The following is a 72,089-nucleotide window of genomic DNA, read 5'->3' on the forward strand; positions in this document are numbered from 1 at the left end:
GAGGTGAGGGGCGGTTACGTCCTTCTTGGACAACAGAGTAGTCTTCTCATTTTTGAAGTGTTCCTCTTTTCCTATAAAAGGCTTAATTGAGTGGGCCGGGAGGATTTTTCCCATCTTGGAAAAGAAAGTTCCGCTGTGTGGACATGAAGAACAGAGTGGTCTCCGGAAAGAAACTGTGTCTCGTAGGTAAAAATCCTAGAGCAGTGGGTCTCAACCTTCCTAATGCTGTGACCCTTTAGCACAGCTCCTCAGGTTGTGCTGAGCCCGCCCCCACCCCCACCCCCACCCCCGATGGTAAAATTATTTTTGATGCTACTTCATAGCTGTAATTTTTCTGCTGCTACGATTCTGTGTGTAAATAGCTGCTGTGCTGGTTATGTCATGAGAACCACTTTCCTACAAGACATCCCTTCTGTAATTCACATGCTCAGACAACTTCTGGGCAGGGGGAAGGTGGAGTCTTTTGTGTGCCCCTTTTCAGGACGTGTTTATTTTATTTTATTTTTATTAATTTATTCAGATTACAACTCAATTGTTATCCCATCACTTGTATCCTCCCATTCCTCCCTCCCTCCCGCTTACACCCTATTCCCCTCCCCTAGGTCTAAGACTGAGGGGGGCCTCCTCCCCCACTATATGGTCATGGGCTATCAAGTCTCATCTTGGTAGCCTGCTTATTCTTTCTTTGAGTGCCACCAGGCCTCCCCACCAAGGGGAGGTGGTCAAATATGGGGCACCAGAGCTCATGTCAGAGTGAGTCCCCGCTTTCCACACAACTGTGGAGAATGTCCTGTCCATTGGGTAGATCAGAGTAGGGGTTCGGTGTTTACTACTTGTATCAGGACATGTTTATTCCAAAGCTGTTGTAGGGCTATAGAAAAGATGTCACAGAACACAAAGATTTCCCGAATGCTCTTCGCCTACTGTCCCACAGGCCAACCCTTTGCTGTGCCCGACTGCCTATTTTTCTCTGTACACACCACACGGTCGTGTCTTTCTGAGCTGCTTGGGAAGACACACGTCCCTTTGCCACCAAACACCTCACTGCAAGAAGCAGAGGCCATGCTAAGGTGGTAGCATGTTTGTTTTGAAAGTCTGAAGACTTGAGCTTGACCCCCAGAATCCAGGTTAAAAAGTTGGGTACGGTGATGTGACGTTGCCATCCCAGCCCTGGGGAGGCAAAACCAGTGGCTTGCTGGAAGGCCGGCCTAACCTAAGCAATGGACTCCAGGTCTTTCTGAGAGAAGGCCTACTCTTCTCCTGAAAGGATGAGCAACACCCAAGGCATGTTACTTAAAGTTGACTGCTGGTCTCCATCCACACTTGGATGAGCACACACACTCATACACACACACACACACACACACACACACACACACACACACACACACATACACACATATGCACAAATGAATATTTCAATGTACACTTCCCCAAGAGCCATGTACCCTGTCATAATACTCAAAATTAGGTCTTTGATGCTGGTATAAATCATATAGCTCAGAGATATTAGTCAAATATCGACAGTGATTTAACAAACATAAGCAAGAAAGCTCCGTCTTGGTTCTGGATGTGCCCAGGATCACATGTTGGATTTACTGTGATATCTCTCTCCAGTGTCTTTCCATGTGGAACCTGCCCTCAGACTTCGTGGTCATGACCTTGACATTTTTCCAGAGTGTGTGACAGTGTTTGTTTCAGACTAGATTCCAAAAATATTTCTTAAACAGTATGTGTCCCTTCATGTCTAGTATTTTGGTTTCTTTGTTTTGTTCTGGTTTTTATTTTGTTTTGTTTTGTTTTTTTCTTCAATACATGGCTTGTGGCTTTGAGCGAATATTATGGGGTAAAATGACACAAATTGAGGTGACATTGTTTACTAGAAGCCGAGGCTGTGGATTAAAGCCTGCTTACATCTCCATTTGTTTTCTTTTTTTTCTTTCTTTTTTTTTCTTTTAAACTTATTTTTGTTAAAAGCAAATACAGCAGTGGGGAAGACAATCGTGTGTGAGGATCTGAGTTTGAACCCCTGGAAGTCACAGGAAGGCGGGCACAGTAGCACATAGCCACACTCCCTGCGCTCTACCGGGAGGAGGAGAAGCCGAGGAAGATCACAGACTAGCTGGCCTGGCACACACAGTGGTGAACAAGGGACCCTGTCTCAAACAAGACAGAAGGCAAGGACTATACCTAAGGCTGTTTTCTGGCTTCTGCTTGCATGCCACAGCACACGTGTGCCTGTATCATCTCTCTCTCTCTCTCTCTCTCTCTCTCTCTCTCTCTCTCTCTCTCTCTCTCACACACACACACACACACACACACACACACACACACACAGAAACCAATAAAACAAAAACAACAAAAAATGAAGACACAACCACACACGTTAGCCTAGGCCAGCACAGGGTATAGATAGTGTCACTGTCTTCTACCTTCTCTTCACTTCTTGTCCCATTGGAAGGCTTTCAGGGGTATCATACACATGTTACTGTCCCCTTCCACAGTAACAGCCTCTTCCTGGAGTACCCATTGCCGGGATTGATGTGGCCTGTTTTACAGCTAACTTCTCTTTTGATAATAAGTATTATACTCCAAAGTAGTCATTTATTTCGACTACTAATCAGAACTCATACCCCTTCCCCCTCCCCAACCTGGATGACAGGTATGGCATTAGGGACAGACTCCTTGTGTTAAGGCAGCATTTGTGAACCAAGTTTGGGGGGGACTCAGTGAACCCCTTGGGCTGTATAGTCAAGGACTGAGACAGAACATGTGCATGTTTACATATATTTTTTGAAGGAGAAACCCTCCAAATGTTCTGTTGCTTAAAGCGGAACAAAGATCCTTGAGGGTCAGGGAGAAGGAATGAAAGAGAAAGGGGGGAAAAAAAGAAAGAGAAAGGGGAAAAGGTCCAGCTAGAGAGAGAACATCATCTCGCAGAAGTTATACATGGAGCTGCTAGGGAACTGTTCATGGACCTTTCAAATTATAAACATCTTCTTAACTACAGATAAATAGATCGTGCATCAGTCTAATGACGGAAATAGCTATTTGAGCACTGGAAAGGAGTGGGGCTGAGTGCTCTGTGTGTCTGTGGGAAGGGTGGGTGGAGCTGGGCTCTCTGAGGACCGTAGGGACTTGGGATGTAGGCAGCTGCAGATTAGTAATAATCATTTATAATGAAATAAAAGATGCGCTACACTGTAATGGAATTGCCAGCATCGCCACGCTTGAGCTTTGGGAACTAGTATTAACTGACCTAAAGGTTACTTGAATCCAAGCACTATGACACCATGAAGGTAGAGCCTATAACCAAGATGGCTACTAACTGACGAGAAGGCAGAGAGTATATGCAGCACAGAAACTCAGGTCAGAGGATAATTCATGTCTCAGGATGGATGGGATAGGGCAGTGTAAGATTTCACCATATTACTCAGAATGATACACAGCTTAAAACATATGAACTGCTTTTCCCTGGCCCTTCCAGGGGTTTTGTTTGCGTCCTGCATCTGCCTGCTGGTGGTGCTTTGTTACCAGGTCCTCCATGAAAACCAGTGCTGTCATTCTAATGAGGTTTTCTTCATATTAATTTAAAATGACCACAGATACATAGGGTTGCATCAAATTAAAAAATCTTCTGTAAAGCACAAGAAACAATTATGACACAAGAGATGACTTACAGAATAGACGAAATCCTTGCCCACTGTCGACCTAGAATATATTTATCTAGAATGTATTGAAAAACTAAAAAGGACAGTACCCCCAAGTCCCTATTACTTAATCAATAAATAGTTAAAGGAACTAACTAGACACTGTTCAAATGAAAATGTAAAGTCGGGGGTGAGGTGGGGGCAGGAGAGGTGTCTCCGCAGGTAGAAAGGCTTGGGAAGCAAGCCTAGTGACCTGCATTTGCTCTTCCAAACCCCTGCAATGGTGGGAAGGGGAGAGTCAACTGTCCTTCGACTCCAGTGTGCATGCGCGCATAATAACAAAATTAAATTTCAAATGAAGAGAAGTTCAGGTGGCCTACAAATACATGAGAGATTATCCAAAATCCTTAGTCACCAAAGAAGGGCAAATCAAAACTACACAAGAAGTTCCACCTTGCTCAGTCAGAATGCCATATCATGAAGAAAACAGAGGTGAAACAAAATGGCTGACTCTGGCGAAAACGAAGATAAAAAGCCAACTTCAAGTCCGTGCTTCTGAGAATGTAGACCAGGGGCAGCCACTATGGAAATCAGTGTGGAAGCGCCTCAGAGAGCTGAAACATAGAACCACCATACGATCCAGCCATACCATTCCTGAGTCTGTAGGCTCTGCTTGCATTCCCATCACTGGATACGTGTTCCAGCAGAAGTGGATGTCACCTTACTTGTGGGGGCTGTTTCTTTCTGTGTTGGAGGAGCTCGGCTATTGGATGACTTCCTTTGTCCCTTGTCCCTCACGGGTGAGGAAGAGTTTACTTTTGACCAATTCCGGGTGCGGGGGCGGGGGAGGGAGAATTGGGAACAAGGAGACTAACTACCCCCCCCCTTCCCTCTGGTGTTTGATCCACTTTGTAGGGAACAGACACTCTACGTGGCTTCTACACAAACTGAGTCAATTCCCGATGTGGAGCCAGGGACGGTCAAACGCTGTCCGCAACTGGCCAGGTGGGTTTAAGATGGAGAGAAACCTGAGTCACCTTGTCCAACATGAGCTTCTCTCCAAAGTTCATCTCCCAGTTGGTTCAGGGGAAAAGAATAGCATGGGCTGGGTGTTCTCAAACCTGTGTAAGTCTGAGCACGCCTAAGAGGAAAGTCCAAGACCTGAGACACTACAACATAACATTAGGCTTAGAGTTGCTCTGCAACATAACACTGTAAGTAGAAAATCCCATGCGTGACCTCATGCCATCATCAAAATGCAGGCGTCCTATAGAAAGCATACAAAGTAGCCTTCAGCCATGTATGTAGCTGTGTATAAAACAGCAGTGAGTCATGTGTTTACACTTGGGTTCCATTTTTCAAGGCATCTTATTTATATACATATATTCACATTCATATATATATACACATATACTATATATGAATATATTCCAAAATTTTTTTCTTAATTCACAATCTGAATCGCCTCTGGTTCCAATCATTTTTCACAAAGAACCTATAACCCGTGTTAATAAAAGTAAAACTCTGGGTCTGGAGAGATGGCTCATAGGTTAACAGCACTGGCTGCTGTTCCAGAGGACCCAAGTTTAACTCCCAGAACCAAATGCTCACAACCCTGTGTAACTCTGGTTTCAGAAGATCTGATGCCCTCTTCTGAATTCTGCACGCACTAGGCATGCAAGTTGTCTATATACACACACACACAGGCAAAACTCCTACACAGAGAAGTTAGAAAATAAACCTAACAGAAATTGTAGTTATAAATGAGTGGGTCTTCTCAGTTGTTCCCTTGGAGTGCTTCTCTCCGAGCCCTTTCACACTCCTGGTCATCCTCCTGTAAAAGGTCACGTGTGATCGCATCCGCAAGAGTGCTCTCTGATCATGTAGTCTGTACTTTGCGCAGAGGTGTTTAGCCTGAGGAGTGTGCAGGAGACCCAGAATACAAATAGGGTTTTTGCTGGTCTTTGGCTTAGTGGTGTCTTTGACTGGGATTGCATCATCTGGGAGCAGGAGACACATGCTTGTAATTTGCATAGAGGATTGCTATGTGCCGGCAAAGCCCTGATCCTGTGTCAAATGAATCAAACTCTGCTTGGTTTCCGGATGGACAGTTCTGTGACGTCATCCGACTTCACCATCCAGACAGAGGAAGTGCAACCCTCTAGCCATTTTCCTATTATGCTTTCTAAGATACAAATAGTTAAAACGTGAGCTCTAGCCCAGGCAGGACAGAGAAGGGAGAACAGGCCATCTCCTTGATGCCCACTGTCATTGTTGTAATTTGCATTGAAGAGGACTGGGTTGTACACTAGATTGAATTCATAAAGCTTAGAATTTGAACCCTACTTTTCTTATCTCTAACTGGGCATCCTGTGGATCTCCCTGAGTTGTGGCAGGAATATTTATAACAAAAGTGCATAAGCCCCTGCAGATAGTAGGCGTTACTCTAATCACTCCCGATTGCTTAAATTCTCCCCCCCCCCCACTTGCCAGCTCAGCTAATGGATAAGCCCCGCTCTGACAATGTTGATGTTAATGATAATAGTGTCACGTGATTACTTCTGGAAAACACCTAGAGCCATCTCTTTGAATTATTCATTTCCTGACTGGTTTTTCTAAGTTTTGTAACACAATTCCCGGGGTAGAGTGGGGTGGGGTGGGGAATCTAAGCTTACACGCCGAGGGGCGTTCTGTTCAGCATCTGAGTGGCTCTCTCTGCACCTGTGTTTACTTGTCTTTCTGTTGCATGGTGGTTGTCTTGATGATTTCAAACGAGTCTTCTTGATAAAGCCATCCTTTTCCTTAATGAGGGGACACCCGCTCTTGCTAACTGAGTGTACTCTGGAGGGGCAGTGGCTCCCAGAAATGTCTTTCTTATAAGCCTTCACTGGGCATTTCCTGATACTTCTGTGGAAAAGAGCAGAAAGCTGGGGCTACCCCCACAATCACTCCTGCCAAGTGATTGTATTTTCCTAATATTCTTCCTGACAGTAGTTCCTTTGGCCATTGTAGAGGAAGACTGGGAGTAGAGGAGCAAAGTTAAAACAAGAACGTGAGTTCCCCCGGTGATGCTGAGGGCGTGCCTCAGTGGGTACAGCGCTTCCTTCGTAAGCATGACGGCCTGAGTTCAAATGTGCAGACACCATGGAAAGCCAGACACGGCCGCGTGCCTCTGCAATCTCAGTGCTTATACACTGAGATGACCGGGACAGACCGGAGAATCCCAGTGGTCACATGGGTCTGCCAGCCTTGTGAAGTGACCGCTGCTGTGAACAGCAAAGACATCGTGTCTCAAACAAGGTGGTGGGTGCATCGTTTTCTGACCCTCACTTACAAAGTGTAGCATGCATATGCTCACACGCGCACACACACACACACACACACACGTACATACGTACATATTATATGCACATGTTCACAAAATAAGATGGAAAGCAACTGAGGAAGACATGTAATGTTTACCCTTGGCCTATCACACATGCACACAAATGCACACATACATGTACACATACAGCACACACATATAAACATAACACAAAAACTTTTTTTTACAGCGAAGCTTATTGGTTAAGACTAAAAATCCAAGGAATAGGAGATATGAAATTACTATTTTTGGAAGCCAGCTAGCATAGCAGCATTTTGTGGACTAAGCACATGTATAGATGGGATGTCAACGTTCAGATAGTGGCGGGGTTCTGTAGACAGGCGGGTCTGATCTCAAGCCCTGGCTCTGCTCTTGTTACTTTGCCAAGTTATGTCATCACCTAGTGAAAGCCCTGTCTGGAGCCACATACGATAGCTATTGACCAAGAGCTTACTTATAAAGGGGAAGCCCAATCTGAAGCATAAAGGGGCATGATTAAAAGCCATCATCCTCAATATTATTACATGCATGCACGCACGCGCGCACACACACACATGCATGCACACGTGCGCACGCACACACACACATGCATGCATGCGCACGTGCACACACACACACACCTCACAGTCTCTTTAGTGTGGGGGGGATGTGTACATCTGTTTCTGCTTCTTGTATGCATGCCATGGGGCATTCACATGTCATTCTATGTTCTGTATGATTAGACATGACCGTTAGACCACCCACCCTCTGGATACATACACCTCTGCATACAGTGGTGAGTAATCATCCCTAAAAATAATGGGGCTTCTCTTCTCCAGAGATAAATACAAAGTACGCATGATCATGTCAATCAGTGCTAAAGAGAGACATCGTGAGAGAAAGGACCAAGTGTGTTTTCTCTTGGTGTAATTAACATAGATTCTTTTATTCCACTGTGTCCTGAGCAGTTGATGGAACAGTTTGCTCAAGTCAAGGCTGCCTTTGTTTGGTTGCTTTTATCCTTCATATTATAAGGTGAACCAAAAAGGCATTGCTTAGAAGACATTTTAACTATCAGCATCAGTTTTTTTGTTTGTTGGTTTGGTTTTGTTTTGGGGTTTTGGGTGTTTTTATTTTGTTCTGGGTTTTTTTGTTTTTTTGTTTTGTTTTGTTTTGTTTGTTTGTTTGGTTTGGTTTTTCAAGACAGGGTTTCTCTGTGTAGCCTTGGCTGCTTGGCTATCCTGGACTCACTTTGTAGACCAGGTTGGCCTCGAACTCACAGCGATCCACCAGCCTCTGCCTCCCAAGTGCTGGGATTAAAGGCCGGCTCCAGTTCTCTTGAGAAGCATATGGGCCAGTGTGGCTAAAACATGAGAAGCTGGCGCAAGAAAGACCAAAGCAGAGATGATAGATTCCATCCCGATGTTAGAACAGCGATGCATGCTAATTGCTGCATGGCTGCAGTTTGGGTAAATGCGTGGTCTTTGTTGCTAGGACTCCTCGGCTGCCCCTGACTCACAGCTTTAGGGTGCACCAGCCCAGACAACCAGCAGTGCTGGAAGAGGGATGCTAAGCCACATAATCCCGCGCCAGCAGGTAGCCGGCAGAGCACAGCTGCATATGCTGTGACTGGTCCCTTTGGTTAGAACAGGAATATGTCTAATTAGGCTGATTTATTGAACTACTCAGCATCCATCAGATAGTCTTTATTTTTGCCATTATTTATGACTTGCTGAGTCCTGGCAGGGAGCTCTGCATGAAATAAGGCACAGCCTGGGGCTGAGGAGGGTCCAAGGTAAGTCAGGGAAAACCTGGAAGCATCCTCAGTTGGCACGAGGGTGGATAGACCACGAGGGCGGGTGGTGACATTTCTAAGGCGTGTTGGGCCAATTGTCATTCTCAGCATTCTTTCCACACCTTGGCCCCACTCTCCTTCCAGTTGCCTTCCCTTTTTCTTCCTGGGGATAGTCTCCTCCAGCTAACAGGCCTTTCATCTTCTGTCCTTGGTAGCCCATTCTGTCCTACCAAGTCTGTCCACTCATCCGTGTATTGGTTTATAGACCATGGCATCTTATTTTGATGAGCACTTGGAGGAAAGAGAGGCGTGAATGCGAATGGAGCCCTAAGGGAGAAAGAGGAAAGCCCTTCTACTCTCATGAGGAGGACTAGAAGCTTCTTGTAGTCTACTTGCTTTGGCTGCGGGTGTAGCTGAAAGACAAGGGTATGGTGCCTGGCTGCACTGACATCTGAAGTGGGGGTCTGAACAAAAGCCTGAGGTACCCCCCCCGTTGTCCCCTTCCTCAAGGGCAGACATTCAGGATACCCGAGTAGGCCCATGATGCTTATATTCTTTTCCAGAGATCTGAAAAGGGTAAAGCTCTTGTGGTGATGGGGACAACACTGCTTCATCCTGGATCTAGGACCCTTGGGCTGCCCCAGACTCACAGGTTTAGGGTGGACCAGCCCCAGACATAGCCGTGCTGGAAAGCAGAGAAGCTAAGCAGCTAGTCCCAGAGCCATCTTTGGCGCAGGGAACTGTCACAGGCTCAGCACAGAGTCCCTACTTTTTATTCCCCTCCTTCTCCGAAGCTCTGGTTTTTGTACAGAAGACCTGAGAGCTTCCTGGACAGAAAGACTTCCTCCTTTTCTTGCTGGGTGGTTTTAAGGTGTGGAAGCAGAATTGTTGGGAAAGTTGTGGGTGGGCTGAGGGCCAAGGATAACGAAGGTGTCGTTGGGTCGGCATTCTGCTGGAGCATCTACGCTGGGTTCTCCTTCAACACCCCAGCCCTCAGATCCCACTGTCCTCAAGCTGGGAGGGCTGCCTTGTAATACTGCCATCACTTACGTTTACAGGATAAGCAGAAGGCCAAGCAACCACAACCCCTCCAGCTCGACAGGGAAGGCAAGGATGTGGAGGGCAGAGGGACAGAAGGCTTGCTGGGCTAATCTTGGACTTGGGACTTCCAGCTCAGGGCTCACGTTTTAGCAGAAGGCAGCAGGAGAACAGCTGGATCCTATAAATGAGAAAACGGGGAATGGGAAATTCAATGTTGGATGCTGAGGGAATAAAGGAAACTGACCTCCCACAGTGTAATGGTCCAGGCGTAGCTCCCAGATCCAGACCAACTGACTGGACATTATTCAATAGCCTGACCCAGATGCTGCAGTTTTCCATGGGTGGGGAAGGAGACAGGGGAGCTGCTGTTGGCTCTTAGGATCTTGACTTAGTGGCTGAGAGCCTGAGAATTTGCTTAGCTTGCTAGGCAGGGTCTGAAGTTCCCAGTCAACCCACAGAGCTGCATGCTTCCATGACTGTCCGGAGGAGATCTGTGTTCATCCATTCATAGAAAAGCCATTTGACCATATTGTAAATTAGACAATGTGTGTATTAGTTACTTTTCCTGGTGCTATTATAAAATATCTGACAAATACAACTTAAGGGAGGGAGGTTTGATTCTGGCTTACAGTTGAAGGGAGATCTTTCAAGGTTGGCGGAGAAGGCACAGACGCAGACATTACATTCAGCTGGTTACTTTGTACCAACTGTCAGGGATGAGAGAGGAAACCAGAGAGATGGGGGTAAGCTATACATCTTCCAACCCACCCCACCGTGATCCATTTCATGTAGCAAGGATCTACCTCCTAAAGGCTCTGCGATTATTCTTAATAGTACCACTAGTTGGGGACCAAGTATTCAAACATGTGAGCCTATAGGGGTATTTCACACTCAAACCACAACACAGGGCAAGATCCTAGTCAATGGTTGCTAAAGCATCTTCAAGGATTTCAAGGATGGGCTAGTGCTGAGGTCAGAGAGCAGAAGATCCCTATTCATCCTCTGTGTCTAAACTAAATATCAGTCCATTCTGTTTCTGGTTCTCTCTGCTCCCTATTGACAGATCTACTAATGGATAGAAGACCAGAAAAGGAGAGGAAGGTTGTCGTGTCCAGCCCGCAGGAAAAATCGAATCAGGCTTCACCTGAAAGAAGGAGTGGGGATTGAAAGTAGGGTACAGAGACGTGAGAAATAACCAATCAAGTCAGGAAATTTCTGATCAAGATTCACTTTAATGCCTGACTAGTAAGAATATAGAGAGAGCAAGGTCAATAGGATCTATTCTAATCTCACTCACCCTAGCCCCTAGGCAAGAACACAATAGCCTGAATCATTCCCTGTAAGAACTTCTTTGATCCTCTGGGTGGTTCCAAGTTGGGACTTCCCTACTTCTTTCAAAGGTAAATAGTCCAAGGATAGCCTAGAACACAAGACCTCTCTTGAGGCAAAGGTCAACAACTCAAAGGTCTCAGCAGGCAGCCTAAGCACAGGATTTCTGACATGGCAGGATTTGGCATGGCTCCCCACAGAAGGTCCAATAAACTTTTTCTCTTTTAATGTGGGATACACTTCTGACACCTCTTTAAAACACAATGATCAAATGAAACCCAAGAGGAATACCCAGTTAACATCATTGCCCCTTCAACTTGCTCCCTCTCATAGAACCATTTCCCTTGAAGGAGAAGTTAATGGATGTGGCCCACCTTGTGGCCATGTCTCCAAGTATTTATTTATTTTTACCGTGACCTATACATTCATATAAAGCTGAAGATGAAACACACCTTTGACAAAGCTATGTTTACCCTTACTGCCTACAATGAATGATGATACGTTCTACTTTGTCATATTTTATATTCCTGTTGAAAGTCCTAGCTGACTGGAAACGTCTGCTTAGAAACCACAGTGGTCTCAACAGCTTCCCCTAGAGTGGCTTCCCTTTCAGGGTAGCAGATCCCAGTTACAAGCCAGGTCTTCATTGTTGCCCACCCAACATTGACCAAGAGGATCATGGGAGCAAGAATTAAAATCCAGATTACCACTGAAAAGATTACTGCATCGTGAGGCTACATGGAGGATTATCCAAAGAGAGAGTTTAACAGTGACTTCAACTTCCCTTGGCCTGTCGTTTCACCTTTCTTCGTGCCATTCGTGTTTCCTAAAATGCCTTGCCAGTTTCTTCATCCCCAAACTGACCAATTCTCGAGGCTTGCCTCTTCCAGGGACTCTTTCATTTATTTGGCAAGCCATTGTGCCTGGCCAGCCAAACTTGAGTCCCTGAGCCTTATATATTTCCTGTAGTTGGTCTCCTTTAGAGAGAGTCTGCCTAGCTTTACACACTATATAGAGCCACGTTTGGGAAGGGGTCTTCTGGTCCCTGGCCACTGACCAACTCTTGGATAATCAAAGTCTTTCTTATTCTCCGTTCCAAGTTGATCTGAAGTCTGTGTACACTCTCACCCACGGGTCCAGTGACACGCCGTCTTTATCATCTATGCCTGCGTTGGCCCTGATGCCTAATTTTCCATTCAGTCTTGATTTATGTCTCTAGCGCAAACCTCTCTGTTCACTAAAAACTCTCACTGGCTCTGATGGTATGGTCACTCCAGCCTGCATTATCTCGAGATAGTTTTTCTTCCTATTGCACACCTATGTGGGGTAGCATACAAAGGAATTTCATGTGTACCAGCTGTTCTCTTTTCAAATGAACTGTTCTATCATTAAAATTACCCCTTCTTCTATGTGCTCATGAGCTCCTCATCATCTAAGCCAGACAGACCTGGGAGTTGGTCAGGCTCTTTCCCTTAACTTCAATTTCTTTCTTTCTTTTTTCTTTTTTTTTTTTTTTTGGTTTTTGCGAGACAGGGTTTCTCTGTGTAGCCTTGGCTGTCCTGGACTCTCTGTGTAGACCAGGCTGGCCTCGAACTCACAGCGATCCGCCTGCCTCTGCCCCCCCCCCCCAAGTGCTGGGATTAAAGGCGTGCACCACCACGCCCGGCTTTCAATTTCTTAAGTAATCTAAGTACCTACCAATGATTGAGCACTGCGCTGATTGGTGGGTGTGGTGTCGTGAATGAAAGAGATAGTCTTGTTTTCTTTGAATTTCTATTCTAGCCCAATAAACACCCACACATGCAGTTGCAGATAGAGATAAGGATGATAAAGGAAATGAGCCAGCCCTCTGCCCGTGGGGGGAAGGCAGGTCCACTGTGCGCTGGGCACTCTAGGAAGGTCTGCCTCGCTGAGGGACTGGTATGAAGCTGGGATGTGAGGAATCTGAAGAAGCCAGTGAAGGGAAGGATTTCAGCAGCAAACACTTACGGGGGTCCGCTTACGTTTTAGGGTAATCACTCTGGAAAGTGAGTGGGTGATGTGGGTTGTTAGGGGCAAGACGGATATAGGGCGAACCAATGGAGAGGTTTTTAGTATTGTGTGGACAACAGCTGATGATGGTTTCCACAAACATGGACAGATTGAGGACCTATATTGGTGGTGGAAATCAATAAGGCTTAGCAGTGGGTTGGCTGCCGCGTAGGGGAGGCTGGCTGGTGGTGAGGGGGAGACAAGGCCAACCTGAGTAACAGGTGAACGGTTTCATCAAGAGGCGGATGGTAGAGCCATCAACCAAGTTAGAGAAAAGAAGGTGAACAGAGTATTTGATGGGGCGGCTGCAGATACACGATGGCTTTGGATGCCAGCTCCCCGGACATGTATAGGGCCTTTTCTCTTCGTCTGATGTTCTGCCGTGGCCATCTTGAAATTCTTAAAAATCTGGTCTTTGGGTGAGTGTTTTGTGATGAGCGAGGTCTGACGGGACACTGGCGTGTGACAACGGAGAACAGTGTTCTGCCTGTGCCTCCTCAAGCCCTGTCACCTCGTTTCATATACCTGTGATGCCCTCAAACAAATAGGTTCTGAGAGACTCGTGGCTGGAGTGTGGCACCCAGCCATGGCTGTACGTCAGCATGGAAAGAGACCAATGACATGAGGGCACGACTGCAGGTGGATTCATTTGGTAGCCCTGTTGTGAGGCAGCTGGCTATTTTTCAACAAAACACAAACTGAGTACAAGGTAACAGTGTCGTGTTTGTAACCAGCCAGGTGGGAGCACTGACAACCTCAAGAGTTCCCAGAATGCACCAAGGGAAGTGGCCTTTGGGCAATGGCTACTCTGTTGCGGCAACATGGACGTTTGACAGAGGCTTACCTGAGGATAGGTAAGATGTTTGGGGCCAACTGTCTCACAACACATTCAGAGGCGATAAGTGCTTAGGGAGGCAGGGCTTGCTCTCCCAGGACTTGCTTTCCCAGTCCTCTCAGCCAAATCCAATCTACCTGCAGCTGTGAGGGCGAGCCCGGCGCCACAGCTGAGGAACTACACCGCCAGCCCACAGAACTGTGGGACATAAACCTGTGGTTGTTTTCAGCTATGCAGCTTTAGGGCACGAGGTAACCAAAACAATAATCTTATTCATGCTTGCTTCCCAGGAACCCAACACGCTGCCTCCGCCTCCTTTTGCGACATACTCTCCTAACAGCCCTCCAGGTAAGTTTAAGGTCACTTTGTATTTACTTTTAATTACAAAGGTCAAAGAAATGCTTACCCATGCCAAACCTTCACACTGGCTGTGTGTGTGTTGTGTGGGGGGGGGGGGCAGGGAGGGTGGGGAGCGGGGGGGGGGGGGGGACAGGGCACAGCCCTATCGGACCATCCACATCCCTGTAGAAGATGTAATCAAAGTCAGGGAGACCCAGCAGCTTGCAGAAGGGCTCCCCACCCCCATCCTCGCTCACCCCACCCCAACCCCCCCACCCCCACCACCCAGCAGACTTTGATCACTTGCAGGATGGCGCTATTAACAATTCATAGCTTTTGATGTTCACTGAGAACGTTGCCGCTTGCCAGCTGCCTAGAGAGCTTTCCCTATGGCTGCAACAGCCCTCTCAACTTTGCTGAAGCCTTGGAAATTAACACAGCTATCGTCTAGTCTTAACGACAACGGAGAAACCAGGGCTCAAGTGCACACAGCTGGGCCTGGGGACATGGTTCAGCAGTTCAGAGATCTGATCGCTCTTCCAGAGGGCCTGGGTTTGATTTCTAGCACCCACATGGCAGCTCACAAGGCTGTGTCACTCTAGTCCCAGGAGTTCGAATGTCTTTTGTCCCTCCTCCCCCACCCACCGTGGGCACTGCATGCATGTGGTATGCAAATATACATGCAGGTAAAATACCCACACACATAAAAATAAACACCCTTAGAAAGAGGAAGTATACATAACTAGTATACATAACAGAGCTGCTACCAGAGCTAGCAGCTAGTTAACTAGCTAGTTAACAGAGCTGATCTCTAAACCTGGCGCTTGTAACGGTTCCCTTGAGGTGTGGTGACAGCTCACCTGGGGAATTCTGTTCTAAAAACAGGGTACTGAGCAACTTTCTCTCACACACAAGAAAAGTATAGTTTTAAAAATGTATTGGGTGTGTGTGGTGTGTGTGCACATACGTGTGGGGCCAGAGGTCAACCTTCAGATGCAATCTGTCCTAGTTTTTCTTTTGAAACAAGGCCGTTTACTTTTCCCTGGAACTTGATGAGTGAGGTGGGCCCGCTGGCTACATTTCTGTCCCTCCAGAGCTGGAATTGCAAATACACTCCACCACGCCATGCGCCTAATGTGGGAATCTGTGACTAGAACCCGGGTCCTTGCACCTGCATGGTAAACATTTTACCAAATGAGTCTTCTTTGTCATTGTGTGGTAAAGTGCTTTGGGAAATCTCAGAACTCTCCCTTGAAGTAGAGTCTGTATTAATTGTTTACAAATAGTTATGTAAAACTGTGTAGAACATGCGAGGCCCTAAAGGCCTGGACATGAACCCTGCCCCAGTAGACACTGGGTAGTACAGTCCTGTGGTCTATGCCCTCACTGACATCATCATAAAGGGATGTGGATGGAGAAGCATTCTTTCTATTTTTTTTCTGGCCAGGTAGCATTTGTGTGTTATTCTTCCTCAACACTAGTAGTCAATAAGGACTTTTGTCCTCTCACTACGCACAGGAAAAGGTCATGTTATGCCCAGATGGTGAGGACCCCCAAAACCACCAGGAATCTGAAGAAGTCATATGTAAAAGCAAAGAGCCTTTATTCTGTAGAGATCCAGTGCACTGGGGCCCTTGCCTATGCAAAGCAAGATGGCAGAAGACCCCGAGTTGAGAATGCAGGTTTTAAAATAGGTAATCAAGGGAAGTTCCAAGATAGGGCTAGAGGCCCTCTGAACTGATTCAAACCAGCTCAAACTGGTCAGGAGTTAGGGGCTCTTCAAACTGGTAGCTGGTAGCTAAGCAACCTTATCTTCCTCAGGCCAGGTGTCCTGGCTGTCCCTGATTGGCTGCCTGTTTTCTGTGGTATTTCCAGGAACCACTCAGCTCACTTCTGAGGAATGGGGGCTCAGGCCTGCTCCAAGCTACCAAGAAACTGAAGCCTGTCATGGAGTTGGCTAGAGTTATTCAGCCAGGCCTCTTCCATCACATGTTATGTTACTTGGATGTGACCTCTAGACCTCCAGGAAGTGTCCCCCTGAGGATTCCCTGCCCTTCTTCCATCTCTATGATCTCTCCTTGAGTCTTCACTTCTGTTCTATATTCTGAAGCTCTTTCTGGGATCACTTCTTTCCAGCCTTGCCAACCCTCTGAGGAGGCACCTCAGAGTGGCAATGGACCATTCAAAGAACACCACAAATTCCATTTATTTTCAGTTGAAATTCAAGAAAAGACTCCACTTCCTGTTCTTTGTTGAACGGCACCCCGTGACTTGAGATCAGGCCTGTGGAATGTGGGACTGGACGCTCACAATTGTTTCTAGGCTTTATCTTTAAATCTTCCCTGTCAGTACAATGTCCAGCCACTTGTTTTGTAAATACAATTTGATTGGGCCACCGTCCCACTCCCCTGTTGTTATCTTACTTACCTACCGGTAGCTGTTTTCACACCACCACAACAGAGATAAGTAAGGGGGACCAGGTGAGTGGGGCTGCAGATCCTTAATGGTTCCCCAAAACCATTGACTCCTGCTCTACTCCTCGTTCTATGGTAACAGTTCAGTTCAGTAGTAATGAAGATGGTCCCGTTCTGCCTCCTAATGCCTGAGCCAATTTTCACAGCATCCCTATCTTCCTCCACTAAGGGACAACTGAAAACGCTATCTCCCCACCTCCACCCTCACTATTGAGCTATCCAAGGAGTTGGTGGAGATCTTCCCTTGGGACCTTATCCCTGTATCTAATCTTGCTTCCTTCCCTTCCCTTCCACAGATACAAGTCCTGAACACTCCCAAATAAAGTGTCAGGCACTCTGTTCCCATCTCAGAGCTGGTTCCCCGGGGCACTGGGCTCTGAGAAATCTCTTACTTCCCCTTTGGCCTGTTCAGTAGGGTAATGCCCACAGATGGACACCTCCGGTCCTTGAATCAGTTATTAGAGGACACCCACCAATGGGAGCCTCTGAACTCCTTGTCACATGTGACAGTGGCACAGTATGGGAGGGGCACATTAGGAGGTGTGGCCTTGTTGGAGTAGGTATAGCTTGATTGGAAGAAGTGTTTCACCTTCTGAAAACCTCAAAGCCCAGACCCAATGTTGCTCCCCCTCTTGTTGCTGCCTGCTGATCTGGAGGTAGAACTCTCAGCTCCTTCTCCAGCACCATGTCGGCCTGTATGCTGCTGCCATAATGACAACTGACTAAACCTCTGAACCGTAAGCCACCACCAATTAAACTTTTCTTAAAATAAGAGTTACCATGGTCATGGTGGTGTCTCTTCAGAGCAATAGAAACCCTAACTAAGACAGAGGTTGGTTCCAGGAGTGGGGTGGTTGTGTGATTGGCTTGAGCATGCTTTTGCTTGGAGAAATGTGGACTTTGGGACTTTGCATTAGAAAATCAGTTGAGTGCTTTTAGTGAGGTTTAGTGGGGTAGTTGGAGCATGGAAGACAGTGGTGCTGAGGGTGATTTGAACTGTGGGGGTCTAGCTCAAGAGATTTTAGAGAAGAAGAATATTAACACGTGACCTAGTACTACTATTCTTGTAATATTTTGGCAAAGAATGCAGCTGCTTTCTGTGCTTGTCTTACAAAAAAAAAAAATCTGCCTGAGGCTTAACTAACTTGAAGAGTTATGGATTGACAACTTTGGCAGAGGAGATTTCCAGACAGCCTAGTATTTGGTAATTGAGTTGCTTGATTATTAGTGGTCGTGCTTGGGCAGACCTATAATAAGAGAGAGCAAGCTGAGCACGGAAAAACACAAAATGTACAGTTTTGAGGGGCAAAGGAGCACCAGGAAAAAAGTTTAAAGAAAACCCTGATGCTAAGTGGAATAAAGGGAGTGGTGACCTCAGAGCAAGACCCCACCCCCCAACCTCACCCTCGTCCGTCCGTCAGCTTAGCTTCCAACTTGTGAAAAGGAATTAAAGAAAAGTTAAGGACTAGGCATGGTGGCTGGCAGTGCAGACCTTTAGCCCCAGCCCTCAGGAGGCAGAGGCTGGCGGATCTCTGAGATTGAGGCCAGCCTGATCTACAGATTGAGTTCCCGAACAGCCAAATTTAGGCAGTGAAGGAAACCGTCAACACTAGAAAGTTAGTGAAAATGTGTGTGAATGTGGGGGCCATGTCCCAGCCCTAGCAAGCGGCAGAACTTGGCAGCTTCGGCCAGGTACTTCTGGCTTTAGAGTCAAGGATATAATAAAGGGGTTTTGGAGACTTCCTCAAAGACTAAGTAAAAGCTGCTGAGGTCAGACATGTGTGCCAGGGGTGTCCCCACATGGAAGCTCAGAGAGGCCATTGCAAGAAGCTGCGAAGGTGAAGCCTAGATTGCCTTGGAGATCCCACAATGTTGGAGATGACAGTGCCGTGGCATGCCTCCAACGAAAGCTGCTAATTGGGTGTGGACCCAGCCCAAGAGAAAGAAGTGTGTTGTAGTCGACAAATCTGAAAGGTTGAGATCCGAGGAGCACTTTGACATCAGACATGGAGATGCAGAGTTTGGAGTTGGTCCAGTATTTTCTCACTATGCTCCTCTTCCTCCCTTTTGGAGCAGCAATGTATATTCTGGGCCATTGAATGTTGGACATATGTGATCTGCTTTTTCACTTTGATTTCAGAGGGGTTACTATTAAGAGATTGCCTTGAGTCTCAGAAGAGACGTTGAACTTTGGACTTTTAAACAAGGTTGAAACTGGTAAAGGCTAGTAAGACTTTTGAGTTTTTTGGGCTAAATGCGCTTTGCATTACAGTATGGCTAAAAGCCTATGAAGGCCAGAGAGTGGAATGTGTTGGTTTGAATGAAAAGGGACTGGCACTATTAGGAGGCGTGGCCTTGTTAGAGGAAGTGTGTCACTGGGGGGTTGGGCTTTGACGATTCAGAAGCTCCAGCCAGGCCCAGCGGCACTCTCTCTTCCAGTTGCTTGCTGATCCAGATGTAGAGCTCTCAGCTACTCCTCTGGAGCCATGTGCTGTGTGCTGCCATCCTTCCCTCCAAGATGACAGTGGACAAGAGCTCTGAAACTAAGTCAGCCTCAATAAAAGTTGTTTTTCTTTGTAAGAGTAGCCATGGTCAAAACAGTGTCTCTGCACAGCCATAAAACCCTTACTAAGACAAGAAATGGTCAGCTTCAGTGTGCTATGCCATTTACATTTTGCTAAATTTGTTTGTTTGTTTCTTTTTTTTTTTTTTTTTTTTTTGGTTTTTCGAGACAGGGTTTCTCTGGGTAGCCTTGGCTGTCCTGGACTCGCTTTGTAGACCAGGCTGGATCCGCCTGCCTCTGCCTCCCGAGTGCTGGGATTAAAGGTGTGCGCCACCACGCCCGGCTTGTTTGTTTGTTTCAACAGCTATGTCTGCTTTTTTTTTTTTAATTTTTATTTTTGACAAATACACTAGTAAAAGGTGAGGTGCTTACTAGATAGAAGAGGCCTGTAGAAACCACAGATTCCTGTCCATCATGAATCCCTGCTGTGGGGTGTCTGCCCTGTGAGAGATGTGGGAGTCAAACCTATTGTTCTTTTTTTTCCCTTCTCTCTTTCTCCTCTCCTCTTAACTACAATATAGCAGAAGTCTCTGAAGTTAAATGTGGGGAGGATACAACTGGACCTCTTATCCCTGTTAGGGCCTCTACCTTCAAAGCATCTTTGAGAAACGTGCATTCTGCAATAGCTGAAGAATGTCGAGACAAAGGAGGACTAAGGCATCAAATCAAGCCCAGATGTCAGACTCCCCCCAGCCCAAGCTGTCTGGTAGGACCAGAGTGGGAGGAATAGCATCCGCTGGCACTTCCTGGGTACTTAGCATAAACAAGCCCGCTGCCGACTGCCCACCAGGCATGGCTACCCTTTAGTCTGACTGCTGTTGGAGTGTCTGCCGAGACGGCTGGATCACTACATTGTCTTTTGTCTCCTCCTTTGCTCTGAAGTCATCCTAGGACGCAGGTGTGCGTCTCCCAGAGCCAGGCAAGAGAGAAGATGAATCAGTTTCCCTTAAAGACATGCCCTAGAGCCGTCTGTCAGCTAGAACTCCTCTGGAGGAGTGAGGCACCTCTCCTGACCACAGCTAATGAGAATGTGTGGCTTGCCCACAGAAGAATCCTTGTGATTCTTTAAAGGAACAATGTTTAACCACAGAAGTGCAGCATCTGGCACACATGGCAGGGGTTTCCCCGGATGAGGAGCACAGCAACCGGACCAGTCAGTTTATGAGATGCCATTGGGTCTGAGTGTGTCTTTTCTCTGACCCTAACTTTGGACTCAGAATCTCAGATGTTCAAGTATAAATTCTTCTCCTCCACACCCCTTATTTTTTATGGCTCTTGATTATATACTACCGAGACATCCAGAAGCCTTATATCTGCCCCTAGGTGTTTCCTTTTGCCACTATCCAGGCCTTTTCTGTTATTCCTCCTCTTTTAAGTGACCATCCAATGTGTTAGTACCTTCTCAACTGTAAATAAGACCAACTTTAATTGACTTGTCCCCTAATTTTCACCAATATATGTGTGTGTTTCTGTCTGTCTGTCTGTCTGTCTCTCTCCTCTCTCTTTCTGTGTGTGTGTGTGTGTGTGTGTGTGTGTGTGTGTGTGTGTGTCTGTCTACAATTAGCTAGGGTTGCTTGCATTAGCATTGCTGGGGGTACTAGTTATTATGTTTTGTGAAAGGACAACTTGCCAGTGGCTACACTACTGAGAACATGACTCTTCTTCCCCTAGAAAACCATCAACTGCCTATAACTCAGGGAGAGGGAGGCTCCGTGAGCCCCTGCCACATCCACGATGGAATGTTGGTGAGCCCAGTCTCAGTTAGGTAGAGTTGGATCCAGGAGTCCAGTGTTGCCAAGATGTGGTGTTCGTCTGTTTCTCCATGTTGCCTCCAGTTACAGCAGGTACTGGGTGAGCAGGTCAGCCTGCTGTAATTTATGACTCTTTTCATAGAAAGACATTGATTCCCTCTTTATATTCTGGGGCATGGGCATGAACGGGACATCTTGGGCCTTACAAATACTTATTCATGCAATAATCACTGTTACTAAAAAGGGTTACTTGTTTGGTTGGTTTTTTTTTTCTTTCTACACTTACTAGTTAGGACAGAGAAGAATTGGCCCCAAGGACAAAGACTAAGGTTGAACCTGCATGAGTATGTGTGAGTGCTTGCCTATTGCGTTTCCCCCAGGAACTGCCTCCAAGTTCCAATGAAATACCAAGGTTCATCGTACTTTGGGCTAGCTGGCTGCCTTTTGGGCTTGTATAAAGCATCTGGTGAGCTGTTGGTGACCTGTGTTCTGGGTGCTTGCAGTGTACTGTGTGTCCAACAATTCAGTAACCTTCCATTGGCCTAGCCTGTGCTACAGATGCCAGCGTCAGCACTGAGAGTCAGGAGGTCTAGGTTGTAACCCAGCCTCCTGATCTTGACTTAGCTGACTTGCTGTACCAAAAGGGTATGAAGCAGGACACCAGCTGCATATAGATAATACTAGTTGTCCAACATGTGCTTGCCAGCTTCCTCACGGTGGCCAAGACAGAGAACTCAACAGCTCAAGATGAATCCCAAGGCAGCAATGGGTTCAAACAAAATCCTCCCTCCCCCAAACCCAAAAACACCTTTGCCATCTATAAGGGTGAATGAAAAAACACTCTAATGGTACATATGCTGTATGGAAGTTCTCTAGCATCTATAGACAAACTAGTGTACCAGGAAGATATGCCACGATGAGACGACTCTGTCACGTTTGGACCACCAGCATTGCTGCACCTAGCCTTAAGCATTGTTTCCCGTGATTCGTTCTGTGTTTGAATATGGAAAGACTTAAAAAGCTATGAGAAAGGATTCTGTTTAGTTTTCCGGCATACAACCCCATGCCATGGAAGAGAGATCATCACGTTCTTTAAGTTGTGTCATCAGTAAGCGTAGTGAGCTAGGTAGGTCCAAACTTGCAATTAAGTAACAAGCGGACATTGAGAGAGACTGGTTTTCCATGGTCTAAAGGAAATTAAAACAGGCGAGAGAGAGAGAGACACGGCTCAGTGACTAACAGCACCGGTTGCTCTTCCAGAGGACCCAGATATTATTTCCAGCACCAACATGATGGCTCACAACTGTCTGTAACTCCAGTTCCGGGGAATCTTACGCCCTCTTTGGGAACTGCATACACATAGTGCCCAGACATACATACAGGCAAAACACTCATATACATTAAAAAAAAAAATCAAAGTTTTTATGTAAATGAAAAATATACTTATAAATTATATGTTAGGTTATAGTAATGTGGTACATGATGCGATGAGAATGTAGACTCTACAGTGCAGTGTTAAAACAAAGCCACATCTGTACCCAGCACAGACATGACGATTGGGAAGAGAAGATTCGCATCTTCGGTTTCAGTATCATTTGTGGGGGGAGGGGGGAGGGGAGAGGGGAGGAGGTAGCAAGTGGATAGTCAAGAAAAATCTCCTCTGCATTTAAATGATTGCTTTGTTTGTTCTTCAGTGAACACACACAGGATTGGAGCCACGTAAATTAAACGTGAGATGCACTTCCTTGGCTTTCACGCAGAAGTTGATTATTTAGAAGGTAGCAGGCTGCGGGGTGGTGGCTTTGGTGGCATGCTGAGTTGCAGCTTTTGTGCCGAGCCAGTTTACACTCTCTTGGGTCAAAGATCATAGAGCCAGGAAGGAACAGGACTGGGACTCGAGAACCCAGGTCTCCAGAGCTTTCTGAACTTCCCCTTACTGGCTTCCAACATCACTGAAGTCATTTCCAAAGCCGAAGGCCGCCCTGGCATTTATTACAGAACAAGCCACTGGAACTGGCAGCCTGCCTTGGCCGTTGGGATTTGGGTTGGAGTTCATAGCTAGTGTTGGTCCCCCTTCCCCACCCCCCACCCCCCAGAAATGGGGTGGGTCAGAGTGGAATGGAATGGTAATAAAGGCTCTGTTTGCTCCAGGAAGCCTACTCCCTGCCCTCCCCATAATGGATGACCACCCTCTTTAAGCCCCGATTGATTACAAAGAGTTGACTTCTGCTGTGAGTGGTTGAGCCAAGAGCAGTTAGAGCTGGCTGTGGCCCTCAAATTACTGCCTTCTGGACGAACCATGTCAAGGCTGTTTTTCAGAGGCCTTCATCAAGGACAAAGAAACTGGGTCTGGCCTTGCATCTCCAAGTTCTATATCTGGTGTCCTTCTCTTCCGTCCCCACGTGTACCCTACATGCATCCCAAATGTCTAGAGAACCATGGTACCCTGATGTACAGGGTACGTGGAACTCTCAGACCCCCATCTTAGGAGGAGCCTGAAGAATTTTTGCAACAAATCCATCCAGAGGTTGTGGTTTGCCCTGGCACTCAGTATGCTGACCCAGCCCACCACAGGGAAGTAGTGGTGCCAATCCTAGGGCCCCACCTAAACTGGGCACAGCCATTTGGGTGAGTTGTTTTTGTTTTTGTTTTTAACTATTTTTGCATTGAAGACAGTGGTGTTGTGATGTCTTCCTCTTCTCTGAGCCGAGCCAGGTCTCTTTCCTTCGTGCCAGCTTCACGAAGGAGATGCTACCCAGGAAGCTGAGATTACAATTGGTTCCCTGCACTGCCCCTCCCAGAAGATAGAAATAAAGCCTTTGGACCAAGGAATGTAGGCGTGTCACAAAGACTCGTATATTTACCCTTTGGAGAAATGTCACTAATGGTGTTTTAATAATGCTTTATGTGCCTAGAGACCGATAAGAAGAAGACCTTCTATTTACCAAAGCGACGGCTAGCCCCTAATGACGGGCTGAGGATCAGCTACTGGCAAGCTATGTAGCGGCTGAGTGCTGGGTAATTACCAAGCAAATTCATCATTATTTCTGCCTTATAAACCAGAATATGTGTTAAATAATACTTTGGGGCCACTGGAGGTAATTACTGAGCCCTGTTTCTGTAAGAACATGTAATTATCCTTACGCTTACCCGGTGTTTACTAAGCAAATCTATGCAGTTATTACCCAGAGCCCAACTCCTGCCCTCAGACCCACAAAAGTGCACCCGAGGGCAGGTCTGCAGCACGCACACAGGGTCATGAAAAATTGGGCCCTCTAAATTCCAGCTCTGCCCTTGTGCCTGGACTCCTCAAAGCCACAATCAAATCTTTGTGAAATAAGCTACCCGTGTCTTCGCCTCTCCCTACCCCAATCCATCCCAGGTCCCGCTCTGGCTTCTCTGAGATGGACCACTAGGGAAACAGAGACACCACAGCACCTCCATCATGGGGATGCTCAGGAGTTACATTTGGACCAAATTGAGGACTCTGCCCAGCACGTCCGCATGCCCCGCACACTCAACGCACACATCTGTGCGACATACTCACTTTCTATTACAGTGCAATGTATTTGTGACTTTTCTCATTGCTGCAACAAATTACCTGGCAAAAGTAGCTTAAGGGAGGGAGAGCTTATTTTAGTTTGAGGGGATACAGTCTGTCATGGACTGGGTGGAGGGAGCATGAGGAGGCGTGGTGGTAAGGATGTGAGGTAACTGGTTGCATTGTATCCGTACCCAGGAAGCAGGAAGAAACGAGTGCTGGTGTTTGGCTTACTTTGTCCTCTTCACGAGGTCCAGGACCCAGCATGGAATGAAACGACCACCATTTTGGATGGATGAACCTAGAAAGCCTCTCACAGATAAGCACAGAGGTTTGTCTCCTAGCTATATGTCCTGTGAGGTTGACTGCCATCCATACTAACCCCTACTCCCAGTAACTGTATGGAACACCCTACATGACTATTGCTTAGCTCTCAAATGACCCCGATGACATAAACCCTTCCCTGTCTTCCAGGAAGATCTGCTCCTCTCACAGACCTTCCAACTCAGAGAGAGCCGCCTCGCAAACATCTCTCTGCTGCCGTTCACATTCTCTCAGGCCCTTTGTTAGCTCATGTTGGTTGCAACCCTTCCTATTGAACTTTTTGAGTTTTGTGTCTGGGCTGTATTCATCCTTGTATCCCTAACACCAGTGACAGGGCCAAGAGGCACAGTAGTAGATACTTGTGAATTGTTTGTTGAATGAATAACAGTCATTCAATAAACACTTGTTTAACAGAAGAAAAAAAAAAAGGAGCCCTTCAAAGGCCTGCTCGATCATGTGACTAAGGCAATGTGTCCCAAACCACAGGTTTTGTTTTGCTTTCACTAATGTGGATACTTGTGGGGGAGTTGGGTTTTGAAAGGAATCGCAGAAGACATTCTTGGCTGCTCAGATGGAGGAACAGAAGACTGATTAATTAAAAAAACAAAAAAACAAAAAAAAAACAAAGAAACAAAGGCCTCAGCAGATGGCAGGTTCCTAATATTGATGAGTTGACATTTGACCATGGGGCTGGGTCTCCCTTCAAGCAGGAACCCCCCCCCCAATCTTCTCTGTTTCAGCAGCCCCAGGTTTGAACTACTTCTGCTGAGCTGCAGAGCTGAATGCTGTACTGCGTACTGTTTTTGTTCCTGAGGGCCCCCAGCTGGCCCCAGGCTACCACGTTTCATCATTTGCTTGTGTGTTGTTCCCAAACTGGGGGCCTTTCTTGGGCATTAGCAAAAGATCAGGATTTTTCTTTCCTTGTCACCTAATGTTCCTCTGCCACCAGCCTTCCCCCAAATCCTCTACGCCTTCGGTCTCAGAATCTCTCTAGGAGAGTGGTAACGGGGTTGGATTGCAAGCTGTAAGATCAGTGGCCGGGGCCGTGTGCTAGGGCATCCTTCATGGCAGGTGGTCATAGGAACAAGAGCTGAACTGTACTGCTTTGTCCTACACCTTATGTCGCACAGTCTAACCAACCAGACTACACAGCTGATATTTCTATTATTCCCATTTTCCAGTCGGGAAAAGCCAGGCTTAGGGATTGGACTTGACCCGTTCATCCTTAAGAGGAGAGCGTGGAAGTGAGGGACATGGCGACTATCTTCCCTACTCTGTTCTCCTTCTAATACCCTGGCAGGGCCACCCTCAGAAAAACACAGAGACACCTGCTCCGTGTCTGCCAAGCTGAGGATTCTAGACATGATCCGGTCACAGCTGAAGTGTCCAGGTGTTTCGGAAGTTTCTAGTTGATAGAGTTTGGTCATCTCTCGGGTTTGACAAGACTAGGTGAGGGTAAGCTGTAGTTGATAGAGCAAATTCCAATGCATGCGCCCTGTGTCTGTGAGGCGATTCTCTCATCTTCCGTTCATCCTGCTCAATCAAAGGATGGGCCTAGGGCAGCTTATGCTCAGCTCAGAGCTGGGGAGAGGAGCCCCTGTTGGTTCTCAGGGTCTTAAAGGAACTTTTGTCTCCCTGGAGAAGCCAGATGAAGACTATCTGACAAAAAGAATCCGATCCTAATGATGTAGTTTAGAAACACTTAGAATACCACAAGGTTGGAGGCGCTAGGGCGAGAGCCCAGCCAGTAAGTGCTTGGCATGTAAGAAGGAGGGCTTGGGTTTGTACCATGGGCACACACATGAAAAGACAGGGCCCGAGAAGGCAGAGACAGGAGGCCTTCTGTCTAGCCAGTCTAAGTGAATCGGTGAGGCCCAGATCCTGCAGAGAGCTTGTCTTTAAAAATAAAATGGAGGTGGCCCACAAATGGGCAATGGGCAGAAAGTGAGGGGTGCTGAAACACCCAAACCTAAATGGAATGTCTTCATCAAAGTCTTCCCGTCAAGGCTCAAAGATCCATGTGAAAGATGAGGCAGAGAGACTGTGAGTTGATCCGGAAATAAGCAAGAGTGACAGCATTGATAGTTTTAAAAGGTTGCAGTCATCAGTGTCACCATCATAAAAAGAGGACAGGCACTGAATTCTACTTCTACTATGAGTATAGAAGTAAGCATGAACACCGTAGGCATTAACTCTCTGTGTGAGTTTTCTTTGGCTATTTGATCAAATCACTACGGCTTAGTAACTTAACAGAAATACAGTTACAGGTCTGTGGGAAAAAAAATCCCAGCGATGAAGAACTTGCCAAGCAGCTAATGGTAAGATGGGATTTGAGCACACTGGTCCCCACTTGGTTAACGCATATGGTTAGCCACTGTGTGATGCTGGCTGGATCTTGGTGGCAGCAATCAACTTTTATAATATGATTAGGATGTGTCAGTCCCTACTCTGAGCATTTGCTTTCATCTAAAAGCAAGAAACCAAAATGGCAACTTGAATAAAATGGCTGCCATTCGGTGAGCATCTGCCATGTGGCAGCCATTCTGGTGGGTACACTACCACGGTCACGCCATTGTATCTCAGAGTGTGGAGTAGATCCCACTGGCATCGCCATCTTCCCATTGAACACTGTGCCTCAGAGAGATGGACATTTTCCTGCTGCCTGGTTGTTACCGGCATCCGAAATTAAGGAGCTGGGGCTGAGAAGAAGAAGAAGGAGAAGGAGAAGGAGAAGGAGAAGGAGAAGGAGAAGAAGAAGAAGAAGAAGAAGAAGAGACTATAGACAGTGTCTAGCTAGGGTTTCTATAGCTGCAATGAAACACCATGACCAAAAAACAAGTTAGGGAGGAAAGGGTTTATTCAGTTATAACTCCCACATCACTGTTCATCACCAAAGGAAGTCAGGACAGGAACTCAAATAGGGCTGGAAACCTGGAGGCAGGAGCTGATGCAGAGGCCATGGAGGGGTGCTGCTTACTGCCTCATGGTTTGCTCAGCCTGCTTTCTTATAGAACCCAGGAGCACTAGGCCAGGGATAGCCACACCCTCCCCCATTGATCACTAATTGAGAAAAGCCCTTATTGCTGGACCTCATACAGGCATTTCCTCAACTGAGGCTCCTTCCTCTCTGGTGATTCAAGCTTGTGTCAACGTGACACAAAATCAGCCAGTACAGACAGGAAACCCATAGCCTGTGAGTGCAGAACCTAAACTCTTCTCAAAGCGCCCACCTGACAAACCACTTCTCCATTCCCCGGCGTGTTCAAATTCTTCATCTTTCCTCCACATATTCTCTATGTAGGGAATCTTCCATTGTGGGAATAAGTCTGTCATGTACCCTGAATTGAGCCCGGCTTTTGTTGTACATATAGCTTTATGTCTCTATTACTCTAGCATATTTTTAATGGATGGTATCCAACTATCTTCAGATTCCAAATCTATCTTTAAAATATACTTGAATAGTTTTCTTTAAAAAAAAAGACGTTTTATTTTTATGTGTGTGTATGTGTATATATATGTATGTATGTATGTATGAATGTATGTATGAATATTTATATGGGTGTCCTCAAAGGCCAAAAGAGAGTCTCAAATCTCCTGTAGCTGGAATAGGCTCCTAAAGCTCTGTGGGTACCCACAAACATGCATATGCTACCCACCCTACATATAGTTAAAAACAAAAACTAGATCTTAAAAAAAAATCATTTAAGAAATTATGGGGTGGCACACAGAGATCTATGTGTTTTTGACAAATACACCATTACATTTAGGCTGGCTACGGGAGTGTTCTGGCATCTCCCCAAGTCCCTTCCTGCTGCCCTACTGTGTGCCCATCCTCTCTACAACCTGGGACATGTATACATGCAGGAAGTTATGAGCTGAACCACGGTCCTCTTAACATTCTTAACATCAGAGGCATTTCTCGAGAGGACTCTTTTTGTGCTTGTTAAGTTACTTTAGAACCCCTATCAAAAACTAATAGACCAGGCTTGTATAGATCTGCGACTGGATTCTACATTCCAGTTCATTAATTAATCTGTCTTTTTTTTTTTTTACCAGTATGAACATGTTGTGATGACTGTAGCTTTATTATTATATTTTTGACTGCAGCTTTATTACTAAGTCTTGAAACCATATCTTGCTGAATCTTTTTTTTTTCCCATCTTGTTCTATGCTCATCTCTCTTTAAGCCCAGCACCTCAGTCTTCTTTGCTGGAGGACGACCAACGTGCAACTCACTGAGTGACCCCAGCTTCAGGCTAGTCCCATCCGACCCCTCCACCATACACCCAGAATGTTCCTCCTACAACACAAGTGCCATCTATCTGATTGGACAACCTCCCAGGGCTCCTCCAAGGCATATTTTGGAGAAGTAAGAAATATGAGGAAGATAGACAGACCTACCAGGCCTTGCAGGCTACTCGTACCCTTTTCCTTACTGCTCACATTGCTTTCAGAGGACCAGAGCTTGTTTCCTTAGTACCTACATCAGAAAGCTCACAGCTGCCTGAGACTCCTGCCCCAGAAGAGCCAACACCCTCTTCTATCTCTGTGGGTACCCCTGCCCACGCATATGCTACCCACTCCACCATAATTAAAACAAAAACTAAGCCTCAAAAAAAAAAAAAAAAGATCATGTAAGAAATTATGGCAGTGGCACACAGAGCTCTATACATTTTGACAAATACATCACTATTGCATTTAGGCTATAGGAGTGTTCTGGCATCTCCCCCAGATCTCTCCCTGCTGCCCTACTGTGTGCCATTTTCATCTCTCTACAAGCCAAATCCTGAACCCATGACCCCTTGTATCTACCCATTTGCTGTTCGGACCTGCAGACAAGCCTGGGCAGGCCTTTGAGAGTGTGATAGCCAGGAATTGAGCAGCCTTGTGATCCATTCACGCCCCCTCACTTAGTGTGGTGCATTTAGCATCCATGTTTGTGTCACAGACCATTCCTCTCAATTGCTGATTGTAACCCGATACACACATTTCTTTGTTGACCCACTCACCAGTGGAAAGATGTTTGAGTTGTTTCCAGTTTCTGGCATTTATGAGTAACATTCTGAAACATTTACATGTGGGTTTGGGGGCAGATATCTTTTCTTTTCCTTGGGTAAAGGCCCAGAAGTGGTATTGCGTCACATAGCAAGTGCACAGCCAACTGTTTTCCAAAGTAGTTCTACCACTTTGCAACCCATGGATGGGTGGAAGAGTGCTATTCTTGTCAATAGTTAGGATTGTTGGTTTGGGTTTTTTTTTTTTTAAAAAAATATTAGTTATTTTAGTGTGTATTGGTCAGTTTTCTACCATAACAAAATACCTGAGGTGGTTAACTTAGAAAGATAAAAGGGTGACTTTAGCTCACAGTTGTGAAGATTCCAGTCTATGATACATTGACCACGGTGTTTGACATCGATGGTGAGACAACATGTCCTTAAAGGGACGTGACAACATCTCATGGCCAGAAAACAAAGAGAGTGAGCAAGGAGCCAGGGCCCCATAATCCACCTTGTGAACACACCACCACTGACTTAAAGGATTCCTCACATGGCCTCATTTCTTGAAGGGTCCATAGGTTCCATAGTCTTTGAAATTGGACACTAAGCCCTTAAGACATGGGTCTATCTACTGTCTAGAGCCACACGTCCTGGTAGCCCTGTGGTTATAATTTGTGTCTTTCTAATGACCAATTGGCTAGGTTTCTGTTCATGTCATTGCTAACTAGATGGTTACATTGTCTTTGATGGTTTTCTTCATCTTGCATAAAGTTATTTGTTTTCTTAGCGTTGGGTTTTGAGTTAGGGATTTCCTTTCCTGTTGTGAAGGCCAGCCCACCATCACTGTGTGATTCAGGAGCACGGCTCGCTGCTGCTTTGTCTTTCTAGCCTTCAGCAGTGTTTTCCAGAGGAAAAGTTTTGATTTTGGTGAAATTTGTTTCATCAGTTCCTTTATAGCCTATGCTTTTGATGTTGTTTTTAAGAACTTTGCTTGACTTGAAATCAAGAAATTTTCTTCTACAATTTTTATTTCATATATATTTTTATATATTTAAAGATCTATGGCCTATTTCAAATCAAATAGTGCATAAACTGAGTATGTGGGTTGTAATTCATTTTAGTTTATGTCTTAGTATTCAACATTTCCAGCATTGGGTCTTCAAAGGACTCTTTTTTCTGTTGTTGCTAAATCACCTTTGAACCTTTGCCAAAAGTCAGTTGGCTGTATTTATGTAGGTCTCTTTCTGGATTCCACATTCAGCCTTGTTAATCTCTGTTTTTACCAAGATACCTTGAGGACCGTAGCCTTATCAGCACGTCTTTAAATCAGGTGCCATGGGTTCTCCTACTTCAAACGTTTTCAGGAGGATTTGGGCTGTTCCTTTGCCTTTCCATAGAAACCTTTATGATCCACTGTCCGTGTTCAAAAGAGTCTGTGAGGAGTTCATGACTGTGCTGAGCCACTTTGGGGAGAGTTGCCATGGTAATAATGGCACATGTTCCAAAGACGAAGGCAGGCTGTCTTCACTGACAGATTGTTTTTTCTTCTTAGGGTATTTTAGTTTTTAGCATACATTATATATAGTGCTATATATAATATTTAGGTTTTTACACCTAAATAGCTCATTATTTTGGTGCTTTTGTAGATAGACCATTCATTTAACTTCAATATCTACTTGCTCATTGACAGTATTCAGAAATGGGTTTATATATATTATATATTGAGATTGTAATTCCATTATTTTCCCCTCTCTTTTCTCTTCAAGCCCTCCCATATAGCTTCTTGTTCTCTTTCAAATTCATAGCCTCTTTTTTCATTAATTGCTGTTACATGTATGTATACACACATAAACATATATACATACACACATATACTATATATATTTACCCCAACACTAATTCTAATACACAGGCACACACACACACACACACACTAGAGAGAGAGATCCTAAATACAACTTGCTCAGTCTCTTTCCTTGTATGCATTCGTCAGAGCTGATCAGTTGATATTGGACGACCAGTTGGAGTACTCTTTCCAAGAGAAGACAGTTTCTGCCCCTCTCAGAGTCTTTTGTCACCTATAGCTCTGTGTATAGGGTGGCAGCCTTGTGTGCCCCCATGTTCACTCTGGCATGTCTACTGGTGTCCCTGCTCAGCTCGTGCTTAGGCAGTGGTGCTGGCGGAAATGCTGACTTTGCATAGTGCAGTGTGCTGAACTGAGTTCTTATTTTTCAGTAAGGTTTTTTTTTCTTCTTTCTTTTTTTAGCTTTCTTGAAAATTCCCTGCATGTTTGTCTGCACACACACACACACACACACACACACACACACTGTACTCTTTCTTCATGTTTCTACTTTCCACTTCACTTTATTGCACCAACTACAACGCCCAACATGTTGAAAAGACACTGAAAGCACAGAACCCTCCAGTCCTGGGAAGGGCTCAGTCTTTTACTGTTAATTATGATGCTAACTATAGTTTTGCTATTTGTCTTTGTTGTAGACTCTTTTTTGTAGATTTCTTCTATTTTCCTCGTATTTCTTCTTTTAAATTTTTTTCTAGTTTACTTAGAGTTGCATTTTTACTACTTCCCTTTAATCTGCAGAAAAAGTCACTTAATAGATCTCTTGATAAGTTACTCATGACGACTGACTTTTAATTGTACAGACCTTAACATTTCAGGATAACCACACCCAATTGTGAAGTTTTTCCTCTTTTGTACTTCTGGATCCTGTTTGTTGTTAAAGAGTTTTGCATTTATGGTCATAAGGGATATTGGCAGCTGTATTTAATTTTTTATTGTTGTATTAGTTAGATTGTTTGTATAGGTGTGTATATGTTTGTGTGGAGGTGCATGCATGTCAGGGCATGTGCGTATGTTTGTGTGGAGGTGCATGCATGTCAGGGCATGTGTGTATGTTTGTGTGGAGGTGCATGCATGTCAGGGCATGTGTGTATGTTTGTGTGGAGGTGCATGCATGTCAGGGCATGTGCGTGGAAGTGAGAGGACCACTTACGAGAGTCAGTTTTCTCCCTCCGGGATCAAACTCAGGTCACCAGGTTTGGTGGCACGCCCCCTTACCTCACCAGCCTGGCTGCCTGTGGGAATAAGACTGAGTACAGAGGAGAAAACTGACTGACTAGAGGATCTATTATGAACACTACTTGCGTATGATTATAATGCGCAATAGCTATGTTAATGTGTATTTGTCAGCTTTCTATTGTAATAACCAAACACCTGCAACAATCAACTTGTAAGAATAAAAGGGCCGTTTTGGTCCATGTTTAGGGATTTTAATTAGCGCTTATTATGTTCTTCCCATATGTCAAACCTACTCTAAGAATTCACTTATTTCATTCTCACGACATTGCTATGAGCTACACAACAATCCTGTCTTACTTACAGTTTCAGTCACCTGGAGCCAACTGGTCTGAACACAGGAAAGAGAAAACTCCAGAAGGAAATAATCCATGACTTAAATCGTATGCCTTTCTGGAAAACACGTTGGAATCTTTTTTGTTTTGTTTTGTTTTTTTGTTTTTTCGAGACAGGGTTCTCTGTGTAGCCTTAGCTGTCCTGGACTCATTGAAATTTTCTAGGAACTTTTCCTTCCCAAGCTTTTAACTACTATGGGATGCTTAAGACATAACCATCTCTCTTGGCGGAGTCAGACTTCTGTTGTCGATGGCTTGCCAGTTTCATGTTTGTTTTGCGGTTTTACTTTAAATGCAACACATCTCAAACAGACCCTCTAAATCCCTCCCCCCCACCCCCCCCACCCCCGCTGCCACTAATTTTGATTTCCAACCCCGTTACCCAGTTGCCTCCTCACTAACATCCAGGGCCCTTTCTGGTTCTTCTGCCTCTCTTACCACCGTAGCCAATGAGCACTGAACTTTTCAAACCCACCTCGTCTATCTACTACCAGTCGGCCTCCCCTCACCTGTTGTTGCTTTAATATTTCATACTCTTGCAATTATTTAGTTGAATTATTCATTAATCTCTTACTTGCACCTCTACCTTCCATCTTCGAGCTCATCTTCCATCTGTCATTAGTGCACGCTTCACCAGAACCCCCCCGCCAAGGGCTTATTCTCTTTACATGTACTTATTTTTCTTTAAAAATTCAGGGTGTGTTTGTCTGTGTGTGTGTGTGTGTGTGTGTGTGTGTGTGTGTGTGTGTGTGAGAGAGAGAGAGAGAGAGAGAGAGAGAGAGAGAGAGAGAGAGATGTGCATACATGTGGTCACATTTCTTTATGCAAGCCGTAGGTTCACATTTGTGTACATGTATGAAGGGGCCAGACGTTGGTATTGAGTGTCTTCCTTCATCCTTCCCCAGCCTATATATGGAGGCAGGGTCCCTATCTGGAAACCAGACCTTGGTGATTTGACTATTTCCTCTAGACAGCTTACTCTGGGATCCTTTCTTTCTCTCTCGCTCCCTCCTGCCTGCTGGGATTACGAGAGGGCTTCTACATCCTCCTGGCACTTTGCCTGGGTGCTGTGGATGTGAACGTTGACCCTCCTGCTGGTCTATAAGTGAGTTACTAGCTGCGCAGCCTCCTCAGAGCTCTTCATTCCTTTTATAACCCTCCAGCTCCGGAAGTGGGCTAATGGGCTTGCTCTACAATCATGAAGACCTAACTCTGAATCCCCTAGCATCCGTGTAACTGTGGTGGTGTCTTAGTTAGGGCTGTTATTGTTATGATGAAACACAACGACCATAACAAGCCTTGTTGGCAAAGAAAGCATTTAAATTGAGGCTGCCTTGCATTCAGAGCCTTAGTCCATGGTGGCCCTGGCAGGAAGCCTGGTGGCACACAAGCACACATGGGGCAGGAGAGGTGGCTGAGAGATCTACATCCGAATCTGTAAACAGAAGGAAGCAAGTGTGAGCCACTGGGCCTGGCTTAAGCTTCTGAGACCTCAAAGCCCACTCCCAGGGACACGGTTTCTCCAAGGAGGCCACACCTACTCCAACAAGGCCACAAGTCCTAATCCTTCCAAGTAATGCCACTCCCTATGAGCCTAGGGAGAGCATTGTCATTCAGACCTCCACAGGTGGTGTGTGCCTCTGATCTTACTATCCCAGTGCTGGGGAGGAGGAGCTACAAGGACGCCTGACACTGGCTAACCAATGTAGTTGACTTAGTGAGTTTTAGATTCAATGAAAGACCTTGCCTCAAAAAATGAAGGTGGGAAGCAACTGAGGAAGACACCTGACATTAATCTCTGGCCTCACAGCACATGTACATATGTACAGAAAAAAAAAACCCAAACAAACAGATGTGCACGCCAGTTCTGTATAACCCTCAGGATCAACTTCAAGCCTAGGATCTTGCACATCAATGTGCCCTGTGGCATCCATCCTACCCTTTTTTCTTGCGTAGTTTTCCTCTGTCCTCTGCATCCCGGAAATAGAAATTTTGTACATGTTGCCATATTACCACTCACATTATTATTATTATTATTGTTATTATTTTATGATTATTATTATTGTATTTTGAGACAGGGTTTTTCTGTGTTATATTACCTGTCCTGGACTCACTTTGTAGACCAGGCTGGCCTCGAACTCACAGTAATCCACCTGCCTCTGCCTCCCGAGTGCTGGGATTACAGGGGTGCACCACCACGCCCGGCTAGTACCACTCACTTTTGTCCCCAATCCATAATTTTGCTCTTCAATATATTCTCCTTCCCAGAGCATCCTTCCCCAACAAATCTGGGCCCAGGGAGGTCCGCAGAGACTGATGCACCAACCAAGGACCATGCATGGAGAGGACCTAGAACCTCTGTTCAGAAGTAGCTGATAGGCAGCTCAGTCTTTATAGGGGTTCCCTAGTAAGGGGAATGGGGGCTATCTCTGCTATGGATTCTATTACCTTTTCTTTGTTCACTCTCCCCTGGCAGGGCGGCCTTGCCAGGCCACAGAGGAAGAGGATGCCTGGTTGTGTTCTGCAGAGAACTGGAGAACTGCTGGGCATGGGAAAATGTACCCCTTTGCTGTCAGCCATGAAATGACATCCTGAGAGCTATGCAGGAGTGGAGGGGAAAACAGACAGGACGTCTCGGGAGGAGGAAGCAGCAGGAAGGCAGAAAGCAGTGCCTTCTTGAAATTTCTAAGAAAGTCAGGGTCTCCTGGGTAGAGAGGTCAAAGGTCAGGGAAAGAACTACTCTGTCCGGCTTCTTTGTCAGTAAGAATAGTCGATTGTCTTCAGTTGTTGAGAAGGCCCCCCAAAGACACCACGTTCTTTTGTATGTGGTCTTTTGGGTTGGGGGGGGGCCAGGACCATCTCAGCTGTGATGTACTCAGAGGTTCTTCTCATGAAAACCCTGGTGTCCGTGGTTCTGCCTGGGCGGTATTCTGGTATGGGGTAGCTCTTGTTTGACTGGTTTAGTCAAAGCTTTGAAACTCAAGCCATTGTTGGCGACCACCACGTCAGCTACCCAGTGACATCACTTCAGTTGACGTTAACCGAGTGACTGTTAATAAGCTGAACACAGTTCTCTGTCCCTATCCTGCCTGGTCCTGGCGCTGCCGCTCCGTCGCTAGCTGTCTGCAGAAGGGTTTGTAGTGGTGTCTTTGCATAAGGACATCTTGCAGAGCTTTACGCTGTTTCTACTTCTCACTGCGCTGTCTGACATTACTCTCTTAGACTAGAATGCACACTAGAATCCCAACTCCTTCATGGCTGGCAGCCGTGAGTGTGGCGGGGATGGTCCCCGCGATTAGGAATATTTTGTTTTTCCTCAGCCCCCAGCCTCTCTATTCCCATGTCCGAAGATCAAACTTTACCCCCATCTCCAAACTATTTCTACTCACTGTTGCTGAAATGTCGGCAGGTCTTTACCCACATGCTCCTGCCCTGATATGATTCCTGGGTGAGGAATGTGTGGCCAGGTAAGATGACGAACTGTGTGAACTGTGGGGAGTCCCCAGATCTATGCAATCTGGGTTTCTCTGTTCTTTTTTGCTTGGAAGGAAACCTGGGTCTCTCGAGGCATCCTGGACATCTGTCACAGACCAAGCAGCCAGATACGGGATTTCAAGGAACCTGAGAATGCTTTTTTTTTTTTAAGTTCAATTTGTGTGTGTGTGTGTGTGTGTGTGTGTGTGTGTGTGTGTGTTGCACTTGTTGGGTCGGTAGGTATATGCATTTATTCACATTGGGAGGACATAGAGTGTCCTCATCTACTATTCTTTGACTTACTCATTCAAGGCAGGATCCCTTGCTGTACCTGGAGATAGATGAGCAGCCAGCCAGCTCCAGTGACACCGCCATGCCTGCTCTGCCCCACACAGTGCTTTAGGTATAGGCGTGAACACCTGGCTTGTTATATGTTTGTATAGATTAGAACTCTGGCCCTCATGCTTGTCGAACAAGTGCTTTTAGCTGCTGAGCCATCTCTCCTTTAAACCCAAATAAAACAGATCAATCCGGGTGATTTTTGTTAGAATAACCTGTCGGTTGAAACTCTTGTTAAGGAGCTGGAGAGGTGGCTCAGAGGTTAAGAGCACTGGCTGCTCTTCCAGAGGTCCTGAGTTCAATTCCCAGCACCCACATGTCAGGCAGCTCACAATGGATTCCATTTCCAGTCTCAGAAGATCCAACACCCTCTTCTGGCCTCCGTGCATAGACATACATGCAAGCAAAATGCTCATACATGTAAAATAAAGTTCAAGAAGACTCTTTAGAGATAAGAAGATCTCTGCCTGCAGTGATGACCAGCTTTCATGAGGGAGAAGGAAGCAAGGGCTAGGCTCGCTGACTTTTAAGGCAACTGCTTTGGCTTTGCTCCAGTTCTCTCATGGCTGGCTTTGTGATCTTAGCTAATGCGCACCTGCTCTGTGCTCACCCCCATCTTCCTACAAAATGGAAATGAGTGACATCCTGCAGTTGGCCGGAGTGAAGTATTTACATAGCACGGGGCAGGTGGCAAGCCCTAAAGAGGTGCTAGCGGTAAATACCTTTATCTGTTCAGTCACGGAAAGGAAGGGCGGAGGTAACTGGGATTATCTTAGTTAGGGTTATTGCTGTGATGACACACCCTGACTTGGCTCACAGTTCCATATCACAGTTCATCATCAAAAGCAGTGAGGGCAGGAACTCACGCAGGGCAGGAACCTGGAGGCAGACACTGATGCAGAGGCCATGGAAGGATGCTGCTTACTGGCTTTCTTCCCATGAGTTCCTCATCCTGCTTTCTTACAGACTCCAGGACCACCTGCCCAGGGATGGTACCACCTACCATGGGCTGGGCCCTTCCTATTGGTCACTAGTTAAGAAAATGCCCTAAGGCTTGATCTTATGCTGGCATTTTCTTAGTTGAGGTTCTGTCTTAGCTAGGGTTTCTATGCCTGTGAAGAGACACCATGACCACGGCAGCTCTTATAAAGGACAACATTTCATTGGGGCTGGTCCACAGCTTCGTAGGGTTAGTCCGTTATCATCAGGGTGGGAAGCATGGTGGCATGCAGGCAGACATGGTGCTGGAGAAGGAGCTGAGAGTTCTACATCTCTGCAGGCAGGAGACTGTGTATCACACTGGGTGTAGCTTGAGATCCTAAGAGCTTAAAGCCCACCCCCACAGTGACACATTTCCTCCCACAAGGCCACACCTCCTCAGAGTGCCACTCCTTACGGGCCCAGCATGCAATACATGAGTCCATGAGGGCCATTGTCATTCAAACCACCACAGGGTGCCTTCTCTCAAATGACTTTAACTTCTGGCAAGTTGACATAAAATTTTCCAGCTCAGGGAAGTGACATCATTCAACCATTTAGCATGGAAAGCTGATCTGGGGTGTGTGTATGTGTGCACGTGTGTGTGTGTGTGTGTGTGTGTGTGTGTGTGTGTGTGTGTGAGCACACATGCTTATCTCCTTTATGAATAGCAGTAATAATGATAATGAGCCATCGGATATATGCTATGTACCCTCGTTGTGACACAAACCTCGTATGAGCTGCTTCTTTAATTTATAACCATCCCACACATAATGTTCCTATTCTTCAGCGCGACTTGAATAGGTGACATTGTTTGTGTGTGGTACAGTTTGAACATAAACTCAAGTCTGACTGATGCCAAAACTTGCACCCTAATAGTTTTGCTTCCCAAGGCTTCATTAACTCATGGGGGGCGGGGTCAGGGCAACTACTCCCTGGGCGAAGGAGGTGCCAAGAAACAGCCAATCTCGGATGTGAAAAGGCAAATGCAGTGAAGAAGAATGTAGCAATGCCATTCCCTGTGGCTAAGGTGTGTTACCTGGTGGCAGCTGGCTTCATCTCATTCAAGCTCACTGCTTTTGCTCAGCTTTTACTTAGAGAAAACCCTCGGGGTGCGGGGGTCCTATTAAACTTTCCATTGCATTACTCAGAACTATATCCCCTCAACTAGCAATGGGCAGCTGGGTTCCTAGCAGTGAACACCGCCTCCCCACTTTCTTTTGAATGAATTGGATGTAACTTACAGATGCTTTGGGATACTAAACTTGAGGCTGCTTCACGGTGCTATCAACTTCAGCTCCCAGGCCCAGACAGGAAAATACAGTAGGCACTCCATCACTGTAAGATTGAGCCCGGTCGGGAGTCACGTGGGCTTTATACTGGTTTAAATACTGTGCTCCCCAAATTGTCGTCCTCTTCAGACATCAGCGTATGACCTTAGATCTTAAGAACTCAGCACGTGGGCCTGGGGAGATGTCTCAGTGGTGACTGGCACTTGCTGCTGCACGAGGGTGAGAAGAGTTTGGATCCCTACAAGCTCACTTAGATGGCAGATCAGGGTGGCAGCCCACACGTCATTCCAGCACCGGAAGACAGACAGAAGGATTTTCCAGAACAAACTTGGCTAGCAAGACTAGCTGTACCATTGTTGGGAACAAGCAAGAGGGACTTATTCTGAGTACCACCTTTTGGTTTTAGGCTTCAGTTAATCCTAGGGAGAAACTACGTTCAAGATCCCAGCTCCTAGGGGAGGTGGGGACTTCCCAATAGCCGAACAGCTTCTGCTGTAAGGAAACAGTTGTCTGAGTCCAGACATCTCAGGGACAACTTGTAAGGAGATGGTTGTCTGAGTCCAGACATTTCAAGGACAACTCCATCTTGTGGTCAGGGTCAAACTAAGTCCATGTTCTCAGGCCCAGGAACCCACTCCTATCCTAATTGATGGAAACTCCCTTGCTCAACCCCTCATGTCAAAATATGATTGGGCATCGCTGCAGCCCACCCTCTCAAGTGATGGTTTCATCCTTTAAATAGGCTGTACATCATCCCTTCAGGCCGCAGTTCAGCTGCTGTGTCTGTTCTATGGCTTTGATTGATCTGGTGTTTGGCATTGACCTGGTGTTTGACTTACGTTGGATTTAAAGGGACCGCCACAACACCATTAAGCTCTGGATTTGGCTGAAAGTCCACGCCTCAGTGAACAAGATAGAAGAGCAAGTGAAAATGCTTCCCAACACGAACCCTGGGTCTCCATAGGCACATGCACTCACATACATGCAAAAACATGCCTACACACCAAAGGGAAGGGGGAAAGAAAATTCATAATATGAACTTACTTGGATATAATGTGTTTAAAAATACTACTATGCATACAGTACTGTTTTAACCATAATGATTGGAATAAGTCACACATCAGAGAAAAACACAAAGAGGAAGGAAAGGGGGGGTTTCTGTAATGGCTACTCTTGGACGTCAACTTGCCTACATCTGGAATTAACTAAAACCCAAGCAGCTGAATACGCATATGATGGATTTCATTTTTATTAATTAAATCACCTGAAGTGGGAAGACCCATTTCTAACCTGGACTTTTGAGGCGGGAAGATCCACCTTTAATCTGGGCCGCACCTTCTGCTGGAAGCTGATAGGGAAAAAATCTTGCTCTCTGTCTGCTCGCTCTTGCTCTCCCTGGCACACCCGTTCCCATATACCAAGTAATGTGGAAAACTGCTTGCCTTGATTGGGGCCTGAATGTGAGAAGGCTCTTCAACAGGTCCAGGCTGCTCTGAAGGCTGCTCTGCCACTTGGATAATACGATCCAGCAGACCTGATGGTACGTGAGCTGTGAGCGGCAGATAAGGGTGCTCTTTGAGGCCTTTGGCAGGTCCCAATAAGTGACTCACAGAAGAGATTTTAGGAAATTTAGAGCAAGGCTCTAGCATCACCACAAGACAACTATTCTTCCTTTGAGACACAGCTCTTGGCCTTCTATTGAATGTTAGTGGAAACTGAACATTGGACAATGGGCCACCGAGGTACCATGTGACCTGAGATGCCCATTATTAGCTGGGTATTATCTGACATAATTACCTGACATAAAGTAGGATGTGCACAGAAGCAATCCATTATCAAATGGAAGGGGTATATATGCGATTGAGTCCGAACAGGTCCTAAAGGCACAAGCAACTTACATGAAGAAATTGCCCAAATGCCTTTGGTTTTTATTCCTGTTACAATACTGTCTGCTGCCAAGCATGCACCTATAACCTCATGGGTGTGCCCTATGATCAGTTGACTGAGGAAGAGAAGACTAGGGCCTGGTTTACTGCTGGCTCTGCACTTTATGCAGACGCCACCCAGAAGTGGACAGCTGCAGCTTTGCAACCCTTTTCTGGGACAATCCTGAAAGACACCTGCAAAGGGAAATCATCACAATAGGTAGAACACCCAGCATCACACATGGTCATGCACTTTGTTTGGAAGGAGAAATGTCCAGATGTGTGATCATTCACTGATTCATGGGCTGTAGCCAATGGATTGGCTGGGTGGTCAAGGGCGTGGAAGGAGCATGATTGGAAAATTGGTGAGAAAGGCATCTGGGAAAGTAGTATATGGAGAGATCTCTGCAAATGGGCAAAGGATGTGATGAAACTTGTACCCCATGTAAATGTTCATCAAAAAGTGACTTCAACCAAGGAGGTGTTCTATACTCGAGTAGACAGGATGGCCCATCTTATGGACTGTAAGCCTCTTTCTCCAGCCATGCCATCCCTGTCATTGCCCAGTGGATTCATGAACAATGTGGCCATGGTGGCAGAGCCACCATGTAAAGGCTCTACAACATGGACTTCCATTCACCAAGGCTGACCTGGCTATGGCTACTGCTGAGTGACATATCTGCCAACAACAGAGACCAACACTGAGCCGCCACAGATATGGCACCATCCCCTGGGTGACCAGCCAACAAGCTGGTGGCAGATTGACTACATTGAACCACTTCATCCATAGAAATGACAACCCTTTGTCCTTGCTGGAGGAGATACTTATTATGGTTATGGATTTTCCTTTCCTGAATGCAATACTTCTGCCAAAACCACCACCCATGGATTTACAGAATGCTTTATCTACCATCGTGGTATTCCACACACCACTTTTGATCAAGAAATTCCCTTCACAGCCAAAGAAGAGAGACAGTGTGCCCATAATCATGGAATTCACTGGACTTACCATGTTCCCTATCATCCTGAAGCAGCCTGTCTGACAGAAACATGGAATGGCTTCTTGAAGACACAGTTACAATACTAATGGGGTGACAGCAGCCTAGAGGGTCCGGGTAGGGTCCTCTGGAAGGCAGCATATGCTCTGAATAAGTGTTTAATAGATGACACAGTTTCTTCCATAGCCAGGACCCCAGGGTCCAGGAATCAAGGGGTGGAAAAGGGAACAGTTTCACTCACTATCGCCTCTGCTGACCCACTGGGAAAGGTTTGTTTCCTTTTCTCAGAACCCTAAGTTCTGCTGGTCTAGGAGACACAACAACATTCCATTGAACTGAAAGCTCAGACTTCTCCCTGGCCGCTTTGGGCATCTGATGCTCTTAAACCAACAACAGGCTAAGAGAGGCATAATAATGTTAGGAAGGGTGATGATCTGGATTGCCATGAGAAAACTGGATCGCTTCTCCACAATAGAGGTAAGGAAGATTATGTCTGAAGTGTCCTTTAGGATATCTCTTGGTACCGTCATGTCCTGTGATTAAAGTCAATGAGAAACTTCAACAGTCTAATCCAGGCAGGATGACAAAGGGCACAGACCCATCATGAATAAAGGTATGGGTCACTCCTCCAGGAAGAAAGCCTAGACCTGCTGAGGTGCTTGCGGAGGGTTGAGGAAATACAGAGTGAGAAGTAGGGGAGGGCTTTATAAATATCAGCTAAGGCTAGGTGGCCAGTTGTTAAAATGAAGGCTATAACTGACATGTATGTTTCTGTTGTATTTTGTTAAGAATGTGTTTTTACAGGTTTGTGTTTCCTTTCCTTGATTTGTCTATCATTTGATTTGACTTCAATTAAGAATATCAGTAGTTCTCATACTTAAGTTTATGATTCTAAAAGATTGGCCCTTGGGGCTAGAAAGATGGCTCAGTGGTTAAGGGCACTAGCTGATCTTCCAGAGAACCTTGGTCCAATTTCCAGACCCACATGTCATCTCACAACTGTCTGTAACTACAGTTCCAGGTGAGCTGGCGCCTTTATGCAGACATACATGCACCTAAAATCAATCAACCAATCAATCATTAAAAATAAGAATGTCCCTGGGGGAGATGTCCAATAAGTGTCTGGTTGTACAATGGATAGTTATTTTAGGCATACTTATGACCTGGTTAACTAAAGAATGAGTTTGTGCTTGTACATGGGGTAGCCATATCATGTTAGCATAATTATGACATGGTTATTATTTTCATGTAGAAATTAATCATGACACAAGGAAATAAGATTCTATGCCAAGCTGACAAAGGATAGACGTCTGATGGCTGTTATTACTCATTGTCAACTTGACTACATCTGGAACTAAGTAAAACCCATGAGGTTAGGTACACCTGTGAGGGACTTTTAAAAATTACATCATTTGAAGTAAGATGACTCATTTTTAATCCAGATCTTTTGAGAGAGGAAAGATCTACCTTTAATCTGGACCATACCTTCTTCTGGTAGCTTATATAAACATGGAAGAAAGAAGCCTGCTTTTGGCCTGCGTGCCCTCACTGGCCACGTCTTCCCTGGAATTAGAGCCTAGTTCTGACATATACTGAACACCAGCTGAGACGGCTAGCCTTGTGGATTGAGCAACTGCTGAATTCTTGAACCTTCTGTTGGTAGACAGCCACTATTGGACTAGCTGGACCACAGCCTGTAAGTCATCCCAATAAATCCCATACATATATATGTGCGTATATATGTGTATGTATATGTATATTTATTCTTCAAGGTCTGTTCCTCTAGAGGATCCTGGCTAATACAGCAACCCAGTCTCGTGGAAATAATTGCTTTTAACTTTTATGATTACAAATCTATACTTTCTCTGTCCACAGATACATACACAAATAAGTAAAAGAGTGGACAGAATATGTGTGGATAGTCTTTGTCTCTAGAAGCAAAAAGTGTTCAATAAGCAAACCTGCCTTTTTACAAAGGGAGCCACTGGACTAGAATGGCTAAGATCGCCATCAGTATAGATTTACAAGGAGACAGAAAGCCAAGATGACTCAGAACTTATGGGCTGGGGTGGTTACAGCTTTCAAAACATGAGCTCTGACCCCCGAGTCACACAACTGCAAAATTCCCCGAGACAGCACTATGGGGAAGGGGAACGGTTCTACTTTATCTGTGCTCCATATTACCCTTTATGCTAGCTGTACGATTATTTAAAATTATATTTTATGTAGCTAGTTTTAGCTTTGCATTTTTGAAACATTAATGTTCACAAACTTTGTGTATGTATGTGTTTGAATGTGTGGTGTGTACATGTGGTATGTGTGTGTGTGTGTGTATGTTTGTGTGTGCAGGTGTACATGCATGTACTGTATGTGCGTGTGCATAGAAAAGCTAGAGACTGATGTTGGGTACCTTCTAACACTGCCCTTTACCTTATACACTAAGGTAGAAGTCTTCACTTGAACCCAGAGCCCACTGATTTGGGTAGTCTAGCTCATCAGCCTGCTCCAGTATCCCCTGACTCTGCTTCCTGTAGTAATAGAGGTAAAGATGGAGGTGGAGGTGAATGTGGGGATAGACATAGTTGTGAGGTGGTAACAGTAGGAGTATAAATGTAGAGGTGGTGATGGAGGCAGCAAGCCCTTGAGTTACCTGTCAGCCCATTTCTGGTGTTATAACAAAACATCAGAGAATCCGTCATTTGTAAAAGGCAGAAATTCATTTCCCATAGGTCAAAGGCATCAGCACTTCCTGGGTTTGTCGAGGGCTTGGTGTCCACTTCTGATCTGGTACCTTGTTCCTGCCTTCTCTGCAGGGATGAAGGGGCCAAGAGGCAAAGAGCATTAGCTAGTTCATTTAATAAGGGTGGCGCTCCACTCATGAGGGTGCTGACCTTCTGATGGAACCCCTGCTTCACACTGGGTAGGGGATGCACTTTCTAAAACACGACACATCCATTCATACCAAAGCAAGGCAAGGCTGAGGCTGTGCTGTTCCAGGACACGTGATGCCATTGCAAAGACCCGGGGCTATGAACTGTAAAACCCTGTTTCTTGTTTGGTGTGGCTCAGCCCTAGCACACACCTTTAATCCAAGAACTTTCTCTTTATCGTAAACAGGTGATCACGGTGTGACTCAGCCTTTAACATGCCTTTAATCTAGGAAACAGAGGTAAGCAGATCTGAGTTCCAAGGCCAGCCTGGTATAGAGCAAGTTTCCGTTAAAGAAAAACTTAGGTCCAGCCATGGTGGTTCATGCCTTTAATCCCAAGCAATGAAGACAAAGTTAGTTTGCAGAAGGAAGCACCCATGTTTGAAAATGATGTGTAATTGGAGAAAGATTTGCCAGAATAGGATACGCCCAACTCACACGAGAGGAGAGAGGAAAAGAAATCTACTTAAGGGGCAATGCAGAAGGAAGGAAAAGGCAGTTTTACAAGGACAGTAGTAAAGAGACCATTGAGAGAGAGAGAGAGAGAGAGAGAGAGAGAGAGAGAGAGAGAGAGAGGACACTCAGGTGAAGACTAAAGGACTCAGAGAATAAGAAGGAGCCAGAACAGAGCAGATTGCTAAGTTAGTCAGAGGCTAAGCAGAGACATTCAGGGGCCGAGAGAGAAGCCGCATTGAATAAGTCAGCTGGCAGAGGAGCTTGAACAGAACAGCTGAGTCGAACCAGCCAGCCCAGAGCTCAGTAAGAAGAACAACAACAAAAAAGGATGAGCTTATTAAGCAGTAAGCCTCGGAGACAACAACTGAAACTGGTGAATAAAAGAGCCCTACTACTGTGCAGTGAGAGGCAGGGAGATGGAAGAGGAGGAAGATGATGATAGGAGCGGTGATTTCCCCCCCCCCCCCCCCCCGCCGCCCCGACTAGTACCAAAGGAAGAAGAGATGGAGTCAGAAGAAGAAGAAAAAGGAGTCGCCACAAGGGAGCTGGCACCAGTGCTGTGGTTATCTGGTTCCACTAAACAGAATCAGTTCTCAGAAGAAGGAGAGTTTTGATGCCAAAGTGTAGGGAGAAACATTCTTTCTTTCTTTCTTTCTTTCTTTTTTTTCAGGGTATCTTTGCTAAAAGTTCAGAGGAAAGCCCACATATTGCTATGAGTGAGTCTATGCAGAGAAAGCCTTTACAATGAGTGCAGTGGTGGCAAGCCCAGCGCTGCTCACACCGAAGGGACCAAGTTTCCCTTTCCTTCCCAGCAGCGGTTCGGACACCTCCAAAGTATTTCTGTTTAGCTTTGCAGGCCATTAGGCAATGAATGGATTTAGCTACAGATTCACCCTTCCTAATGATGTTTTTCTTGGACTAGTATGAAAAAACAAGTTGGCAATTGCCAAGTAACCACAGAATGACCTCTATTAGGGAAGACACAAAGGTTCCAGGTATGTGACAACTGGGGGAAGAAAAAAGCCTGTGCCTGGGACAATACTCAAGTCAGCACGGTTCCCTGAACAGATGCCTGCAGTGTCTACAGAGGGGCTAACACACATGGAACCACAGTAGCAGCAGGCTACTTAGGGAACAACAGGACAGCACAGGGCTCAGAGTGACAAACTCCTCCATCTGTGGGCGCCTCATGGATTGTTCTGGCACAAGGCCCTCTTATGATGTCACAAAGCCAGGCTTTATGAGGATAGGACAGTGGAAAAGAAAATATTGTGAGCCACAGTGTCTGAAAAGCGCCACATAAAACAAGGGAGGGGAAACCGCTGGAAAGGTGAGCTCTGTTCGAATTTTTTCCACCTTGGAAAGAGGAAACTTACCATTTAAAGGAAGTAGTCGGAAGCTCCCTGGAGATGCTGATGACTGCAATACCCCACCCCCACCCCCCAGGGATATGTACATGCCTGTGTCTTAACAGTGCTCCAAGGGCCCTCCACAGATACCCTCTTATTAGACCTCGCTGACTCTAAGAAGCCAGTCTGGCCCGTGAAGATCCCTCTGTCCTGGATACCTTATCTCTGAGTCACAGAGGAATCTCTCAAGCTGCCGGAAGCGATGGGAGCCCTGTCTGCACAGCCTGTTCTTTTCTCAGACTTCTACTCAGGTGCAGATGACTTACAATAAAGAAGGCAATTTCAGCCTGAAGTGAAGTTGAGGTTCATTAAGGAAAGAAGAACACGGGGCCTTGTTTTGTTTTGTTTTGCTTTGCTATAAGATAGTGCATGTTTATATTTAAGCACAGGTGCTGGAGAGAGGCAGGGTGGGGGAGGGGAGGGGAGGGAAACACCCAGCAGTATACATCCAGGGTGGGGGAGGGGGAGGGAAACACCCAGCAGTATACATCCAGGGTGGGGGAGGGGGAGGGAAACACCCAGCAGTATACATCCAAGGCAAGGGCTGGGTGCAAGTTTCCTAAGAGAGACAGTTGTATTGCTCATACTGTGGGCAGCTCCTTTTATGGGCAACCTTAAACAGAGGGGAGGGATTGTCCTAATGAGCTACGGTAGGGGAAAGGGTCATACTTTTTAAGTACTAGGACTTACTTTTGCCTTTTAGCTCCTAATGTGGAGTTCTCTGGATGTGTCATACATAGTGCTAGTGGCATGACGGAGACTAGGAAATCCTGCAACGCCAAGGGCATGGAGATGTCGTTAGGTAGTGCGGCACAGGGCAGTGAGCAGTGGTCCCAGTTGTTTGGGAAGCCATAAGACATCCTGTAAGGCGTCTCTGCGCTCGGACCTCTGAGGGCTTGCACCAACCTCCAGCTACAGTCGGCTTCTTTTTCCCTCTGTGCCTATCTAGCCCGCCTGAGCTCTGGGAGAGAAAAGGGCATCCTATTGCCACTCTATTAAAGTCCCCTCTTGTCACTGGGCTAATGAATTCCTCGTTGCCGGCACTGGGCGGGTAGGTGGGAACTCCCATCTCTGATAGCTGTCTTTGTACCTGGTCCACAGTAGAGGCCAGTTAGGAAAGAGTCAGTGTGGTCCTGCAGTCACCATGCTGGTCCCCTGGCTAGCTGCTCCCTCCTGTCCCTCCATCTCCATCCTGTTAACGGATTGTCACTTACAAAACTCAGCTCACTGATAGGGGGAAGAAAGATCTTTTCTCGTGTCTTTCTGTCCCGGGGGAGGGGGAGAGTGGGCGGGGCTTGTCAGAACTCCCAGCGTTCTCATCTCTTGGGTACTGTGGAAGGCGAAGGGACAGTGCTTGCCTCGCCTCTAGTGGAACAGAGGAGATGGCCTGGGCTGAGACAGCTGGAAAGACTTGCTCAGTTGACCGTAGCTATGGCAACCATGAGATTGGCAGCTCAGGTCCTTAACCCCAGGGCTTTGGAGGCCAAGACCGGCGGATCAACACAGGTTGAAGACCAGCTTCGGGTATATAGTAAATTACAGGGCAGCCCGAGCTATATAGAACGAGGCTCTCTCCAAACAGACAATATCCAATCAAACACACACAGAAATAAACTATTGGGATTTCAGCCCAAACTTCAAGCCCTTAACCACTATGGCAAGAATGCTAGCAAATCTAAGAGCTGTTCTTCAGACCACCAGTGCGCATTTCCTTCGTACTGGTTCAAGCTTGACTTCTCGGCTTGCAGAAGCAGACTGTTGAGTTCTCACCCTCACATTTTCTGTCTAAAGAAAGCCCAAGTTTTCCCAGCCAAGGTCTATCTCACAGCTGAGCACTGTTTAGACCGTGGCCCCACCCACTCCCGTAGCTCCACCCACTCCTGTTGCTCCACCCACCCTCATCTAGCCCTTTTTCCTCCTGTCCAGGCACCGCGTCCCGCCCCGCCCCCCTCCCACACACTGTCTTTCATGCCTACTTCCTGTGTGTGTTATCTCTTCTGCATGCAGAAAAGCCTTTCAAGCCAACTGGGAGATTACTTTGGGGGAGGGAAAAAATATGTGTCTGGAAGGGTTGGGAGGGAGAAAAGGATGAGAAACATCCTTCTCTTTCAACTTGACTGCTGCTGATCAAAGCTCTGGCAGAAGGCAGGATCGAACAGGCCGAGGAGAGGTTCATCTTCTATGATGGCATTACACGCTTGGATGGGGACACAGAATGGGTTCAAGGGGACTGGAGAATAAATCAGCCAACAAGGCATAAGCAGTTTCCAAGGGGCTCCTTTGATAGTGTGGTGACTCTAGGCTATTACACACTGGTCATATTATTTATCACTGGGGCGTATGAATGGCCTAACCACATCCAAGGGCTTTCGCTGAGCTTGTAAGAACACACAGGACCACAAAGAAATGCAAATAGTCTAGTGGAAGATAGAACAAAGGAAAGGCAGCCCTGGCCCCCCAGCTTCCTCCTTTGAGTCTGTGGATACCCCCAAGGACCATGTCGGAACTTTCACCTTTGTTCCTTCTGCCCAGTGTTCTTAGTGTGGCTTTGTGTGACTGAGATGACCCAGTTGGTCTATAGATTGAATTCTTGTTAGCTTCCCTCCCTTACTCCCTCTCTCTCTCTCTCTCCCTCCATCCTCCCTCCATCCTTCCTCCATCCCTCCCTCCTCCCTCCCTCCCTTCTTTTCTTTCTTTCTCTTATTTGTTCATTCCTTCATTCTTGGTTGCTCGTCCTCTAAATCCTGCAGCATGAAGGGAGAGCTCCAGCTGCCCCTTTCCTTCCTCTCACTCACCTGGAGAGAGTTTCTGTCTTTTCTCTCTGAAACATTAGAAGCAGAGACACACAAGATGGTATTCCTGCACTGTTAGTTGGGAGTAAGATTTACAATGAGAGGGAAGGATTCCCAAGAGCAGCAGCGAGGCAGAGGTCTGCCCCTCCTGCCCTGACTCGACCATGTGACTGACCGATGGACTCTGCCTGCTGTTCTGTTGCTTCGTGTGAAAAATACGGCCTTCATTCCCTACTTTCTTTGCCTACTGTACCTCACGTTCCTCAGGCCTAGGGTCTGGTGGAGACTGAGATTCTCCATTGCTCTGAGGATGGGCTCTGCCTTGGACCAATCAGAATGGCACATTCCTCATGATCCTCCTAATAGATCTGTAAGTAGCTTGATGGCCAAAGCCCATCCAATCAAAGAGAACCTTAGGATTGGTTGGGAATGCTGGAGACTCTTCCTGCTGGGGGCAGATGAAGTCTCCAATAGCTCTAGCCATTTGGACACCATGAGAGAGAGAAGAGATTACTTGAGAATGGAACCAAGGTTAAAAAACAAAACAAAATGACACCTATCCCCCCCCCCCAAACAGTTTAATAATAAACTCTAAGAAATGGGTAAGGGAAAGAAAGACAAAGCCCCATTCCTAATGCACGTCCTGGGCTCAGCTTTGCTAAAGCTTCTACCATCCTGGCCCATCTGGTTATGAGAAGTAGTGAATATTCCTTGTTTGAATTTGGTTTTGTAAAGGGAGTAGGCCATGTGACGTCAGACATTTCTCATGAAAGGAGAACAAAAAAGAAAACTGCAAATATTTTTTTGGTCCCTCCAATTTATTCCAGGAACTGTGCTGGGTGGCAGAGAGCAGAGGTAAAGACGTTGTGGGTCCGTAGTTGGGCAAAAATTGTCTCAGATCCTTCAAATCCCCGCGGTAAAAACCAAATCCCAAACCATAGGTAAATAGATAGACCTAAGAATTTTGAACCTCAAAGAAAACCTTTGAAGTATTTTATCTCCCAAGCTGCACATAAAACTTCAATTGTTTCACTAAGGAATTGGGGAGTTTCAAAATATCTGGTATTCAGCTTAATATAAATCTCCTAGGGTGAGTATATTCATATGTATTCCAGTCTCCACCTTCCCAGAGAGGGAATTAATCTTTAAAGTGCAACTAAATCCACACCAGAAAGATAACTGATTCATAGAAGCCCATGTTATTCTGATTTTGGCCCGATGTGTGGTTGGTTCTCTGAAAGCTGAGCCACACATTAGTGTCCCCAAGGCCTGCTGCTTACAAACCAGATGGAAGCTCAGCACAGTGTCTGCCCCCCCCCCCCCCAGCGTGCCTGAGAGCTTGCAGAGAACGGCTGACTATGCCTTGTGATGGCAATAAGGCTTGGGTTTATTTTTAAATTCATCTGCTCCTGTGAGAACAGAGTGGGATAGGACCAATTGTCCATAGTCCACTAAATGCAGGGCATACAATGCCGTAAGGATTTTGATCAATTTACACAACTGTGCAGCGTAGGTGCCAACCTTTCCCACCCGGCTCTGGACCTATAGCAGAAATAGACATTCCTAGTTAGTTGCACAGTGTTTGAACAAACAAGAAAGGTATCCTTATATTTCTCAAGACACTACGTAGGAAAGCCATTCCTCGTTGCTTTCACTTGGCATTCTAGAAAACCCCGCCCATTTTGGTTTATACAGAAAAGGGGACTGCTTCACTTCTATGGTAGAAAGGCCAAAGGAAAGATCTAGCTGCAGACCTGGCAGGACCCGAAGGATTTGTAATCCCCAAATCCCTCCCTCCCTCCTCCGCCGTCCTCCACCTCCCTCCACCTCCTCCCTCCTCTCTCTTCCCTTTTCTCCTCTTAATCTTGCATGATTCTCGTTCCCAGGCTGCCTCCTTCTTCCTGACTCACTACCTTACACGTGGCTCCTCAGTGCTCCCAGCACCGCGCCTCCCAGATTCATGGTCATTGGACGCACCTGCTATGGGTCCCAGGCACTCAGAGAAAAGCTTTAGAATGAAGAATCATTATCTCCCGCTGGACTAATGCAAGACATGTCTGTCAGCCAATCGCTGTAAGGACAGATGTCACGTGCTTATCCCGGAACCAATCCCTGGGACTAAGGGAGTGGTGTATGCTGGTTGACTTGGCTTGGCCATGGGTTCCCATGAGGCATATGGATTAAGGCGAGGCATCCATTTGGTTCTTTCCTTCCAGAGCATAGCACTTGTGTTACCAGAAGGGAAAAGATGAGTGTTTCACAGAAAAGGCAACACAAACCTTCTGAGCAATGAAAAAATACTTGATAAGAGACATTAATATGCCCAGCATCCCCATTTTAGGGGCCATAGTTCCTACCTTAAAACAGCTTTTTAAATTTGAGCTGGAATTCACTTGGTACACAAGTCACCTGTCGAGTTGTATCCTGATCACAGATGGCTTTCTGCAAACTGTCAACACACGAGAGTCCACTGGCAGCTACTTCCTACCTATCACTACCAAACAGCCCCTGGCCTACAGAACCTACCTCCTGTCCCCATCTCATAGGCTTTCCCCTCTTGGATGGCTCATCTAGATGGCCTTTCATGGCTGGTTTCTCCCTGTTAGCATTCTGTGTCAGGGGCTTCATTCTCCTTCATGGCTTAAAAGTATTTGATGGTGTCAGCCACCACATTGCATTTAGCTAGGCATTAAGTGGGGCATATTTTAGTTGTTTTCAGTCCTTGGCTACTGTGAATAATGTATCTCTATGCTTGGTTTTGTATAACAAAGTCACTACAGTGTGCTGATCCCGTTGAAAGTACTTCAACGAGGAACTGAACAGTGTTATTGTAAATGCCAGTCTGCCGTGTTCTGCAGGTTAGAGCCGACACTACTGTTTAAACTTACAATATAGAGGTTAGATGTCAAGCTCCAAAATCTAAAGAAGACACGTAGTCTTGTTTCTTCAGTATTCCAGGGAAAAAAATGTCTGAGTGTCCTTCAGCTGTAAGAAAAAAATGATATTATTAAATTTGACATAACTGGTATTTTTCCCATTTGTTAACAAAATGAGTGTGCATACATTAAAAAAAGAAGAATGCTTCTGCTTCTCTGAACATCTGTGTCTAAGCTCTGTGAGTGTAGACAGATGCCGTTTAATATATGCGTCAGGGCCATAGGATAAGTCTGGGTTTAATATTCAAGAATCGGCTAGATTGCTTTGTTGTGTGGCTCCGTCATTTTGTATGAGCATTAGCCTGCAGGGTCCAGTCTTCCCCAACACTTGCTGTGACTGCTTTTTCCAAGCCTCTTTAGTCTGTGTGAAAAGTAAGTACTATACTTGTAATTTAGCAGTGGGGGTGGGGGGGTGGGAGGAGGGAAACCTACCAGATAGATTGAGGTGTTCATCTAATGTCCACACTGTCTCAGATGTGAGGAGAGATTGCTCAACAGTTAAAAAAAAAGAACTCAGGCTTGATTCCCAGCACCCACGTGGCAGCTCACAGTTATCTGTAAGTCTGGTTCCAAGGAACATGATGCTCTCTACTGCCCCCCACAGGTAGCAGGCGTGCACGTGCGCACATGCAGACATGCACACACACACACACACACACTATGCAGACATACACGCAGGCCATAGTGGTTTGAATGAGATTGGCCCCATAGCTCATATATTTGTATGCTTAGTCCCCAGTTGATAAGCTGTCAGGAAAGGATTAGGGGTGTGGCCTTGTGGGAGGATGTGTGCCTCTAGGGCTTTGAGGCTTCAAAAGCCTACATAAGAGCCCAGGTGCCCTCTCTCCCTCTCCCTCTCCCTCTCCCTCTCCCTCTCCCTCTCCCTCTCCCTCTCCCTCTCCCTCTCCCTCTCCCTCTCCCTCTCCCTCTCCCTCTCCCTCTCTCTCTCTCTCTCTCTCTCTCTCTCTCTCTCTCTCTCTCTCCTCTGCCTGCTGCCTGCTGCCTGGGGATCAGAATGTGAAGCTCTCAGCTTCCTCTCCAGCACCATGCTTCCTTCTGTGGCGCCATGCTCCCCACCATGATGATAATGGAACAAGCATCTCAAACTGTCAGCCAGCCCCCAAGTTAAAATGCTTTCCTTTATAAGAGTTGCCTTGGTCATTTGTAAGTGTTACAGCTCTAAAGAAAAAGGCTTCCCCAGTGGAGGTGTTTTAGCTCTGAGGGGGAAAGTATCCTGGCATTTGGGAGCCAAAGAATCCCAAAAAGTCACAGAGTACAACAAACCTCACACACGACATTTATTGGGAAACACACAAGAGAGTGGCTGCCTCTGTTTGGGTGAGAGACAGCAGGGAATCGAGCAGGAGACAGACTTTGTATGGGGTTTCCTGAAGGTTAGAGTTTTCCGGGGTGAGGATTTCTAAGGGAGGGATTGGTGGGATTTCAAGCCAAGCCCAGGGATTGATGGGATTCCGAGCTCAGGGATTGTTGGGGTTCGGTAGGTTTACAAACCCAGATGTAGGCTCAGACCTTTTACTCTACACTATGGTCTCTCTTCACAGCAATATACATAGAAGCATTTTCTTAAAAAAAAAAAAAAAACACTGAAAGGAAAAACTGTGATATACTTTTTCAAACAGAAAAAACAACAAGGAAATCATGTTTCTAGAGAAGGAAATGTGTTAGCCAGAAAGGACTCTGTGCCATGATGACCAATGTAGGAAAACTGGAAAGATTTATAGAGTGTGTGTGTGTGTGTGTGTGTGTGTGTGTTATGTGTTTGTATGTGTATGTGTCTGTATATGTATGTGTGTATGTGTGTGTGTGCCTCTCTGTGTCTCTGTATGTGTGTGTGGTGTGTGTGTATATGTGTGTGTATGTGTATGTGTATGTGTGTGTGGTGTGTGTGTATGTGTGTGTGGTGTGTGTATGTATATATGTGTGTGTCTGTGTGTGTGCATATCTGTGTGTGGTGTGTGTGTCTGTGTATGTGTATGTGGCATGTGTGTGTCTCTGTGTGTATATCTCTGTGTGTCTGTGTCTATAGTGTTTGTGTCTGTGTGTGATTATCTGTATTTATGTGTCTGTATGTGGTGTGTGTGTGTGTGTGTGTGTCTGTATGTGTGTCTTCGTGTGTGGTGTGTGTGTGTGTGTGAGTGTGTAGGAGCATGTGTGTAAGTGTGTGAATGTGTGTTTGTAACTACATCTGTGAGAATATTGCATTGCCTTCTAAGCTGCTAAAATGTTCATAGCCAAGCATGATAGAGAACAGCAGCATAGAATATCTTTCTAATATTTTGTGAAATTAGCTCACAGGGCAGTTATAAAGCTTCAGTAAAGTCGGGGGAATGGGCTACAGATGGGTGATGATTTAGGTCAATCCACGTTTGAGCAAAGAGCAGACTCTTAGATAAAGAAAGAGACATTTCCAAAGCCCAAGCTTCTCTTGACCTTACAAGCTCTGGTTTGTAACACCCAGGTCTGGTTATTTCCTCACAAATCTAGCTTACTCCAGCTGCTGAAGACAGTGAAAGGAGATGTGGTGTTCTGTCTGTTTTTTGTTTTTGTTTGTTTGTTTGTTTGTTTTTTGACACGTTTCTCTTTGTAGTGGAAAAATACTCTATTTAGTTTGGCTGGGATCAGCCCTCCATTCCAGTGCAGATCCACAGGGGTGGTGCGTCACACTATTCCTGGGGAGGCATGAACAAATATCTACTTATCCCAGATGAGGACTTGACACCAGACCAAAGTAAGGACACCACCGAAACCAAACTTGATGAACCATGGATTTGATTGGGTTACATACAGGAGTATGGGGGATGGGCTACTCAGAGAAGCAGAAATGACTCAAAAGATAGCTTCATCACCAAAGCCCATGCCAGCATGAGAGACCGCTCAAAAAAAACCTGGGAACCTGGAGTGCACTGCGGAGGCTGTCTCTTTCAGGAATCTCAGATGGTCTTAGCCTTTTCCCAGGCTGGTCAGCTGCTTTGTAATTCTTTATTAAGGCAGCTTGGCTGGTCTGTTTCTTCCAGGCAGTGTCTGTTCTGAGTCTCGTTTAAGCAGCTGGTCAGCTTGTCTGACTGGCAGCAATTCTTTTTTTTTTTTTTTTTTTGTTTTTTTTGTTTTTGTTTTTCGAGACAGGGTTTCTCTGTGTAGCCTTGGCTGTCCTGGACTCACTTTGTAGACCAGGCTGGCCTCGAACTCACAGCTATCCGTCTGCCTCTGCCTCCCGAGTGCTGGGATTAAAGGCGTGCGCCACCACGCCCGGCCTGGCAGCAATTCTTAACTGCTTATTTATCCTTGAGGAGGCTGAAGTCTAGTGAACCTTGTCGGTTTCAGGGACTTTCTGAAGTTTTTGTGCTGTTTACTTCCTTAGCTTAAAAAGCTTCCCTGGGGGCTGGAGAGATGGCTCAGAGGTTAAGAGCACTGGCTGCTCTTCCAGAGGTCCTGAGTTCAATTCCCAGCAACCACATGGTGACTCACAACCATCTATAATTCAGTATGGTGCCCTCTTCTGGCATCCAGGTGTACATGCAGACACAACATTGTATACATAATAAATAAATCTTTTAAAAAAAAAAAAGCTTCCCTGAAGGAATAAAAATGTCTCACCTGCCTTTAAAACACCCCGTGTCTTTCTGGTTTGCTTATTTTTGAAATTGTAACTTAATTCCAACATTTCTCCCTCCAAACCCTCCCATATACCCCACCCTTCTTTGCTTCAAATTGCTGGCTTTTATGCCCCATTAATTATTACTGAACATATGTATTTTTTCATATACATATATATTCCTAAATATAACCAACAAATTCCATATAATCTTACATGTGCACATGTTTTTAGGACTGACCGCTAGGCTTTGGACAACCAATTGGTGCGCTCTTCCCTGGGAAGGGCTGCTTCTCTTGCTCCCTGTTTTACTCAGTTGCCTGTTGTTCTTTGTGGAGTCGAGTCCCCATGGCTTTCCCCTCTGCAGGTTGGCATGTTCATTGGTGTCATCCTTGTGTCTTAAGGGGCTTCCTCTCCCTGACCATGGATGTTTTTCTTGGAGGAAGTCACTAGACCACACACAGGCTTTTAACACAGGGCTTCTGAAGCCCTCTGGTTGTAGTGAATATTTGAAGGATGAGCGTGTTACACAAATGGACACACTCAGATCCCTTGCTGGGAATTTTACTCTTATGTATCCATCAGGCCTTCTGTTTCTGCAGGCCCAGCCAACAACTCATTGAAAAATATTCGGGAAAAGTTTTATCTCTACTGAAAATGTCATTATTTCCTACACCAAACAATGCCATTTAACAGCACTTGACAGAAGCTAACACTTCATTAGCTTGTAAATAATCTAGAGATTATTAAAGAACGCACGATGATGGATGCCGGTTCTATGTGAATACTATCCCAGTTTACACAAGGGACTGCAGCACCTGTAAACTTCCGATAGCCGTATAGGTTGTTGGAACCAACCTACATGGACTTGTGTTTTCCCTCTTCTATGTTGTTGCTATAAGGAGGAAGTCTGTTTATGGATGAAGCTAACATGAAAGCAAGCAGGAGAAAGAGAGAGGAAGAGAGAGAGAGAGAGAGAGAGAGAGAGAGAGAGAGAGAGAGAGAGAGAGAGAGAGAGAGAGAGAGAGGCAAGCAGGCAGAGAGACAGAGTCAGATAGACAGAGAGAGACACATAGACAGAGACACAGACAGAGACACGCAGAGACAGAAGGGACACTGAGTCCTGAGTACCCACTCTCTGGATTATTTTGGCTATAGGATCCACAAACTTTCCCTCTATATTCAGGGATCCCAGGTGTTTATTGCCCGAGATCTAAAGGAACAATGCCGGTTTGACCATGATTTCTCTGTTGACAACACTGTGACCCGCTGGGGCCTTTGATAGCTATTAGGAACTCTATTTAACCTGAGGTGGGAGAGCAGGAAGCAAGAGTCGAGACATCATTAGGCTAGAGTCCCACCTGGACTTCTTCTGCTCCATAAAACTCAGCCTCCAAGTTGTGTTCAAAGGCAGTAACAGTAGAAATATTAAGCTCTTTGGGAGCCCAGGAACAATAGCTCATTTGGAGGAGAGACTTCTTAGAACACTTGAGATCTTGCAATGTGGGAAGGGCCTAGAATCAGAGAGATGTGGCTGGGTCCTCTTAAGCTGCTCCATTTTAGCTTGGGATGGAGCATCTTGGAGAAGCACCAGGGATGTAAGGCATCCCTTACGGCATCTGTCACGTATCACTGCTGTGGCCACTAAGTGAAATAGCAGAAGCATTTATTCAGATGTGTATGGAAGGACAGATGGGCGAGTCATGTGAAAGGCTGAGTTATAATTGACCTCGAATAAAGAGTAGAGTGGAGGCCAGTCTTCTTTCAGGGCTGTGGAATAGCTAGAGAGGATGCAGGCTTTTGTTCAGGTCTTCTGGAAATGGGTGGCAAGAGCAAGCAGGATGAAGTCATTTCTGGCAATGGCGGGGGATCAATACCAGCAATGCATCCGTGACAAGGGACTTTGGAGGTGGCTTTGCAGTAAAGTCCATATGGAAGCTATTTCTGATAGGGTAGGAGCCAAAGCACAATACAACACCTGTTTGCAGGCACATCCTGGGTCTTGCGCGTGCATGTGTGCATGGGTCAGAGTTTTTTAGAAACTCCTCTGGCAGGATTAGAACCACTGAAGGAACAATTCCCCTCCCCTCTTCAGAGCGTCTGTTCATCTTCTGTGTTCTCGTTAGCTGTGCGTCAGCCTCTCCATGAGCCCTTTCCTCCCTGGCTGCTCTCCTGTTTACTGAAACCCCATGAACCTTTGTTGAGAAGGGCACACTATAGTGGCTCTCATCCCAAGGGAATATTAACAGTGGGTGGTATATTCGATGATTATGGAAGCAAATAGGAGTGGCTGTGATGGGGAAAACTTTGGGTGTTCACACTATCTCCACCACTCTCGTTTGGCATAAAACTACCCTTTGTCTTTTTTTTTTTTTTTTTAGATCTGACGAATGATATGTCTAAATGCCTTAACATGCCCAATTTGGAAGCTAATGATCTTTGTTGCCGGTTGGGGAGCCAGGTTCCTTGGGAAGACATGCAGTGGTTGCGCCTCTATCTTCGGGCACTGGAGTCCTGATGAAGCAGATAGCTGCTTATGAAACACTTCAGGCTCGAGGAGCTTTTGCTTTGTGACATCAGCCTAGGACATGGACAGGTGTTCTTGCCCTGCCCATGATTTCGTGGGCTACCCCTTAAAAACCAGCTCCTCTGAAACAACCAGGGATTTAGGCAACTCCACTTTCAAGGCAAGCCCACACTGAAACTCTGGGGCTCTGGGCATATGAAGTCCATCCTAGCTCTCTGGATGTGTGTGTGGGGCAGAGTTTGTTTTTTGTTTTTTAAAGATTTATTACATATAGTGTTCTGCTTGCATGTACACCTGCACACCAGAAGAGGGCACCAGATCTCATTATAAATGGTGGTTGTGAGCCACCATGTAGTTGCTGGGAATTGAACTCAGGACCCCTGGAAGAGCAACCAGTGCTCTTAACCGCTGAGTGTGGTTTTATGTGGTTGCTGCACGCTTGGCAAGCGACTTCTGCAGACAATCGCACAGACGCTAAAGCTGGGACTCCCCTGGCTATCTGTGTTTTCAGTTGCCCGGGGTGAGGAGCAGTAACTGGGATGCCATTGACACTCTGTGTTCAGTCAGGTGACAGGAAAGTGGTGTTGCCATTTACCTCTGCCATCTGGCTAGAACAAAGGAGGCAGTGGTACTGACAGACGTCTAAAGGGCTGACGGGGATCGCATCTCTGGACCCGCAAATGCAAAGGCTAGAACTGGAAAGATGCCCATGTGACTGGTAATCTGGGCCCTTGAGGTTTCTATCATATCATTTAATTACTAAGCTCTAGCAACGGATTTTCCCCCCTCCTATTTCACCTACAGGACAAACACTGAAAAGGGCCAAAGGTCCCCTGTTCCTTGATGTGTATTTATTACTACCACAAAGACAATAGTTTTGGATAGAGCTGGCACGGAGCAAAACTTCACCAACGCCAGACTGTGTTCTTAACATTTCATGTTTTGGAGACTAAAGCCCCAATGGGAGAAACTTGGCTCCTCATGGATGACACCTACGTGTGGATTCAGGCTCTGTCACCTGCTGGCTGTGTGAGTAACTCTGAACAAGTAAATAAGTGCTCTGAGCTTAAGGGCTTCATCTCTGTATTGTGGCAGTGTTGAGAATGAATAATTCCCTAAAGGCAAAACTTACTCTGCCCCCAATGAGAACCATGGATGGGAAGACGTGCACAAATAGGGGCAGAACGGAGCTTAATCAATCTGAGGGGTACGTTCCATTGTCCGATTTTAGCTGAAGCTTTTTAAAGAAATTTCATTGTTTATTATTATGTTAGTGGCGTGCATGTGTGTGTGTGTGCGTGTGCATGTATGCATGTGTGTGTGTGTGTGTGTGTGTGTGACATGTGGGAATGGGAAGGGGATGTGTGTGAACCATGCTATACATGTGCAGGTACACCATGTACCCCACGGTGGGTTCCGAGCTTCGAATTCAGGATGTCAGGTTTGTATGGCATTCTCTTTTACCCATTGAACCATCTCACCCACCCTCATACAGCGTTTTTGACACAGGCCTTTAAGTTGACAAAACGGTGGCTTTCTGCATTAAACTTCCTCTTCACTACATTTTTCTGAAGCATAAAAACAAGTCTCCACATTGACTTCACTGCGCTGGGGATGATGGGAGTGGGAAAGGTTGGGTCAAGAAGTAGACAGGGCTGGTGCCCACTCTCTACGATGTGTGTAGTACTTTACTATTTTGCTATATTTATTTATGCATAGATCCATCTAAAACCCTCTCAATATTTAAAAATAATAATGACATTTTTTCCCCTCGGTCTGAGGGCTATTTGTGCAAATAACCAGGAGATTGAAGAGGGTGAATGAGCTTTGAAAGGGTTGGGGGATGGGTAGTAACCTCTACATGAAAACACGTGTGCAGCCAGGGGAAGCTTCCAGAGACAGGAATGACGTAAGAGTTCAATTACCGAGTAGTGTCCCAAGGAGTTCTTTGAATAATACACACATTACTACAACTCATTTCGTTTTAAGAAGTCCATTTTCTACCTTTTAAAAGCAGATTCCTTCTCACTGGTGTAGCAGTTTAGAGGAGTTTGCAAACCAAAGTAAGACTCTTGAAGATTTTTCGTGGACCATCCTATCTGACCGGGTGCTTTTGGTGATGTGTGTGATGGAGATGATGCCTTGAGTTTCTTCCTGTAGTGCTTTGCAGCCCTTGCTTTCTGCTTCAGCTTTCCCGTCTGCGGCACTAGCATCATGGCTGAGCAAATGTATCTAAGATCTTCAAATGGAGTGACGTCTTTGATATGAACATCTATTTGTGACGTATAATTCAAAAGCAATAGCTTTTCCATGTTACGGTAGCCCCCTCTGGGACTGCCCCAGTGACCTGCACACCTGTTTGAAAACCTCTGAAGAGGGATTGTCTATGTCACACTCCACTTTGTCCCTGCAGAGACTCCTACATGGTAATCAGAGCCCTGGGGAGACCGGAAGAGCTTGGGGACTGGTTTGACTGCAGTGGGGACTTCTCTGGAGCATTAACAGCTAAACAGAAGCAGGGCAGAACTCTCAAGACGTTGGGGGGTCGTGTGGATTCTGGTGACAGACTGAAGAGTGGGTAGGCTATTGGGAGGGAGATGGGGGTCCACTGGGCCAGATGAGAAAGTGAGGGACCCAGATTAGGAACAAAGATAGAGGGATTTCTTTAAGAGATTGGATCCCAACATGCTGGTGGCGGAGACGTGGTCAGCGTTCTTGGAATCAGGGGATAAGGGATGTTTTTCCAGGAGGCCCCCCTACTTAATACTGATCCTCAGACTTCGTCGAGTGGGCCACCTGGGGCAAGCCAGACAGCCTCTGAGGAAAGAGTATTGTCTTATGCCTCTTTGCCAGGCTCTTAGACGTCCAGACAACGGCAGGCCATGCATCCAGCAGCCCTTTGTACACATGAACCGTTACTAACTGTGGAGTTCACCTGCAAGCCCTGACGCCTCTGGTTCTCACAGTGTCCCAAGAAGGGCTAAGGATGTCCCCAAAGATAGCGGTTCTCAGCCTTCCTAACGCTACGACCCTTTAATACAGTCCCTCATGTTGTGGTGAACCCCCAACTATAAAATCATAACGTAACATCCGACGTGCAGGATATGTAGTATGCCACCCCTGAGAAACAGTCCCTCGAACCCCAAGGGGGTCGCAACCCACAGGTTGAGAACCACTACCCAAAGATTTCCAAGGAAGAAATTTGAAGGATATCAGGTCAAGAAGTCTGAAAACTGCTCAACTTGACTGATTCTTTTGTTACAGAATGCCGTGGAACTGTGCACATTTTTTTTTTTGGTAAACTCGTTCTTTTAATAGATATCCCCACCTTTTATTCTTAGTCTAGCATCTTTTGGGGGACTACTAGGGCAGAACGTTAGACTCCTATTCAGCAATGCTTACAATTAACGTGGGTATCTGTGTTTGGCACGGGCTGGGTCATAACTGTTGGGTTCTTTATTTACTCAGCGTATGGTAGGCATGGCAAGTGGGGGAGTTCTACACTATTGAAGCAGTGAATTCTGGGATGGCCAAGAAGCATAAGGTGGCCATTGCCTGACCTCTGCCATTCACAGTCTGGTGAGGTCAGCAATTAAATAGCTACAAGTTGCATACAAAACTCCGTCTAGGGTACCTTGTCTTGTTGAAGTGACTCTGGTGAGCGCAGTGGTGGGGGTGCCGTGCAAGTAGCGTCAGCTTGGGCTTCAGCCATGAACAACAGAGCATCACAGAACAGTAGTTAATGCAAAGCAAAGGGCATATGGCCCCTACTGCAGTTTTAAGCTAAATCATGTTCCTCAAAGATGTCCTCATCCTAAACCCAGAAACAGAATTATATTGTCTCCCATGGTCAATGGGACTTTGCAGGTGAGATAAAGTTGAGGGTGCTGAGATGGGGAGCTTGTCCTGATGCTTATGGTGTGTCCTGATGTGGCCCGAGGCCACCGCAGGGGTCTTTACAAAGAAGGATGCTGTAGGGGTGTGGGACGTGTATGTGATGAGAGCAATGTGGACAATGGTGCCATGGCAACAGGATTAGGAACTTGGCCGCCAAATCCTATACCCAGGCATCTGAGTTAATTCCAAGATGGAGGAGGAGGAGGCCACAGCTGAGGACCGCAGGTGGCTCCTAAGAGGCTGAAGGAGCCAAGGAAACAGATGTGTCACTCAGTGAACTCTGCTAACGCTTCAGGCCCGGGGAGGCTGGTTTTGAACCTTCCACCTCTTCCAGGACTGTAAGAGAATAAGCACAGCTCCGGTTGCGGTAAGTCGTCTCAGCAGCAATAGGAAACTAATACACCCACTTAACAAAAGATCATGAAGGAGGTGGCCCAAGGCAGATGCAGCTGTTTCAATGAGTCATCTCGGATCCTGTTCTTCTTAGACCCAGCAATCCATCCTCTGCCACAACATCCTTCCTCATACTTGTAAGAAGGGCCCCACATTGAGTGCCCCTAGTAGGCAGAGATGAGAGAAAGGGTTAAGGAGAAAGCGTTATTTCCTTGGATCCTCTTTCTTTCCTTTTTTTCCTCATCCAAGGACAGAGACTGTCTGCAGAGATGGCTGCCTAATGGTTCTTTGTAGGCATATTTCTAAAATATATTTTTATTTTGGTTTCTTATATCTCTTTCTCCCTTTTCCACTCCAATCCCTTCTAACACCACAACACCAGATAGGAGAGAAAGAAAGTTAGTCGGCAGAACGGGCATAGTTGTCCTTAGCTACATCCTGCTATTTAGGATCATTGGATTCCTTGGGGGCAGGTCCAATCCTCGGTTCAAGATTTCTCCAACTTCTTCTCATCAAACCGAATGAACAGCAACCAGAAGCAGCAGAGGGAAGTACCAGCCGCCTTCCCTTCTTCTTCCTCAGAGTCCCTGATCTCTCTCTGCATCCGACTCCCCTCCACCCGACTGGCAAAGGCCACGCCCCTGCACGAGGCGGTTCCCAGCTGATGAAGATCACTTGATCAACTCATGAGGCAGTTATTATTATCAGCTGTGGACAAACTGGAGCAGCCCCCATACCCCGTACCCCATACCTGAGATTAAAAGAAAAACATGTTTACGTATTGTAAGCCAAAACTTCTATCACAGCTCCAGCTGATGAGAAGGGTTGAGCAGGGGAGGTAATCCGATGGTATGCACAGCTTTCTGGAACAAGTTGGGATTCGAGCGGGAAGGAAGAAGGTGGCGAAAAGGATATTAGAAAGACGAATACACTGTAGGGTCTGCCATGATGCTCGCTAAACAGTTATTGGAAGGAGAGGAAACTGGAGTCAAGTTGTAGATCCATTAGGGCCTGACAAGAAAGTGGGGGTGGGGGTGGGGGCGCTATGCCACAAATGAGAGCAAAATAGGCAGGGATTTAAGACTGGTTTAGCTTTCCTGGGCTTTGTTGTGCACTGGGGGGAACAGCCACAGCCTTGCCTTCAGCAGCTTGCCAGACGGTAGGGAGACTCAATAGGATGGCATACATGATAGTTTTACACATCCTGAGTCCAAGTGCCCAGGATCCATTTTTTTTCCTTCCTCCCCTTCCTGCTTCTCCAGAAGGCTCACTGCAGAACAGCACTATGCTAGGGCCCAGGCAGGTGCGGGCTGGCTGTCCCCTAGCTTTCCTGTCCCACCTGTTTCCTGCAGAGTCCAGCCATACTGCAGTTTTACATCCCCACCTCCCCCATGAAAGCATCTTGCTGAGGCGTCCATTTTCACCGTCAAAGGCTTGCTTTGCTGCTGGTGGTCAGTTTGTCCTTGAGAGATGAGAATGGGATGGAAGGAAGAGCATCTTTACGTGGCAGCTTAGTTATGTCCTAGACTTAACCTGCTGTACACAGCGGGTACATATGGGCCTCTCTGCAGTTAGGATTGAAGCTGTGACCTCTCTCTGGACATCAGACCTTATCACTGTTCATTTGGGTTTAGGATTCAAACCACAATTCCTTTTGCCCTAGGAAGGCTACTTTGTGTAGCAGAGACTAAGAACTTCTTAGGTGACTGGTGTCTCGGTCAGTGTTTCCATTGCTGTGAAGAGACACCATGACCAAGGCAACTCTTTTAAAGGAAAACATTTCATTGGAGCTGGCTGACAGTTTAGAGGTTTAGTCCATTATCATCGTGGCGCGAAGCATGACACCGCCCAGGCAGACATGGTGCTGGAGAAGGGAGCTGAGAGTTCTACATTGGGATCCGCAGGCATCAGGAGACGGTGTGCCACACTGGGTGTAGCTTGAGCATATATGACCTCAAAGCCTGCCTCCACAGTGACACACTCCCTCCAATAAAGCCACATCCACTCCAACCTTCTAACCGTGCCACCCCCCGTGGTCAAGCATTCAAACACTCGAGTCTAGGGGGCCTACTCCTATTCAAACCATCACAACCGACATTTCTGAGCCTCCTCTCCAGGCTCCAGTAATTTTCCAAACACTGTACAGAAAGCTTTCTTGAATTGTTTCCTTTAATGGACATGGTAAGTGTGGGTGCTATTGCTCTTCCTGCCTTGCAAATGAGGACTGTAGTGCCCAATGAGGTTGTTGCGTAACGGGCTCCAAGTCACACAAATCATAAGCCCAAGAACTGGCGTTTGAACAGATCTTGAGGTTCAGAGACCCAGCTCTCTACAGCAATTTCCTGTCTCATTCCTTCCTACCAAAAACTCTGCATTTCGGGACTCTTACCCTGCTTGCTACCTATATTTAACAGTCTAGGCTTCCACCCCATCCTCTCAAAACTGTAACCAGCTCTTGGCTTTGAGGATCTCCTGTGCCAGTGTGTGAGCCAAGATAGATCCGAAACCTCTGATCGGGCAGATTAGCATCTAGATTCAAATCCGCCTCCGCATCTTGTCTCAGACTTAACTCCCAGGCTTCCCTGGTGCTAAGGTGAGATGGGCAGGGAGCCAGACAGGAGCTCAACGTTCTCCACCCATCAGGCATTGTCTGACACCTGCGTGGGGATTAAGGGGCCTTCTCTAAGGGACTGCAGTTTTCGAATGACAACGAATTCAGCAAACTATGGGGACTTTAAATGGGGGGGGGGGCAGGGAGGGGGAGGGAAGAAATCCAGCAGGCATCTTCAGACCCTAGAGATCAGTGCTCTGAGGAGGATGCCAATGTTGTGAGGAAGAAGCAGGAACCAAGCCTGCAAAGTTCAAAGCACACAAGTTCAATCCCATCTCTGCAAGGGCCAACATCTGCTCTGGAGCTTTCCATGCAGAGACAGCACCCATTCTCGACACATCATTACAGAGGTCTGCGCGCAGGGGGTGGGGTGGGGTGGGGCGGGGTGGGGGATGGGCAAGGATAAAATTGATGCTAATGAATAATAATTTTGAGCCCATGCTGGCACTCTGCTCATGGGCTTACACATGCAATCACATTCAATATGATGCTGCAAGGAAGGTGCTGTTACACTCTTTCTCCCCCTTTTCTTAATAAATGAGAAACCTGAGATCTACAAACAAGAAAACCAAGGAAAAATAAAATGTCCAGGATGAAATAGCTCAACAGTTGTGGGGCTAGAGTTCTACCCAGTGTATTCAGTGACCCCCTGGCCTAAGTTCAGGCACCCAGGGAGTGTTTGATTGTGATTCTAGCGTGGCTTACAAAAGAAGACACTCACTTTAGCATCATCCAAGACAGGGTTCAAATCCCAGCCCTGCTGTGACCACCAAGCTAGCTCAGCCTTCTGGAACCTTGGCTTCCAGGCTGTAAAATGGAGATGTTAATGCCTACCAAGACCAGTGGAGATTCTGAAGGGTAGGGGCACACAGTAGGTCATGACTAATGGAGATTCTGAAGGCTAGGGGTACACAGTAGGTCAAGACCAGTGGAGATTCTGGAGGCTAGGGGTACACAGTAGGTCATGACCAATGGATGAGACACTGTTTCCTAGGGAAAGTTCTCTGTAACCTAGCTCTCTGTCTTCTTTTGTTAGTCCATTTACTGACCCACCGAGGGAGTGGTCCTTACAAATTTACTGAGTACCTATTGCCTTCCAGAGATTGTATTCTTTGCTCAGGGCCCGTCCTGGTCCTGATCAGGTATTTCAGCACCAGAAATCCAAATTCCAGTGGCTTAACCAACGGGATACCCTGCTTCCAAAATCAGGAGTTTGGGATACAGGGATGGTGAAGCAGATTTGGGGACCCTGCACATCTTCCTGCCTCGGGCTCTTCTGCCTTTCTACTCTCCCAGCTTCAGGGGATGATTTTCATCCTTGTGGTCACATGAAAGTTGTTAGTTAGCCAGTTCCAAACTCTTCCTACCATGTTCTAAGAAGAGCAACCAGGAAAAGCTCAAAACATAGTCAGGTCAGAACAGGGGAGCTCTCCTAGATGCTATCACAGACTTCAGTCAGGTCTTGTCAGTGAAGAAAATGGAGAAAGCAGCTGCTGCAAGCAGCTACAGTACCAGCTCAGGTGTGTACCATTACAGCAAGCCTGGGCGACTTGCCAAGCATCGTTGGTACTTAATTTAATCTCTCTGAATTTGAATATTCATTAATGTATGAGGCTATAACACTCCATAAGAAGGAGTTGGTCACTCCTCGTCCTTTCCTTCCTCTTTGCATCTGCACAGACTGCAAGGATGCCCAACCATTCTGCGAGCTGGCTCTAGGCAACACGGGTGGGACTGGTTCAGCCCTTCCCTTTTTCCTCACCCCTATCCACTCCCTCAGAGTTGAGTCATCTTGGCAGAGGCCATATATTCTACAAAGCCTACAACATTCACTTGCCTGTCCTTTACATGAGAAGTTTCCTAAACCCTATTGTACTAGAACATGCCATGCCAACTTCATCACTTTAAGAGACCAAGAAGAAAATTCGATACTCATGTTGACTACTGGTGTGCACTTGGGTCACCCACTGACTTACCTTTACCAAGATCTTTTTTTTTTCCTTTTCTCTTTTCAGTTGTGAAATCAGGACCGTCTTCTTTGAAGGGATGTTGGGCATGTTGTAAGAGTTAGAGATGACGTAACTGGACCTCCGTAGGTGCTCAGTAAACAGAACCCACAGTTTCCATTACTATGGGATATTCTAAGCAGATATCAGTATGGTAAAATGTACATTTTAGACAAAATCATAGACACTGTGTTGCTTTTCTAGCATTACCTAAATCATGTGCCATGACCTTGGTGACTTAAAGAGCAGGAAAGGAAAGTACAGTCTTAGACTTGGAGGGCAGGAGTCAAGTTCCAGGCACTGGCAGGATGTTCCTTTCCAAGGGCTGTGAGGGGAAAGATACTCTGTGTCTTCTCTCTGATCTCTGCCACTTTCACAGTTACATTTGCCATACCTTACCTATAAGCAAGCCCTCCGAACCTTTACCTCAGCTCACATTCCTTTGGCAGAGATGTGCATGCCCTCTACGTCCAAGCCACCATTTTCTTCATAAGGACACGGCCATGTGGGGCTAGGACCCTCCCTAGTGACCTCATCTTAATGGCATCATCTGCAGACTCCTTTGCCAAATAAAAGCTCATTCCTAGATCTTGCGAGTTAGGACTGTATTGTCTCTGGAGAGATAATAATTCAACATAGGAAACGAGGAGCTTAACACGCTCACAAATAGTGGCCCGATAACTGTGAGGAGACTCATTGGATAGCCAAGGAGGCCATGGCCGTCTGCTGAGAAGAGAGAGGAAATGAAAAACATTAGCAATTATGACCATGATGTTAGTAGTGACTGAGTGAGGACAAGAGGAGCTCACAGCGACACTGAGGGTGGTATATGACGCCACTATTAAAACTGAATGCTACTAGCTTAGAGGGAGGGACTAGACCCACTACATGAAAGTGTAGTTCTGTGAAAGCAAGGGTAAAGAGTCTTGTGGCAACAGGGAGTGGGCAGAAAGAAAAGAACTTTTACTGAACCTGCAGCATGCCATCCATGTCTCTGTCCAGGGCGATAAATGTCAACCTGCTGAGGTAGAGGCCTAGGTGATAACTCTTAATGGATGGATGACATCACGGGTGCTGCAGTACACAGGACTCCGGGAAGGCTAACATGCCAGGAGATGGGTGGCATGTGTTTTTACATCAAGCTCCCAGACTTCTCTTTAGTGACCATGTTTAGACATCCACCTTACTTCCTTCCCAGCCCATGTCACCCCACACTTGTCAGGGACCTGCCCTTACTCCTGCACAAACACTTCCTGCACTGCCAGGTGATTACAGCTGCTGGCACCAGGCCAGCCCTGTATACTGATAGCTCCTGCCCAGGCAGGGAACAAACGCCAAGCTCGCCTGGCCTTTCATTTCTCAGCATGGCCACCTATGCTGACCACCTTGCAGCAGGGAGAAGAGAGATGGCGTTGTCCCTTATTGCTAAGCTGCCGTGTTGTAAGGGTCCCATATATATTGGATTCTTCTGTTGCCACAGTTGATGTTGTCATACTTGATGTCTCTTGCCTGTTATTATTATCTGCCACAGCACTTGCTCCATGGTGTTAGTTAATAGAGTGCTCTTCCCTAAAAATCAAATCTAACAGGCCCCTTCTGCCTGCATCGCCCCCATTCCCTGAAGTTGAGGGCAGGCGTCATTCTATAGGCATAATTAAATATTCTGTTCATCATTGATTGACAGCTTAAATTTCCTCTCCCCCCTCTTACCTAAAGAGAGGACATATAAGTTTGGAAATTAAGCATAAAAATCCTCTTGTCACCTGACCCAATCCTGAAGCAATGGGTTTTTTTTAGGGGGGAGGAGTGTCCCCAGACACCAGTCATCTCATTGTTATAGGAGGGACACCCATCACTCTGGGGATGCGCAGAGACACAGGAGCTGTTTTCCAGGAAGCAGATAGACATCACACCGCTTTATTATTTTTTTTTAATTTAAAATTTCAAACTGTTAATTTTCCTTTCCTAATGAGAAGTTACTTTAAAATATAAAATGTGTCTTTCTAAGCTACAAGTGACTCCATCATCTTTCCTTCCTTCCTGGTACACTTTTCTATTTTAGTATTTTAACGACACTCAAGTCAACATATACAGCCATGATTTAAAAAGTGAAATGGTTTTGTGAGTCTCATAGTAAATCAAGGCGACTCCTCCCTCACTCCTCTCTGCCCAAATCTCCTTGGCTGTTTCACCTTACTTCCCCTAGGCAGTGTGTCTGGATATATGTGCTCGATGCATTCTGGGATGAGTGGGAACTTCCCTCCTACACACACACACACACACACACACCTACACACACACACCTACACACACACAAACACACCTACACACACAAACACACACACATGCACATGCATGCATGCACACACAAACACACACATCTACACACACACATTTACACACATACACACACATGCACATGCACACACGCAGGCACACACACACACACACCAAAAGAGATTCCAGATTATTGTATATTATCTTGACTTCCCATTAAGCAAGACAAGGACCGAGCCTCCCATTCAAACCCATGTCTTCGTTTGTTCTTGGTATTTCCTCTCAGTACAGCTGCAGGGTAATTAATAGCCTCTGACTAAAGAGCTACGCAGTGGTTTCCGCTTGTTCCAGCCATTAGACGCAGCTCAAACCCGCCTTCTCATGCCCTGCGTGATGGTGCTGATGCAGGGGCTTTGCAAATGAAGACTTTCCACTTTTGCCAACTGTGTTTTTCCCCCAAGGAAGAATGGAAAATAGGAGAAGGAGGAGGAGGAGGCAGAGGAGGAGGAGGAGGAGGAGGAGGAGGAGGAGGAGGAGAAAAAGAACTCCAGCTTATTTCTTGCTGTGGCTACAAGAACTGCACCAGGGGTGGGTTCCAGACATTGGTTCCATCTGGCCCAACAGTGCTAACTCCAGGAACCCTCTCGGAAGTACCAGGGCTCATCACAGGGCTATCACTAGATAGTCTTATCTAGGAAGCTCAGCTTACTGACCAGTTAACTATCCAGCACTATTTGCTCAAAAATTTGGGTCTTTTTTGCTCCAGTGATTTAAGAGGCCTCCGTCATCATATGTAATCACAAGGGTCAGTTCCAGGCCTACCTACAGATGCCAACCTCCATAGATGCCCAAGTCCCTGTTACAAACAGGTGTTTTATTTGCTCAGGACCTGTGTCTATCCTCCAGTGTTCTTTAGGTGATTTTTGATTCCTAATGCAACCTAATGCATTTTATCATCATTTATATTACTAGAACATCACAATAAGTAAGAAAAAAGTTGTAATATATATTATATATAATATTATATAATTATAAAACATAATATTATATATAATATGTTATTATGTTATATACAATATATAACATATGTTATATATATTCAATCTACAGTTAGTTGAATCTGCAGAGGGAGAACTGGTGGACATGGAAGGCTGACTGTATCCAATTTGCAAACCAACTTGAAAGTCTTGCTTTCTTACACTGGCTTTAAATAATATTTTAATGTCAAGTCCAGTTGGTTCCCCTTGTTTCCCCCCATCCCAGTGGGTTTTTCAATTATTCTTTTATATTGATATTTCCATTTGAACTTTTTCTAGGCATAAGCATATGGAGAAGCCTTATATAATTAGGAATAAAAAAATTATAGGCCTGAGGGGATGGCTCATAGGATAAAGCACTTGTTGGGCAATTGTGATGACTAGAATTTGTGTCTCTCATATCCATGTGACAATCTGGCGGACATGGCGGCTCACCTGTAATCCCAATGTTTGGAAGGTAGAGACAGGAGATTCCTGGTAGAGATGCTGACTAGAAGACTATTTGAGTTCGTGAGCTTTGAGTCTAGGGATAAATAAGTAAAGAGTGATTGAAGAAGGTACTCAATATCAACCTCTGGCCTTCACATACTACACACACAACACACACACACACACACACACACACACACACACACACACACACGCACGCAGGAAAAAAAATACGTTTTTTTCACTCCAGAGAAGTCCCACAGTGAGTGAAAACAGAATAATATCATGCAATGCAAAGGAATCGTCAGTGAGGTGAGGTGGAA

At 46.1% G+C, this 72,089-nt stretch overlaps 1 long non-coding RNA gene across 1 annotated transcript; it reads left to right on the top strand.

Moving 5' to 3' along the window:
- The first annotated feature begins 13,927 nt into the window (after nt 1-13,927).
- Nucleotides 13,928-24,120, top strand: LOC311605640. The gene is made up of 3 exons (XR_014782041.1): nt 13,928-14,043; nt 14,315-14,372; nt 24,067-24,120. It is a non-coding gene; the product is annotated as an uncharacterized lncRNA (long non-coding RNA).
- The last annotated feature ends 47,969 nt before the right edge of the window (nt 24,121-72,089 follow it).

The sequence above is a fragment of the Acomys minous genome (genome assembly GCF_964271855.1).
Source record: "Acomys minous genome assembly, chromosome: 9".
Lineage (NCBI taxonomy): Eukaryota > Metazoa > Chordata > Mammalia > Rodentia > Muridae > Acomys > Acomys minous.